This window comes from Osmerus mordax, chromosome 11 (assembly GCF_038355195.1).
Source record: "Osmerus mordax isolate fOsmMor3 chromosome 11, fOsmMor3.pri, whole genome shotgun sequence".
In the NCBI taxonomy this organism is placed as follows: Eukaryota; Metazoa; Chordata; class Actinopteri; order Osmeriformes; family Osmeridae; genus Osmerus; species Osmerus mordax.
This window is the reverse complement of record NC_090060.1, coordinates 14,623,822-14,695,750: the sequence shown is the minus strand read 5'-3', so window position 1 is coordinate 14,695,750 and position 71,929 is coordinate 14,623,822. Positions and strand designations below refer to the sequence as shown.

General features: G+C 48.8%; 1 protein-coding gene across 1 annotated transcript; it reads left to right on the top strand.

Moving 5' to 3' along the window:
- The first annotated feature begins 21,718 nt into the window (after window positions 1–21,718).
- dph1 (diphthamide biosynthesis 1) lies at window positions 21,719–59,957 on the top strand. The gene is made up of 12 exons (XM_067246240.1): window positions 21,719–21,777; window positions 22,206–22,355; window positions 28,099–28,162; window positions 40,645–40,766; window positions 43,233–43,387; window positions 44,787–44,908; window positions 47,454–47,522; window positions 48,095–48,251; window positions 51,065–51,165; window positions 56,077–56,155; window positions 58,953–59,087; window positions 59,546–59,957. Exons 1-12 carry the CDS (start codon window positions 21,729–21,731, stop codon window positions 59,624–59,626), a joined length of 1,284 nt encoding a protein of 427 aa, XP_067102341.1. The 5' UTR covers window positions 21,719–21,728; the 3' UTR covers window positions 59,627–59,957.
- The last annotated feature ends 11,972 nt before the right edge of the window (window positions 59,958–71,929 follow it).

Genomic DNA, 71,929 nt, shown 5'->3' with positions numbered 1-71,929 from the left:
CCTTAACGACATAATCCTCAAACGACTGCTTCCACGGAGAGCCTACTGTGTGTCAGCAGGCTAGAGAGCCTATCCTGTCTGTCCAGAAGAACACCCAGCCCGATGTATTCAGTCAAGGTGACGGAGATAGAGCATGTGGAGGATTATTAGCATGCTAAGACTATCGAGCTGTGTCCATTTGTCTCTCTCTCTCTCTCACTCCCCCTCCTCTCTCTCTCTCTCTCTCTCTCTCTCTCTCTCTCTCTCTCTCTCTCTCTCTCTCTCTCTAACTTGTTCTCACCTCGCCCGCCCCCCTCCCTCCTCCTGTTGAGGGATGCCTGAGAATGGCCGACTTGGCGGAAACCCTTCCTTCCCTCCCTCCCTCCCTCCCTCCCTCCCTCCCTCCCTCCCTCCCTCCCTCCCTCCCTCCCTCCCTCCCTCCCTCCCTCCCTCCCTCCTCCCTCCCTCCCTCCCTCCCTCCTTGGAGTTCAGCGGCCGCCCCACACGCCGTCTCCGTGGTGACAGGCGGACAAAGATTTGGCCGGAGCTCCGCCATCTGCTCCCTCGCTTCCGATGGAACATCGGCCCATCAGGGTCAGCCAGGTACCGCCACGGCGCCCGCCAATGTCGGCGCCAGCGAGGGGGGCGGGGGGTACATTTTCATTGTCCTGCCTCTGTCCTGGCAGGCACCGGCGCCCTGGCGTTGAAACAATACCCCGTGACCTCGGGTCACCACTGATCTGTGAAAAAGCCCTTTCTAACATCCCGATATGACTAGTCATATTGGGATGCGAGCAGGAAATGAGCTCTCGTTTTATCGCCCATCTCGCTAGAGCGGGCATGGCTCCGAAAAGCTGATTGACCTCTGACCCACACCCCCCCCCCCCCCCCCCCCCGGTGAGTCATCTCCACTGGCTGCAACACATGCTGGATGCGTTGCAGTTTAACAGCGTCCTGACATCTCTCACGGACCCGGAAATCATGTCAGTGTATCCTGCCCACGGCACTCTTGCCTGTGTCCGGCTGGATGTGTGGTTTAACGAACACACTCTGGGTCCTCTCTCCCCTCTCCAGAGGGTGCTGTTTTCTCCCTGCCTCCCTCTGCATCCCTCGTCCTCTCTCCTCTCCATGCTCCACATTTCTAAAATAGCAGCAGTCGCCGGAGTAAAAATAGAGGCGTGTCACCATGTCGGATACCTCCTTCACACCCTCCCCAAACCTCCCAGGTGCAGACTGGGAAAACGGGGCGGCTTTGACTCAAGCTGAACTCAGCCAACCCAAGAGGAATTGCCCAATCACAGATCAGCGGTCTAGTCAAACTAGACCGCTGATCCAGACGAAACACCACACTGTGTGGATGCCCACGTTGACAATGTAAACACAGAAAGTTCAAGTACTATTTACTACTGTAGTGATGTAATAAAACCCCGTCTCCCTTCTCTTCCCAAAGCAGTACATGTGTCCTGTAGTCCGCTCATGACCAAGCAGAGCTGTCCGCCATGACATCGCACGTTTGGAGAGCATCCATCAGACTATCGCACAGTTCATCTCCTTCCCATTAGCGTCCAGCTGGATGCCTTACTAAGGTTTCCACGACCAGCAGCAGATCGGTCTCAGTCTCTAATGGCACGGAGAACACATGTTTGTGTTTTCTGTTCCACACACAACAGGAACCAATGTATTCAACAGCCTGTCTCCCCTATTAAACTTGTCTCGCAGGAATCATCAAAGAGTATGCATTTTAAAAGTGCTATTATCCTCGTATTAAGCCCCAGTTTATGATGCTCACAATGAAGTGCTTTTTGATTGTATTATTTCATTATTTTGGGGAGACGACTGCATTTGCATTTGAGTGAACCGCAAAAGCTTTAAGCAGTGGGTTTAACTCTACCTGTACATCAGGGCTATATTCATCTCACTCTCTATCCCACACACACAATCTGCGGGTGAGATCCATCCACACACATTTACATTTAGTCATCTAGCAGACGCTCTTATCCAGAGCGACTTACAGTAAGTACAGGGACATTCCCGCTGAGGCAAGTATGGTGTATTGCCTTGCCCAAGGACACAACGTCATTGGCACAGCTGGGAATCGAACCGGTAACCTTCAGATTACTAGCCCGACTCCCTCACCGCTCAGCCACCTGACTTCCCCACACACATCCACACACACAACCCACACATGTGCACAGACACAAATGAGCTTGTACACACACACAGGCACACGCAAACAAACACACACTCCCAGTCCTGCAAAGCCCCTTTCTACAGTACTGACGTATGACATTTAGATTGTTATCATAGCTGTTGTTAGATGTCAAAACAAGTGTGTTTTTTGCACCAGTATTTTGAGTGAAGTCTCAGAAAGGTGTGAGAGAGAGAGAGAAGGATAGAGAGAGAGAGAGAGAGAGAGAGAGAGAGAGAGAGAGAGAGAGAGAGAGAGAGAGAAGGATAGAGAGAGATAACCCGGCGGGGAAGTCTGCAGGAGGAAGAGAGGGAGGTCTTACATGATAAACAGATATACTGAGATGCTGAAAGACACCGAGAGAGGGAGTGTTAGAGAGAGGGAGAGAGGGAGAGAGAGAGAGTATTAGAGATAGAGAGAGAGGGAGTGTTAGAGAGAGGAAGAGAGGGAGAGAGAGAGAGAGAGAGAGAGAGAGAGAGAGAGAGTATTAGAGATAGAGAGAGAGGGAGTGTTAGAGAGTATTAGAGATAGAGAGAGGGAGTGAGAGAGTATTAGAGATAGAGAGAGGGAGTGAGAGAGTATTAGAGATAGAGAGAGAGGGAGTGAGAGAGTATTAGAGATAGAGAGAGGGAGTGAGAGAGAGAGTATTAGAGATAGAGAGAGATACGATCTACCTGTGCCGGGTGACTCACCATGAAACCCAGCGCAGCATGATGGCCCTGGGGTCAGAGCTTGATACGTACAGGTCTATTCCACACCACAACATCGCCCTCGGCTCAAATCACATCGACCACAGTCCCAGCACGCCCACCGAACCCCCCCGCCCCGCCCCACCACCACATTTCACCAGACACACAGCAAAGCCACGTGTTAATGAGGGGGGGGGGGGAATCTCTGCTGTGGGAGGCCCTGACCCCCTCCCTAGAGCCTGGGCTTCAAAAGCTTGGACATGGCTGGGAAGGTTCCCCTTCATCACATCCAGCTTCCCAGCCTCGCTCCGCTCCTCTGAATGATGTTGCCAGTGACTCCGTTTAGCTCAGCCAGGACCCGGACTGTCTTCCGGCAGATTCTCTAAGCACTGTCATCATGCTGCCGACACCCTGACTGTATCTGCCTTAACGATCTGTGTCCCTGTGCACCTGGAGAGAGCCGTCGCTCTGTCACAGCGATACATTGATCGGGGTAAAGGGATATGACTTTGTGCGTCGCTACATAAACTTCCCCCCTGCCATTTTGGACTCCTAAGTACAGGCCACACGCTGTAAAGCAGACAATACCCGCCGCGCTGTGAGGGAAACAGCCATGCCGTCGCGTTTCCTTTAATTAGGAAAAACAAGGTCGTGAGTGAACATGGTTTAGTTGCTATAGTATTTCCAGCTCTAGTCGGAGAGGATTTTCTTCAGTAGGTAATGACCTGGTGCATCTGTACAGAGCTGTACAGAGTGCTGAGTCTACCCAGGCGACTGAAGCAGCAGGCAGCCAAGTAGGTCTGTTGGTTAACCTGCCTGCGTGTATGCCTGTTTGTTTGTTTATCTGGCTGTCTTTTTGCCTGTGTATCTGCCTGTCTGCCTGCCTGTCTGTCTGCCTGTCTATCTGTCCGCCTGTCTGTCTGTCCGTCTGTCTGTCTGTCTGTCCATCTGTCTGTCTGTTCATCTGTCGGCCTGCCTGTCTCTCTCTCTTCTCAGGCACTCTCATGTCTCCCTCACTGGTCTATCAGAGCGAACAGGCAGCCAGCCCCACATTAAAACCTCTACAACTCTGGGCTTGTGAACGCAGATAAAGATCCCTCGTTTCCCTTAGCAGCTTGATCATTCTCAGACGGTGCACACACACGCGCACATGCCAACACACACACACACACAGGCACACACGCACGCACAGCATTAATATTCTGTCACAGATCAGAGACAAAAGAGCCCCGGACCCAAGCGCTGTGCTGACAGCTAGTGAAGCAGCATGGGCGTCTCAGACAGACAGACACGCCGAGGTGAGTTACTCAAATACATCGTAGAACACCATGAATTTTTCATCTGCCGGCAGCTGTTTCCCTAACCTTTCCTGAGGGCAGGCACTGCGGCTCTGGCACTGCCTGGGAACCGTGGCCATGTAAAGCTTGACTTCCACGAGAACAGTGGGAAGTGCATGTGTGGAGGTTTGTATGTATTTGCAAGGGATCTTGTACAGAGAGACGGTCAATGTTGCAAAATAAACCCTGACAGACCCCTCTTATTACATGTGGGTATTACATGCACAAGATATTGATAAAACAAAAAGTAAGTAACCCCAAAAGTATCTTATTGATAAAAATAAATAAATTAACGTTATCGTCGGTTATTCGTCGGTTATTCGGAGACAACAGACCATAGAATGCCTTACTTGACCAATCAGAAACGAGATTCAACAAAGCCATGCAACAATGTGTATAACCGTGTGTTGTTGTGTGTGTGTTTGCACAGCGGAGGCGGGGCCTCGTGGTTGCCGGGAAGCAGGGTGGATAGCACAGAAGCATGGGCTTCAGAGTCCGGGGATGGCAGGACCTGACTGTGAGTGCGCTGGTGTAGGGCTCTCCTTGGCAGGTTCACTTGGGAAGGAGTCAAGCGAGAGACAGGATCTTTATCCCAGGAGAGACAGACCATCCCCCTGTGCCAATTTGGGCCCTGCTGCTGGTGCATGATGGGAAGAAAAACATCCCTCCCTTTCTTTTCTCCCCTCCTGTGAAAGAAAAGAAACCCTGACCTGAATATAGATCGGAGGAATAACACACTGGAAAGCAGTGCGGCCAGAACTTTTTAAGTATTCATCCTTATACCCCCCCACCCCCCCCCCCCCCACCCCCCATATTCACCCCCATATTCAGGTGAGAATTGCAAGGATGCAAGGATTGCAGAATCATGCAGGTTCGGCATGATACAGCAGGAGAGAACACAGAGAGAAGCGTTATAGGGAGAGAGAAAAACAAGCAAATGTGACTGAACAGAGCTGCTGCAGCCCCCGATTCACAATCATACTGGGAATCAAAACACTTTTTAATAATTCAGTGTGAATCGAGGAGAGAACGCTCGGCGGTGAGAGAGGAGAGCAGAAATGACAGGGAAGAAAAGAATCCTACAGCTCTCTTTCCCCCGAATCATTTCTCTGTCGATGGAAATAGCTGAACAACTGTTCAAGCTTGTCATGGTCGTGCTCAGTGGTGTGCAGTAGGGAGATGGACAACGTCAGTCATTATGGGGGATATGCACCTACAAACCTGGCAACCGCTGCTGTTAGTATTTGGTTCATGTACTCATTTTCAATTTGAAGGAAAGCACTTGTTTATATTGACTGACTAACTTAAAAATGTACAGCCAATTTTACGGTGAACTAATCCCATCAGACTAGCCACCGTGGACTACGACCCCATCTCTCCCAAGCACAATTAAAAGCAAGGGAACAAACGAGAGCTGGTACAATTATCTGACTTCGATTTTCAATTTCTAAAGGCGGCCGTTGTCTCTCTGACAATACTTTTACTTTGGAGCCGAGGTAAATTATAATTGAATTTTGTTGCAGACAGCTAAACCCTTCAAGTCTCCCTCCCTCCAACCAACCAAACCCCCTCACCCTCACCCCACCCGTCCCTTGTTTGTTGTTGTGGTTGGAGATGTGGCGGGCCTCAGTGTCTTTGCTGCACTGCAGGGGCTAATCACGCTGGGCCACCGGGTCAGAGCCACGTCGAGGGGTCACGACCTGCATGTCCAGACACGCGCTCCAGGGAGGCCCTTTGCTTTCCTAAACTAGTAGTTTGAACAGAAGCACATACACACACACTACACTACACCCCCCCCCCCCACACACACACACAGACACTTTACACACACAGAGGCACTACACACAGAGACACTACACCCCCCCCCCCCCACACACACACACACACACACAGACACTTTACACACACACACCAAAGTGGTAGTTAGAGACAGCTGGAGTGTGACAGTACACCATAAAAGGCTGGATTTGGACACAAAGCAGGAGAGAGCACCCTGATGAGAACATTTTACAATGCTTGTCTAAATGTGAGCCTAATTCGTGCACTGAAGCATAGCAAAACACTCTGATTATCCTTACATAGGTATGCAAAAATATGCAGACGCTCTTTGGAAATTTGTCTAAATTTATAATTAGTGAGAATTTGTTGAATGTAATTTCAGCAAAATACAAAGGAGTGCTGTTTTGTCTTTAGCATAGAACAGAGATGTTTCGTCATATTTTGTAAAAAATATAGATTTGTTTTTAATAGATTAAAGCCTTTTAATGTTAGTTTTTTCAATTACAAGCGCCGAAGACTGGCAGGATTGTAACACTTGAAAGCTTTAGTTTGAGAGTCCTCATTCCAATCTCTCTCTCTCTCTCTCTCTCTCTCTCTCTCTCTCTCTCTCTCTCTCTCTCTCTCTCTCTCTCTCTCTCTCTCTCTCTCTCTCTCTTTTACAGCAAGTCTTGTTTACCTCCAGTTAACCTGAGTCAGTCAGAAATGGTTAGGAGTTACTCAAGACACAAAGAGTTCTCTGCCACCGTAGCCTACATAGTCCCACCAGTAGACCCGTGTGTAAGACACAGCCGTGCACCCTCTCCAGTGTCATCACAGTGTTCCATGCTTCTGCTCCAACACCTGACACATGGAACATCTCAACTAGGTCAACATGAGTGCCTCCAATGCTGTGTTTTTCCACCACACGACTCCTAATAACAACGAGGGCTCTCCTTGGAGGGTGGCAATCATCGAATAATTAACGATCCACCCTGACAAATGTTTTCTGCAAACATGCACTTTCGTCCTCTGTGACAAGACCTTTAGTGACATGATGGCATGCTCAAAAGGACCACTCTCTCTAACCCCCCCCCCCCCCCCCTATGCCTCACCTCAGTCAGCACATGCTTTCACCGCGAGGTTAAGACGACCTTTCCAAGGCGTGTCAGAGATGTGTGAGCATCACTGTAACTCAGACCAGAGCCCAGCTTTAAACGCAGCTGTACGGAGCTCACAGACGGCCACATGAGAAAGAACAGAAGGACACGTAAGATCGCTACAAGTTGCAACTGCAACTCCTGTTTGCTGGAGTAATGTCTGTCAAGCTGTTAACTGGCAATCCTTTGGAGTGTTTTGAAACCGTCAGTTCAATTCGGCACCAGAAACCCACCCTGAACTCTCAAAGAAGCGTTTGTTCCTAACTCTCCACTCTTGTGGCCTCTGCCTGTTTATTTCTAATGGTTGGAAAGCAAACAACATTGTGAAGTGTGGAGAAACAACTCACACACACACATACACACACACATACACACACACATATACATACATACACACACACACATACATACATACACACACACACACACACACGCACACACGCCCCACCTGCAGCAGCCGCATAGTTCCCAGCTGCTCCACCACAACGCCAAGAGCTTTTGCGATCAGCGGGATAATTGTGCCATCCTCGCCCAGACTTCCACTCTGCCCAGCCCAGCACAGAGTGGGCTGGCTAACCACGGGCTCTCCGCAGTCCCAAATCAAGCCTGTGTTTGTGCTCTGCCCCTGCCAGCTTATAGGAGGGAGAAAGAGGTGCTTTCTACTCATCCCTTCATGATGCCTGCCTGGTGGAGGGTTGGGGACAATGACAATGTTTACGCTGCAAACTGAGTGTGAAATCTGGACAAAAACACTGCGTGCTCTAAAGCCTTACTGTAGGTAACCCAGGGGGACATTCAATGGAAACATATCCATACATACAACACAGCCACACACACACAAACAGCCACACACACAGCCACACACACATACATATCATACTTACTGCACACACGCACACACAGTATCGATAATGTACACACAGGCATATTTCAGACTGCGGTATATGTCTTATCCACTGAAGTATGGCACACAACGCTCACGAAGAATTCATGGCATTGATCAATCCAGGAAGTGATGGACTAGAATGTCAATGCTGCGAGATGGCCGGCTGTTAGTCTGCATTGATCGACTTACTGGATTGGCAAAATGAGAGATCATGCTAAGCATGTTAGGAGTTGATGCATTGGGTTACAGTTTGCTACCGCTATTTTCATTCAAGAAAGGGCTCCCTGTGCCTATACGTTTACTAATACTGTATGTCAATCCAAGCAGGCCTACGTATACTGTATTAGAATCTCTGACTGTATTTGTATGAATCATTTTTAAAGAATGTGACATGTTATTTCTGCTCAACTGAATCTTTATTATTTCTTCACTGACAAAACTACAAAATACATTTCAGCCGGATGCCTTCAGCAAAGGCGCACAAAGAAGAACTGGAATAATATAGTCATTTCAGATAGGACCTTGGCCTGGAAAGTGAAGCATGAGACAGACAAAAACAAGAATAACACTTTCCTGGAGCAAATGTTGTTTAATAATGAAATATTCATCTCAGTCTGACTGTCACCTCAATGTCTCTTAGAGTTGACGTCTCCCCTTTACCAATAATAATAGTAATAGGTAATAGGGCTCTACATCTGTTTAATCCGTGTGTGAGCATACATGTAAATGTGTGTGAGTGTGCTTTTGTGTGCTTTGGTGTGCGTGTGAGTCTGTGCGTGCCTGATGACCGCATGTGTGAGTAGGTACATGTGTATCTAAAGGGGGGAGCTATCTTCTGAAGGGAGGCCGGTTTAATTCACCAGATGCCATCCTGAGCACACTACCAATCTCAGGGGTCAGTGAGCTTCCTGTGTCTCCTATCAACACCACCTCCAGCTCGCGCTGCAACTAATCATCCAGTCAGCCTCCCTCTCCTCTTTACTCCCCCTCTTAATCATCTCTTCTCACTTCCCTTTACTTATTTCTCCTGTCTCTCTTGACTTGCCGCGTTGTACCTGCATTGTACCTAATTTTTCAACTTTGACGCAGTCAGCAAAACCATTAAGGTTCCCTTCAACTAGCAGCTAGTTTACATGGAGCTACACTGCGACAAATGTTTGAAATAGATGGAGGCTTCAAGTCAGAAACTGGTATTTTGACAGCCATCAGAAATACACACATGAATATCTGCTGTTTCTGTAGTAGATGAACACAGGACTGCAGAGGGCTAGGTAGACTGTGATGAGGAAAGAGTTCTGTCGGTCTATTCACTAACGGCCGGATTAAGTTCAGATGAGTTTTATAAGTATTAGCAATATGCAGATTGGAGAGAGAGTTTGACAAAAACCTCAACATAAAATGATACTAGCAAAGTCTCTCTGAGGCATAAAGGTCAGAGGACGGTGTTTATAGAGAATTGAGAAAAACTAAATATAGCCAATAGGTGTTTGTTATTTTAGGCTGGCTGTTAGGCAGATTCTACATCATAGAACTGTCATTAGACGTAGGAACACATATAGACAAATGGATATTAAGACAGAATATAGGAACAGATGATAAGGTAATAGCTGATGGTGATTACCATAAGCACATATGAAATCCCATTTATTCCACAACTGCTGCTAAATATGCAGAGCTGACTACATCTAACACCTCCTTGAAGTCAGTTCCCACGGTGACCGGTAGCTGGGTTACATATAGTTACATATAGTCAGACCCTGGGAATAAGGAGCAGGAGGAGGTCTCCTGGAGCCTGTGGCTTCTGTGATTGGTTGTCAGGGCTGCAGGGAAAGAAAAGGTGCTGCTCTGGGCTGGCTAACTCACAGTGACTGTGAAACTCTCCATCTATCTGTAGAGAGAGCAGGACTGACACTGAAAACCTGCTTTTTCCATTAGGGCTTGATGCCTGTCCTTGCAGTCTCTCTCACTCCAGGTGTCTCTATCTCTCTGTCTCTGCCTAGATGGGGTTTTTATCCCCTCTCTTCCTCAAGCATCCCACATGTTCCTCTCTTCCACCACACCCTTCTTCTATCTGTTCTTTCTGTTGTTCTCCACTCTCTCTGTCTCACTCCCCCTCTCTCACACACACACACACACACACACACACGCACGCAGCTCCTAGCATGGCCTAAACACATCCCTCTGGGATCGTACAGTAAATGTGTAAATGAGACACTCCACACCAAGTGCTGTGTTTTTCCGGCCTGTTGTTTTGCTCTTTTAAATAATTGACAAGGCTGCGCTGGTGAAGACAGGGACAAATCTGCCAAACTAATATGGCAGCCAGAAGTGCTCTAGAACCGAGCAATATCAATCCCCCAGCAATATAGAATCGTTACCACACTGACAGATAATAAATCTTACGTAACCCCGGCTCAGCAATATAACAAGTATACTCTGCCAGCTTGTTCTGCTTATTGTTTACTCACTACAGCAAGGAGAGGATGACATCTGGGGGGTATTCCAGAAAGCAGGTCATGTGACATACCCGGGTAAGTTGACTCCCCAGCTGACACCCAGCGTTGTAGCAACATTGCCAGTAGGTTGCTGCAACATTGTGAATCAGCTGGTGGGTTAACTTACCCGGTTATGTTGCATAACCTGCTTTCTGAAATACCCCCCTGTTCTGTAGTGTTTAACCTCTCCATTCACTTCCATTTACCAGCATCGCGATGCTGTCAGCCAGGGTTTTGGCAGCAGGATCCGTGGCCATCCGTGGTGGGACGGGACGTTGTTTCAGTGAGAGTCGGAGCTGTCAGGGCAGACGTTCCTCAGTCTGCGTCGGGGTGGATGCGCAGCAGTGTTCCCTGTCAGACCGAGGCGTCTTGGTGTTTTCCTGGGCTCCCTCGGGAGCGGAGCGGTGCATGATTGAGGCCTTGACTGGGAGCAGCAGCTCAGACACACAGTCTGCATGGCACTGACTAGCTATTAGCCTGACAGGGGCTTTTTTTTCCCTGTTCTTCCTCGCTTCTCCGTTCTCTTTTTTGATTGGAAGCAAGTCCCAATGCAGGCCCCTCTTTGAGGTCCCCTGCCAGCCAGTCAGTCAGTCAACCAGTCAGCCAGCTGTAGTTGAAGGGAGAAAGCCATCAACAGAAGTAAAAACAGTACACCGTCTCTCTGCCAAACCACACTGCCTGTTGTGTTGCATGCCCATGCATCACACACGGTTCCCTGTGACACCTTTGTGCAGCCCCGAAAACAAACCTCCAGGTGGATGGAGGAGAGAGAGGGAAGCAGTTATCTTATCTCTCCTCCACCGGTATTATCTTGAAGGGACTGTAGTGCTGTCTGAACACCGGTGCAGGGCAGTGAGAGGTGCTTTGTTGGGATGCACGACTCTGAGCTCAACAAGGCAGATTTGTCTGGAATTTTAAACATCTGGTTTCCGGCTCTCTACTCCACGCTGCTCTGACCTCCAGCCTCACCTCTGACCCGAGGGAAGCCCAAGAACCACAGCTCCTGCACAGAGGTCAAGGTGCTGCTGTAGTCTGCTTCATCACCGAATCGACCCCCTCGCACACACACACACACACACACACACACATACCCGCACAGACGCACACACACACGCACAGACGCACACACCGTATGCAGCAAACAGCATCTTTGTCAAAGTCCCACATAGAGCCCCTAATCCTAACCCAAACTTTCTAGACCACACTGTATAGCATAGCTCTGCCCAGTCTTCCTATTGTAGATGTTGTATCCCAATCTAACCAAGCCATTGTAGCACAGCATAGCCATGCCAAAACCTTCCTATCCACTCTACCTAACCCAGCCCAGGCCAGCTATATCTCTGTGCTTTTAAACAATTACTAAACTAATTAACACCCTTATCTTTAGCTCACAAAACAGCACCTGGCACCTTTGTTGTTGTTATTGTGTGTGTGTGTGAGTGTGTGTAACTGAATGTTTGTGATGCCAAGGTCTTAATCAGCTGCTCCCAAACAGTGGCCAGGGAGAAAGTGAGTTAACACCACCCTGAGCTGCAGTCAGAGCTTGTTAGGAGGAAAAAATATTTTATATGGACAAAATGTCAAGCATTTTCTTTTGTAGCAGCATGAGCAAGAGATCCTGGACCAGGACTGGATCTAGACTAATCAGACAGTGATGTCATTTATTAAAGCATGCTGGTAAACCAGCAGGACAGTCACACACAGGTGGGTAACCAAGCAGAAGTTAATTGAAAAGCATAAAACCGCAATCTTTGTGGCCCTGTTGTCTGATCCCTAATAAGGTCAAGACATAATTCTACATCTAAGACTGCCTTCAAACAACTGGTCGGGATTTAAGTAAAGCATAAAAAGATTTGGGAGTGTGGAATCGAGTTTGGCCCATATTCTATAATTACTATGACTCCATCTGTCTTGGTGCCCTTTCCATTGTCCTTATCTCCCTCTCTTCAGCATTCCATCTGTATGGGCAAAATATGGACATCTCTGGACTCCATATTTCATCATCCATACTAAAATATTTATAAGACATTCTCAAGGAATAATGTTCTATCTAGTGTATTCAAATAACCTACATTCTATAAAAAAATACTGCTAAAATAAAACTAAACTGAAATAAAAACTTAGATTGTTTGGAAGCTGGATCACAGCCCACCAAGATTAAAACCTCTATCCTGCAATAAATCACCTGTGTGCGGTGTTGGGCTCGTCCCCTAGGTGGCGATGTGAGAGGAGGTGTGGAGAGAGTGCTGTACCAGCAGTCTCACCACCTCCACGGTGCATACATTAGTGAGCAGCATTAATCTTCACAGGCTGTGTCTCAGCTTTGGGCTGGACCCCCATGGACCCTCCTCACATCCCAGACCTGGGCCCCTGCAGAGCCTCCAGCACAGATTACACCCCCTGAACACAGCCATGTGCCAAGTATTACAGCCACTCTTTGTTGTGGCTGTTACAACATCCGGCTTTTATACGGACAGTGTGGGGGGGGCTGAAATAGAGGAGGGGAGGAGGAGCTCAGGGCTGGAGGCTGGAGAGGAGTAGGGGGTTGTAGGCTGGAGAGGAGCAGGGGGCTGGAGGAGGGAGAGGAGCAGGGGGCTGGAGGAGGGAGAGGAGCAGGGGGCTGGAGGAGGGAGAGGAGCAGGGAGCTGGAGGCTGGAGAGGAGCAGGGGGCTGGAGGCTGGAGAGGAGAAGGGGGCTGGAGGCTGGAGAGGAGCAGGGGGCTGGAGGAGGGAGAGGAGCAGGGAGCTGGAGGCTGGAGAGGAGCAGGGGGCTGGAGGCGAGAAGGGGGCTGGAGGCTGGAGAGGAGCAGGGGGCTGGAGGAGGGAGAGGAGCAGGGAGCTGGAGGCTGGAGAGGAGCAGGGGGCTGGAGGCTGGAGAGGAGAAGGGGGCTGGAGGCTGGAGAGGAGCAGGGGGCTGGAGGAGGGAGAGGAGCAGGGGGCTGGAGGAGGGAGAGGAGCAGGGGGCTGGAGGAGGGAGAGGAGCAGGGGGCTGGAGGAGGGAGAGGAGCAGGGGGCTGGAGGAAGGAGGATCCTGAGAGATCTGCTTGCAGCTACGACACGAAAAAGACAAAGACTTTCTTTCTCTAATTCCCTAAAGCCTGTTTTTAATTTCACACCACTGCCAGCAAAGACACATTTATTTGAAGCCATCTTAAAACTGCAATGCACTGGAGAATGATTCATCCATTGTTTTCATGTCAGACATCTCATAATAAATGAGTTCTGAGTGTGACATAGATGAGAGTGGGAGATTAATCTGAGGCATAACAAACACACTGGATCAATGCTCGGAGTGACAGTCAGTAAAGAAAGACAGCAATTGGCCCACTCACTGTAAAACAGAACAGCGGTGTGGGTTTGTGTGTGCACAACAGATCCAAACAACACGTAACATGTAAACCTCCGACCCACCTCCTCCTCTTCGAGCCCAGCGAAACCCTTTCCTGCCCCTGATGGGCCACCCCATCTTGTGGAAGTGCTAACTCTCAATGCCAAAAGGGCAGAGCTCGTCCCAGTGGTGGGGAAGCTGGGATGGCTGTCGTCAGCACACACTCAGGGTGCCTGGGGAACGGGGCCTGGGATAGGTAGAGCTGTCAGAGGAGCAGGAGAACACCTGGGATTACTGTCAGCCTGCCTGCTGGACCCCCCCCCCCCTCCTCCTCCTTTCATCCCTCTCTCCTCCCTCACGCCTGTCACGTCCTGAACTGTAAGATCAATGGCACCTCCATTGACATTGACCTTTAAACTCCAATTAGCCACTTAATCAGAAATTAATTATTAATCTTAGGAAAACCAACAGGGCTCAAGTTGTTTGTCTCTCGCACCTCATTATCATCCGTTAACGACCAGCCCTGCATCTCATTTCCACAACAAAAGGGAAGGGAATGGTGTTTGCTGAGGAATCAGGTGCTTTTTAAAGGTCAAAAACGAGCTGGGAGATTGCTGCGATGGGGGAGATGTGTTCCCCCCCCCCCCCCCGCCCGCCCCGCCCCCCCCCCTCCCCCGGCTCACTTTTTCGAATGTCCTCTGGATTGAATCATTCCTCAGCCTCTCAAGGCTGCATTAGTACAAGAGTCCTCAGCAGGGGAGACACTCGCGACACACACACACACACGCACCCCTGGACCCAGGGCCCTTCAGTCCTCAGCCTCTAATTTGGTGTGAAATGGATGACAGGTAAGTATGAAAGAAGCTAACGGACACAGCAGTCCATGGAATCAAAAGTGGCATGCACACGAGAGAAAGTGGCTGTGCCCCTCCTGTCTGCACACACACTAATTATTTGTCATTCTCTGCTGAGAGTCATGGTGTTGAATACTGCCTTGGGGCCACCATGGCAACGCCTTCCTACTGAAGAAATGTCCCTCTGATTTGAAGAATCTTCTTTTGCTCCAGTAGATGAGCTGTTTTTCACTGCCAAAAAACAAGGTGTGTTGCATAGCACTCTAATAACGTGACTCAGAGAGAATCCATGTAAGTGGCTATACCTCGTCAATTATCTCCGATGCCTGGTGTTCTGAGCTGGGTCTACACACTACAAATAACCATATCTGGCCATTTGGAAATCTCACCCTAAAACCCTGATTGGCGATAGGCTACAATTACCTACGGGACAGGACTTAAATGTGTGTACCTACGTATGTGCAGGTTTAATGTGTGTTTGTGTGTGTGTGTGTATTACCGTGATATATTTTGATGTTGCCTCTCCAATAAGAGTGCGGAATGTTTAAATATACATTTTAAAACAAGTGTCAGACTGATGCCTCTCTCTCCTCAGACGCCTCCTATTTTTCTGGGAGCTTAGTAAGATTTAAAGGATCAGTGGGAGGTTTATGTTTCTTCTTTACTCTCCTCTTCCTGGCCTCCTGCTGGGCCCCCCTGCCCGCATCTACCCTCACAGACTGGCACCTGCCCGCGCCAACGCCAGAGAAGTCAAACTGGTAATTACATCAACACAGGAACACAACCACATAGAGTGATGACATTATGCTGGGGATTAGAGAGGACGAGAGAGAGAGAGCGAGAGAGAGAGAGAGAGAGAGAGAGAGAGAGAGAGAGACCATGGTCCCCACATGAATGGAGAATGACAGATATGAGGGCTTGGTGTCACTATTGTGCAACTTCATGATGATATCAAATGATATCTCTGCCTCGGGGTGCTGTCTGGTCTATAGGACTGCAGCTCCGCCTGGTACATCTGTCCTTCAGTGACACTGACATATGCAAATATCACTGACACACTCCCTTGACTAAAGTCCTTGGTTAGAGTTATCTTAACTAGTGTCTGCCTGTGAAGCACTGGCTCTGGAGCAGAATCCTTTTTTTGTGGGAGAACAATGAAAGAGGAGGAGGGGGAAGGAGGAAGAGGAGGAGGAAGAGGAGGAGGGGGAAGGAGGAAGAGGAGGAAGAGGAGGAGGAAGAGGAGGAGGGGGAAGGAGGAAGAGGAGGAAGAGGAGGAAGAGGAGGAGGGGGAAGGAGGAAAAGGAGTAAGAGGAGGAGGAAGAGGAGGAGGGGGAAGGAGGAAGAGGGGGAAGAGGGGGAAGGAAGAGGAGGAGGAGGGGGAAGGAGGAAGAGGAGGAAGAGGAGGAGGGGGAAGGAGGAAGAGGAGGAAGAGGAGGAGGAAGAGGAGGAGGGGGAAGGAGGAAGAGGAGGAAGAGGAGGAGGGGGAAGAGGAGGAAGAGGAGGAGGAAGAGGAGGAGGGGGAAGGAGGAAGAGGGGGAAGGAGGAAGAGGGGAAAGGGTTTTTATCTCTCACAAGGAGAACTTCAGGCTTATTTGATCAGCTCTCCCTTCAAAGTGAGTGGGAGCTTATAATAGGCCAGGATGGGTCCCCAGGATCCCCAAGACACAGGGCCCTGAATGTGGGCCCTGGCAGGTATGTTGGGCATGGGAGCAGGGGCCTCAGGTCCCTGTCCTCCTGTCACTCTGAGCCCACGTTCGGAAAATCTTCCGTCCTCGGTCCCCACACACGACTGCAACGTACGGGAAAACAGCAAGTCATGAGCTCCACGTGCTGGCACTCTTTCACATAATTAGAGCTGATTTATCGAATGTGATTACTCTCTGCAACAGAATGTGATTGCTCAAACAATTATCTGTTGTATTTCAATTCGACGTAGATGAATACAGAAACGGCCTTTGGTTCATCTCATGTTGTATCACTGAGAGTATGAGTGATCATTACAATATTACAGAATGTAATTAGCATTCACTTAGTCATGTCTTTCTGTCAGTCTATGCAATTGTGAAACCAGGCAGATCTACACTGTTACACCAATACCTTTCTGTACTCTCAGAGACATGACAAAACCATATATAATACACTGGTGATTGTTTACGATATTCCCATTAATTGAGCTAAAAGACTTAGTGGGATTCAAAAGGACTTTTCCCTTTGATAGAACAACAATAGTCTATATGTGACATTGTGTGTGTTTGTGTTTGCATGGATGCGTGTGCATGCGTGTGTGTCTTTTGTGTTGATGAATGGATGTGAATGTGTGTGTGTGTGTGTGTGTGGGTGGGTGGCTGGATATGTCATGCGCGAGTACGGTTGCGTAGACTGGAAGAAAGCATGAACTGAGCCCCGCTGTAAGCCTGAGTGACATGCACCAGCAATTACAGCACGTCACAGCATGGCAAGTGCAGCAGACACATCGCATGCCTCTGCTCCACCAGAGAGCCGCTCTGACACGTCCCCCCCAGTGCCCGCTCTATGGCTCGCTGGCCAGGACAGAAACACTACACACGTAAGAGAGAGAGAGAGACAGAGGTAAAGAGAGGGGAGGTGGAACGTGAGAGAGGGAGGGAGGGGAGTGGGGGAGTGTGTGTGTGGGGGGGGAACCACCAGCTGAGATTCTGCAGCTCAAACAGGGTAGGGTTGCAGACCGCTAACTAACACATACGCATGCTCATACACACGTTTTCTGCACACACACACACACACACACACACACAGAAACACAACCATAAGCATATTGACGCAGCAGCTTTGGTGCCCGGGACAGGGACCAGAAACAGGGCCTACCAGCTCAGTCACAACATGCTGTTCACACAAAGATAGTGTCTGACGCTACACCTGCATCACCATGTGAACACGTCGCAGGCACACGCCGAACGTCTAGACAGATTCTCTTTCGTAAACTGTTCCAGATTATGCAATGGCTTCCCTGAATACAAACACATCTGTTCAGATTGTCCCTGCATACATGGATATGTGATGTACTATACGATAGGGGGAGTCAGATGGCTGCGCGGTTAAGGAATCGGGCTATTAATCAGAAGGTTGCTGGTTCGATTCCCGTCTGTGAAAATTGATGCTGTGTCCTTGGGCAAGGCACTTCACCCTACTTGCCTCTGGGGGAATGTCCCTGTACTTACAGTAAGTCGCTCTGGATAAGATCGTCTGCTAAATGACTAAATGTAATGTACTGAGTCTGACTGTGATGAAAGCGTCCAAATCATCTCCACCTCTTCACAGTATGGTGGCGATTTAATCTCACAGTCACAATGTGATGTGAGGAGCAGTGCTTATCTGACTGTCAGGGTGGACTTTTAGTACTCTGACTGAATGGTACATGTGACACACACCAAATGTCAGTCCGGATGCCTCAGCCAGCCTCCAGAGTGTGTTGTTTCAGGCGCTAAAATCAAAACACCACAGGAACTTTCAAACTTTTCCTGCCAAATCTGACACATCATCGTCTGCCTGTTCTGTGGGCTAAAAATGCTAACGAGGTCTTTCACCACAAACCATTTGACGTGAGAAGAGTGTGCGACAAGCACCGTCCATTAAACCAGTAAAATCTGTGACCATAGACAGTCTCAATTATAAATATATTGAAACATTCTCATGTCTAACCTGCAGACGGTTCCACCCCTGAAAGAGTGCGCTGCTATTTCCAGAACCAACAGTGAGCTCCAGGTCCGGTTCTGATAGCCTGTTTTTTGGTGCTAATGTTCAGAGCACAGTGGCTAGCATGGGGAGCTCATAGTGCAGGTGTCATCTGATGATGGTCTCAGCACAGCTGAGGGCCCACATTAGGTGGATTCTGAAGTGAAAGAAGCCATTACCAGAATGAATAGATAAAAGGATGACACTGAAGGAGTGTCTTGCTTAGGGAAGCCATTAAAGAAATGAAGAAGAGTGATAAGCAAAACATTTGAATCCCAACCACTGGCTATCTGACAGCCAGACAGTGAATGGTGGATACAAAAAAGGCCTCTGTGTGTTTGTGTGTGTGTGTGTGTGTGTGTGTGTGTGTGTGTGTGCGTGCGTGTGTGTGTGTGTGTGTGTGCGTGCGTGTATGTTTGTTTGTGTGTTTGTGTGTCTGTGTGGTCAGAAGAGGGTGTATGTCGTGACATGACCAACACAAGTAAATTAATTACAAATCAAGACACATACTGACGCATGAAGCAAATTCCCGCCTCTTCTCATATAAATCGCTCAAACTCGTTAAAAGAATATTGACGGGCTGCTTTCAATACAATGATCAGCTTTCAGTAACAGCTGGCCACCCAAAATGCCGTTTGCAACGACGCCCTTACTTATTTGTGTCTGTCTAGTTCAATGTTGTTGTAGACCATTAGAGCTGTAGAGAGATTATTGCGACCGGGCACACATCATAAACTGCAGTGCGGCATCAGCCGTTAATATCGAGTAGTATTTCATGGTACGAGATGAATATTTCATTTTCGCCAGGATTACGCACCCAGCGCACACTGTGCAACTCAAAAAATCCATGCCACTGTCCCCACACATGTTAATTCCTTCCATGTCTATCAGGCGGACAAATCATAACTATCCCGACATCAACACATTCATCATCATAAGCTGACACCATGATAGTCGGCTGTATTATTGGCTTTGGCGATGTGCTGCGCACCTTCCAATAGTCTATGATGGACTTCATGGCCAAAAGCCTTCGATATGAAGGGTCGAACAGATAGTGAAATCACTTACCCCTTTTGAACATGATGGAAGTCTGGTTTACGTCGCCTCCTGTCCTCTAAGAAGCATCTATTCTTGTATTCCAGACCAAACCAACGCCTTGAAGTTATCAAGAGAAAGTTTTAATTGATTGATTTAAAACGATTTGTCCAATGTCCCCTTTTCTCTGGTATTATATAATAAAAAAAGGCGATGCAAGTCCTAATAAAATTGACAACAACCGCTATTCTTCTCTCATCCTGTGAAGTCTGTCAACAGTCCGTTCATGCAGGATTTAGACAACACCATTCATTGCAAAGAGATGCGCTGAAATGATCCTCTTTGAAGCATATAACCAACCACTTCACTATTCCGTGGCACCAGATTCCTTCTTGGTTCAACTCTTAATCATTTAATAGGCTTCTCCATGGTCTTGGATAAACGCAAAAAAAATATCATAATTGTTTAGATAAAACGGATGCAGCCGGTCTCTAAAACACGCAGACGATGATTTCAGAAGGTCGATCTAAATTCCTTTCTTGGATGATGAGAATGGATGGATGAGAGGCATATCACAAACGTTAAAATCTCTCATTAACAGAAGTTATTTGGATTCACATAACGTCTGATGTCGGATTAGAAGCCGGCTCCTCAAATCCTCCCAATAATGACTTTGATGATTTGGGGTTCGTTCCTTGAAGCCTCACATTGCATTCTCCGGTAGTTCATCCAAAAGTGTTATAACTGCAGTTACGAAGTCTCTTTCTTATCGACGCAAATCTATTTTTCGCCTCTTCCTCAAAGGATGGAGACTTACGACACGCGCTCAAGACAGAAAAAGTAGATGAGGTTGGCTCCGATAACTCATCGTCCGCAGGCTACCAGATCTCCTTCTGCGCAGTTCCGTCCTGTTTGTTGTCAAAGTAAAAATTGTTTAGCCCTTTTAGGCAAGACATTGGAATGTTGCGTTCATCTGTGGAGGACTATTTTAAATCATTTCGTTTGGTTTATTGATATCCGAGAGCATACACCATTATTTAACATTTGTTATGATTCACAAAGTAGGCTATAGGCATATCGCTCAGTAGGTGTTTTTTCTTGAATAAGCGTTCTTGTTTTAAAAATGTAACAGATAGTCTATGATTCTGCTGATGTTGAGACCCATGGTCATAATGTTGTTGACATAGTTGAACCGCTCATTTCTTCTTCCCCAACCTCCCTCCCTCCCCTTCTCTCTCTCTCTCTCTCTCTCTCTCTCTCTCTCTCTCTCTCTCTCTCTCTCTCTCTCTCTCTCTCTCTCTCTCTGTCTCTCTCTCTCTCTCTCTCTCTCTCTCTCTCTCTCTCTCTCTCTCTCTCTCTCTCTCACTCTGCGAAGACAGATTGCACTATGATTTATTTAATTCTGTGTGCACATGTGCATATCATTCAGCGGGTAAATTCAACAATCATTTATATGACTGTTTGTCCAGCTGACGTTTCCATTTGACCCGGGAAGGTCATAACACAGGAGGAATGCCATAAACTAAACAATTGACAGATGTGTAAATATCATACACATCTCAATAGTAGCAGATCCACAAGATAGTCATATACTCCACGCATAATTCAGAACACGACATTAGTGCAGGTGGCAAAACGTTCCAAGTGTTGTTGGTGTGACAGACACATGCGCGCACACACACTCCGCGCCGACGCATACACATGTAACCTGAATTGACACGCACATACGGGGAAGGCAGGGATAGGCTTTCAGGCAATGAATGCGTTCTTCAGCCTACAATTATCCTTTCTTTTGCTTTTGCACTTGTCTCTATGGGATTAGTGTATATAAGCATCGTTTATTTTCGTGCATCGCATTGTCATGTAAACAATTTATTTGTCCTCTTTTGGTTCTAGCCTCCAAAAAATCTTTTTTTCTCATGATTATCAGCTCTGTTACATTGTATATGCCTTGAGCTCTTGCAAGTCTTGTAGCAAATAAGACCTATGAGTCATTTTTGTCACATCACTCCTTCATTCACAGTCGGATTCTCACTGAACAGCATTAGCACAGGCATGAGGTGAACATGACTGGGACGAAGATAGTCTATTCATAACTTGCTGATGAGTTATATGAAAAAAAAGTAGTATAGTATGGTGAAATGATAGCCCTTAGTATTATCAGAGCGACAAATATACAGTAGTAGTAAATAAGAACATAACATATTCCTGGACAAGCGGAACGCTGTTCGACAGTATCAGTGTTTGACTGCTTCGACTACATTCTGCATTTGATTAGCCAGGTCTTTCTGTCTCCCACATGCAAAGTAAAAATGGCATCCCAGACGGAAACGCAAGTTGTTTCTGCCAAAAAATCCACTGGTAAATAGTGTCTCCTTTAAATACGCGGGACAAAAACAAAATGTATATGTTGTGTATTAGAAAATGATATGTATTAGATAACGATATGATTTTTAGCTACCTGCTAGCAATTAGATAACCACAGCTAGCTAGCTTGCTGCAATCTTTGACACCCTGGAGCTGATATGTATTATAGCTACGATAGCTACCGTAGAACGTTACATCGTTATTTTACTAAAGCTAGCTAGGCTAGTTAAGATAGCAGGTCTGCTCACAGGTGCAATTTTTTGTTTGGTGTTTTCAATTAGCGATCGCATGGCTAAAGCCATCAGCTACAGTTGCCTGCTCCGATTCTAAAGTACTGTGGATTTCTAACATCGCAACTTTCTGATCAGTTGATTATTCTTAGTCTCTTCCCTTAGTGACATTATATCCGATTGTTTCTCTAGGGCGAGGACCACGCAGAGTGGCCAATCAAATTCCCGATGACATTTTGCAGGACACTGAGTTGCAAGAGGCGATCGGTGTCCTACCTGCAAATTACAACTTCGAGATCCACAAAACGGTGTGGCGGGTGAGACAGGCCAAAGCAAAAAGAGGTGAGCTTACATCTTCACACCCTAACAGCTCTTAGTAACCGTTTAAATTAGGAAATAATTCTAAAACAATTTCGATTTCTAAACTTTACAAAAATACAGTTAGGCTTTTAAATAACCAGGAAACGTGAGTCATGGTCTTCTAATGCCATGGGCAGTACAGGCTTAGGCACACTCATCCAAGTCTGGATGAGCAGGTGCAGGGCTTGCAACGAACTTTTTTCCTCACTGTCCCAGTACCGTCCCGAAGTGCAAAATTAACAGTCCCAAACTGAACTTGACCTGTCCCAAAATGTAAATTCTTGAGATTTTGACATTCTGACATTGGTCTCGGTTACTTGCAACGCTATTTTAAGTAATCCATACAGTAGTGGGGCTCAAATCAACACAATTCTTGATGTGGCTGTAGTAGAAACGTTTCTAAAGGTTTACAAAATGTTTTGATAAAAAAGTTTCTAAAGGTTTGAAAAATATTTTCTACAAAAAGTTTCGAAAGGTTGAAAATATATTTGCGATTTCTTTTCAAAAATTGGTTTGCATCATTGATGAGTACTTGATGAGGACTCTACTAAACTCTTCTGTACTCTATTGTGCTTTGCTCTGCTTTACTCTACTGTTATAGGGTTCGCTGTTCTCCCCTCTCCTCCTATATCCTCTTATCTCTCCTCTCCTTCACTGTGTGTGAAAAACAAGCTTAGAAAAGTTTTGGAAAAAAAATAAATAAAATGTTTTCCCAAAAAAGTTTCTAAAGGTTTGAAAAATGTTTTCCCAAAAAAGTTTCTAAAGGTTTGAAAAATATTTTGAAACCAAAGTTTCGAAAGGTGAAAAAAATATTATTAGAAAAGTTTTTAAAAATATTTTAGAAAAACTTTTTGAAAGCTTTGAAAAATATATTATGGCCAGGCTGTTGATGTCATTCAAAAGTAAAAGTATCTGGGGAGAATAATTGAAAGCAAGTTACCCTTTGAACCAAATACTGATGTTTGTGCAAAGACACATCCGTGTATGTAGCCTAGCTTTACCAGAAGGTCAGTCGCTTTAATGTTGACTACACTTTTATGAAAATGTTTTATTCCTGTTTTTTGAGTCTGTTCTAACCTTCATTTTATTCGGTGGTGTGGGTCACTTACCTTGAAAAACAGGAACAGTCCTTGTTCGAATGTGCAGTAAAATTGAAGGTACAAATCTAAATGATCTCTCCCAGCTGCACAGTGAGAGATCGTTTAGAGTGAGAGGCCCAGTCCTGGGCGGACACCCAGGCAGTCCTGGCTGTCCCTAGTCATCCCCTGCTCGGTCATTTCAGGTTGCCCCATCTGGTCGCAGATATTATCTGCCACGATGCAAAATCAATAGATTTAAGAACTAATTTTGTCCCTGTTGCTATTGGCCTATATACATAATGTAATTCTATGTTTTTTGGATTGTTGATTGGTGCTGTTGATTGTTGATGATGATGAGGTATTTTCTGGTGGCTGTGCAACAAATTGCAAAAAAAAGAAGAAAAAATTATTGACAAACTTATTGACATCCAACAAATGTTCCCTGCTGTGAATGAATGAGCAGATGGTGTGCAGAGAAACCTCTGTCTCCTCTTCAGACACTTTTATTTGGGTTTGTCTATCTTTCTCCATCCCTTGTTTTCTGTCATCGGTCATGTTTAACTGTTCCTGCTTTGGCTTTGAGCCTCTCAGCCTCTCCCTTTCGTGCCCCCTTCTTTTTAATATCGTTTCCCCGGTATTTAGTCATGAACTTTTGTCACCCTTTCCTAACAAATAGGGATGTGAATAGATATTGTAGTGTGCCTGGGAGGACTATGTACAAGTTAATCCCTCTTTAGAGCTCCACAGTGAACAATTGGATCTAAAAATATCTCACCTTTCTTCTCCTGTTTAGTTTTTTTCTTCATATGACATATCCAGCCCACCAGGTTCAGACTCTGTACATGTTTTGCACAGTACACAATATGTGGAAAAACCTAGAAGGAGCTGAACCAAGATGGAGACAGGGCAATAAGAGGAGAAAATGGAAATAACTCTGGAGCAACGATGAAACCATAACATGTTTTTACTTCAGGGCTGTGGAACGTATACCGGGAACTGCGGCTCTGAAGATTTCCCCAAATGAGCACAGCCAGTAATCAAACAGGTTAGCATACCAGGTGCTATTTTGTTTTCTCCTTGAACTACTACCAGCACAAATGTGTTATGTTTAGCATCTCTCAAACCACCCTGTTTTTCACAACCAGCGCCCATTGAAGTGGGTCCAGCGGCAGTTGTATAGTCGAGAATTGTAGCAGCCTCACTGACAGCTGGTTCAGAGGAGGGCTGTAGGCCTAGTTCTGTAACAGTGTGTGCCTCAGTGAAAACATGGCCTGCAGGCCCAAAGGACAATGGCTACAGATCAGACAGTTGCTGTACTCAAAGGCAATTCCAGTCACACATACACATTTCTCTACTGGCGGCTGTGGACTTGAAGGAATTAGTTTGTTTATTCCAGCGTCTCCTGGTGACCTTTCATCCCGTCAGACATTCCTCTCTCCCACGCAGTGTCTTTAACTTGGACTTTTTCTCGTCCACCAGGCAGTGTCTCCCCAGCCACCAGTTTGATTCCTGTAGGTACGGAATACACCTAGCAACACTAGAGAACAGCTCACACCAAACTTCAACGTGGGGTGCGTGCACTGGTACGTGCCTGTTAGAGGGTGAGAGACACACACACACACACAGATTTGTTTGTTGGGCTGTGTCAAAGCATGAGTGCAGATATATGCTTTTGTGACAACCGTGCAAATGAGGTTCCTCACACACACACACACACACACACATGCATTTGAACACGCACAACCTTATACACACTCCATTCCACATACTGCACACACAGTACCACACGCATCCCATCAGCCTGCAATTGCCTCACCTTTAGCCGTGAGCGCAGATGAAGAGAGCTCTTTGGCTCTGTCAGCAATGGCTGTTGTGAGCTCAGAAACCTTTCTCTGTTAATAAACTCGCCCTTTCCCAGATAATGGCCTGTCGGCCTCTGTCTACATGGGCACATGGTGATCCTTTAACCTTTTATCAGAAAGACTCTCCTCTCTCTTTTCACTCTTCTCCTCATCGATCATTCTTCATGGCAATCCTTCCCCCTCTTTCTCTTTCCCTTGGCCTTTCTGTTTGCTTTCCTTTCCTTTGGTCTGTGCTGCCATTAAATACCTTGAAACAGTTAAAGCTCTGCTATTGTGGAATAATGGTGAAACCTCCATCTGGATCTTCTTGGTGGCTCATCTGTTTGAATATCGTAGTGCAGACCGTGTCCGTGGAAGGCCTTCACGGGTGCATGTCAGGCGGCACGTCACATGGATCCATACTGAGAAATGGTCACCATTTACATTTAGTCATTTAGCAGACGCTCTTATCCAGAGCGACTTACAGTAAGTACAGGGACATTCCCCCCGAGGCAAGTAGGGTGAAGTGCCTTGCCCAAGGACACAACGTCATTTGGCACAGCCAAAATGACACAGTCAAAAAGAACTGGCAACCTTATGATTACTGGCCTGATTCCCTCACCGCTCAGCCACCTGACTCACCACAGGTCTTAGTTTCCAGCTTTAAGGTTGATCCACAAAATCCCAAGCCTTTGGGCTCTATGTGTTCCATACTGAGGAACAGCCTGCAAACCTATACAAGCTCCTCCCGAGGGAGAATCAACTGAGACAGCTGAATATTTTACTTAATTTGCAGCAGGAAATGACCAAATTTAAAGGGATTTACTAAACAGGGGCCAGTGAAATGTAGTACGGGTTATACAACAATACCTAGCTATGATTAAATTACATTTTGAGCATCTACAAAAAGGCCAAGTGTTCATGCTGGATCCTTTAAAATAAAAGTAACCCTTCATGGCAAATGTGACCACTGGCCTGACCATGGTTGTCTGTTTCCAAGACAACAGTACTGGATATTCAATTTGTGCAAGCATAATGGTGTGATTCAGGGAAACAAAAGTCCTTTCATTTTTTCACAAAAGAATCATCAACAAAACAACATTTTAGGTGAAAGAAAATGACAGTGAAATCAGGTATCCCATATTGATTTTCATCATGTATTTGTTGGTATGTTTTTTTTAAATGTATTCAATTTGTATTACAATATAATTGTTTTTATAATTTAAGTATTTTAAATATATTCATAAGATTGCAGCCGTAGTCATCCATAACAAACAGTGTGTCTGGATCTTGTTGAGGTTCCTCCAGAAAAGTTCAGAGAAAATCTTGTTTTCCTACGGGGTGTGTGCCATGTCAGAGAAGCAGATAGGATGTCCTCCTCTTCTCCTCATCTCCTTCATCCATTCTATCCCTCTTCGAGTTGATCCTCTGAAGGTTTTTCTGCATCCTTGCTATCCAGGACATCATCAATATTAGTCAAGTGTTCGCTTCAAAGTACTTTCAAGGGTGGACTCAAAAGAACCACACACATTTCGCCGCTTGCATCCCGTCTGTGAAAGTGAACCAGCACAGAAGTCTTGCAGCATTACCTCCAGTTTAATACGGGAGTGCATATCCCTCTGTGATCCACCAGTAAGGAGAGGGATTACGTTTTGACTTCCTCATTTCCGCACTGTCATGTCACCATCACGCGTGCTGTTCTGGGACGGCTCTTTAACTTGAGCCCTGGGAGGAAGCCGGCCTATCTCCTCACGGAGGCGTTTGCATCGATTCGTCTCGGCTGGAGACAGACTTTTGATAAGTTCCACCGGAAGTACCCGTCATCCGCTCCCCTCCACATCACCAGCAGGACCGATCCCGTCTTTGTGTGGCGTCCTGGGTCCCCATTTCACAGGGACTTTCATCCCTTTCGCCACACTTTCTTACGCCTTGCCAGTTTTCTGCGTTTTCTGATCTGCTAAGACCGGTGATGAGTAGGCTCGCGTCGATGTGCGTGCGTCTGCGCGCGGGTTCTGTTTGTGTAGGTGCGTGTGTTTTTAATCTGTGGGTGTGGATGGGTGCGAGTGGGACAGAGTGACGGGGGGGGGGAGGGGGTAGCAGAGTGACTCATAAAGCTGTAGGCTGTCATTGAGAGAGACAGGCGGAGGAAGGGTGCCTTTAATGGAGTGTGGAGAGAGGGGTGGGGGAGGTGTACAGACTGACAAGAGGTGACACTCGTACTTTTCCTACAGTGCTTTTCCTACAATCCATCAGATAAACCAGGGGTAATGCACCTGTGGGGGAGAAAATTGCCCTGAAATGTCAGTCTTCTTCTGTCTGGGAGGCTTCTTCAGCTAATAGCAGGAACAACAAGCGTTGCCGAGCTATATTAAATAACACAGTGCTGTCACTCCAGCGTGCCAGTAGACTCCTCTAGCCCACCGTCTCATTCCTCTCTGTCCACATCTGTCTGACTGTCGTCTGTCTGTCTGACTCTCTGTCTGTCTGACTGTCTGTCTCTCTGTCTGACTCTCTGTCTGTCTGTCTGACTGTCTGTCTGACTGTCTGTCTCTCTGTCTGACTCTGTCTGTCTGTCTGACTGTCTGTCTGACTCTCTGTCTGTCTGACTGTCTGTCTCTCTGTCTGACTCTCTGTCTGTCTGTCTGACTGTCTGTCTGACTGTCTGTCTCTCTGTCTGTCTCTCTGTCTGACTGTCTGACTCTCTGTCTGTCTGTCTGTCTGTCTGTCTGACTGTCTGTCTGACTGTCTGTCTGTCTGTCTGTCTGTCTGTCTGTCTGTCTGACTGTCTGTCCTCCTGGTTTCCAGTGGCCCTGCAGCTACCTGAGGGACTGCAGATGTTTGCCTGTGTCATCGCCGACATCGTCGAGAGGTAGGCACACTACCGCTTTTTCCTACACACACAAACGCACACACACATCGACCTGTAATGCGAAGCGTTCGATTCCGAGGTTCTAATCGATTATCTTCAACGGGCTGAGCTTCTGACCTGTCTAAGTTAGTGCATCATGGAAGGATTACACAAAGTACTAGTCCAAAGCACTACTAGACCCAAGTGTACAAAACTCTGTCCTCGCACACAGATGTGGAAGAGTTTCCTTTGTGTATTCCTGTGGCTGTTTAACACCCCCCACCCCCCCAGTCTCAGGAGAGAAAGGCAGGCCTTAAGTGTTTTCTAAAAGGAGACCATCTCATCATTCTACTCTCTGTCAGTGTATTGCTTACATGGGTGTCTAGTCAATACTAATGTTGTTGCTGGGTGCTCGGGGCCAGGACGAAGGTATATGGTGAGGGGGGGTCCAGGGGGGGTTTTCAGGCAAATGGGAGAGATTTGATTTCAGACAGGAAACCTGCGTTGCACCACTGGTCGTAAGCCGCGCCATCAATGCGCTCTCGTGTCGTTGCTTTTAGAAGGCCTCGCTAATGGAAAAGTTGCTGGGTTGGCTACTTGGCACTGTGTGCTCCCTGGTCCATGCTCCCTCTGACGAGGGCTAACTTGAGTCTCCCTCAGCTCAACTCCTTATCTCCCTGCTCTCCTCCTCCTCCTCCCCCTCTCCTCCCCCTCACCTCCATCCGTCGCTTCACCAGAGCCACACCTCCCCCATTTAATCTTATCTGCCAATCGCTCCTCTCCCCTCTGCATGGAGGGGGGAGGAGGAGGGGGGGAGGGAGGGAGGGGGTGAGGACGACCAGTGATAGGGCACAGTCTTATCAGCAGGGTCTCTATCAGTAGGAGAGCTGCCTCTGCTATCTGGCCCCGAACCCACCCCATCCTCCACCACTCTGTCTGCCCCCCCCCCCCCCCCCCCAACGTCCACCAGCCCTCCGCCACCACCTGATCCACGCTGATGAGAGCAATTACCGCCTGCTAATTGCTTTTCTCCCCGTCTTCTCACCCCCCTCTCCTCTTCCTCTTCTCAGCTCCCCTCTCCCTGCTGTGACCCCCATCTCGGGTGTTCACAAGGTAGTTACAGGTCAGTGATAGGCAGAAAAGCCTGGGTGTTACGCCAGCATCCCCGCGTCAAGTGCCTTGTCGCTTCTCAGTCCTAGGCGACATGGCAAAATGTTCCCACGCCACCAACTGACATGACATGACCAGACATGAAGGACGTTAGGTTGCGGCATGATGTATGTCATGTATACGTTGCATACTGTATGGTATGCAATCTAATTATGTTCGGTGAGGGTACTTACATTTGCATGTACACTTTGTATTTATTTATGCCAAGGTCACTTTGTTGATTCAGAAGATATGCAGTGAGACTTCCCGAGAGCCTGATCGTGTCGTCCAAGGTTGAGGACATGACCTTTGCAGCCTGACATGATTGACAGGTCGCAGCAGGCCACAGTGGAGGGCCATTAGGCCTTCAGACCAACCGCTACATGAAAGCAAGTACAGGAAATGGGCAGAGCCCCCATATAGAGGATCTTCAGAGGGATTGTTGAAGTGTGTGTGTGTGTGTGCCTGCGTGCCTGCCCAGTAACCTCAGGGTCCAAGGCCAGCACGGTCAATGACCTGGCCTCATCTGTAGGGTGGTGTAAGGTCTCTCTCGTCACGACCCCACCCCCGGCACACTGGCAGTACAGCAGGATACGCCAGGGCCCAGGTCCATACCAGCGTGGGGCTGAACAGGCTTACAGTAGCTGCTCAGTGTGTAAGGAGCTTGGGTGGGATGGGCCGTTAAGCTCTAATGAAGTCCAGCTGCTCTGAATTAGAGACTCGCCGCAATTTAATAGTCTGAAGCCACTGTTATTATACACGCCATACAAATGTGTTCCGCGCGCACTCGCAGTCTTTCTCTCTCGATCTTCTTCTTTCTCTCCATCTCTCTCCACCTCTCGCGTCTTATCCTCTCTCTCTTTCTGTCTCGCTCTTCCCTGATCCTTTCTTTTCTCTTTGTCTCTCTCTTCCTCTCATCGCCCCTCTCTCACCCCTCATGGTCACCTACAGTATAAAGGATCACTTGCTGTATAGTATGTGCTGTAGTTATATATAGAACACTGTCACCCTCACAAATGTGGGCTCCCTTTGTTCTTTTAAATTGGCCATGATTGGACCACCTAGGTTGAAAACGGTGCTGCGGCACTGTGTGGTTCATGGATCCCTCTCTCCTTGTCATTACTCTGTCTTTCCTTGGAAAGTCTGCTGACAGCTCCAGAGGAATTCAGACAGACACAAACTCTGGTTTCACGAGTAAACAACCTTGTGGAGAAGGCAAAAAAAAAAAAAAAGATTACAGAACAACAGAAAGAATCTCTAACTCGGACGGGCAAAGATGGCTGTGCTGTCATCCTGCCATATGCTGCATGGTCTGTGATGGGATGCCAGCTGTCGTACTGCTGCACTGAAGTGGTCTTTTGATGAACTTCCTTCAGGATTGACCCTTCTGAGATGGGGGCGGCCTGGGTCTGTGCTGTGCCCACTCATCCATGTTGTAATCCTGTCGATGGCACATGGTATGTCTTCCTCTGTCACTGGATTTCTGTCCTGGCACTTGAATGACAGGTGTCCATGCGCATGTGGCACAGCGAGGGGATTTGTAAGGAAAGGGCATGACTGCAGGCTGAAAGACCTGATAATTTTTTTTTTCGTCACAGTTCTGAAAGTGTGAGACTATTTCTCTCTCTCTCTCTGAGACACACACCTTCACTTCAACACACTCTCGCTCGCTCACATTAACACACACGCACACAGACACAATCATACACACCCTGTCACTTACACACACACACACACCTCAATTCCACCTCCAGACTTCTCCATCACTGCACTTAAGCCCCGCCCCCCCGTTGTGCTGACTGGTTCTATTTGAGGCAGAGCCAGGACTCGGGAACCAGTCAGTGGGCGGATTTTTATTGGCTGGTGTGCAGAGCTGCTGCCCACGGCCCCCTGGGGTACATGTCAGCTCTGCCCCCAGGGAGGGGTCCTGCTGGGGGCAGAGCTGTGCCAAGCGGCCCTATGCCATTCTTCCCTCGCCCTGCTCACAGCACAGCTGAGCAGTAGGTAGCAAGAGAGCCTGGGTGCATTTGTGTGTGTCTTTGCCTTCTGTCCCAGACTTTTACATTAGGAACTCAGACTGGGCTCAGTAAGCAACAGGCTCTCTGTCTACAAACACAAACACACACTCACACATGCACAGATAAAGTAGTTGTCTGACTAATGAGAACCCCTGCTAGCAGTCCCTCACTGTCTACCCCCACCTTCTCAGACCCATAGCTCCTCCAGCAGCCTCTGCTCCTCCAGCCTCTGCTCCTCCTCCTGCTCCTGCTCCTGCTCCTCCAGCAGCCTCTGCTCCTCCAGCAGCCTCTGCTCCTCCAGCAGCCTCTGCTCCTCCAGCCTCTGCTCCTCCTGCTCCTCCTCCAGCTCCTCCAGCCTCTGCTCCTCCTCCTGCTGCTCCTGCTCCTCCTCCTGCTCTTCATCCTGCTCCTCCAGCCTCTGCTCCTCCTGCTCCTCATCCTGCTCCAACTCCTGCTGCTCCTCCTCCTCATCCTGCTTTTCATCCTGCTCCTCCTGCTGCTGCTCCTACACGTCCGACCCAAATCTTCTGAGTTTACTTTTCTGCCCTGTGACGAGCGAGGCCAGCACTCAGACGCTGACACCCCCCCCCACCCCCCCCCCCCCCCCCCACCCCCCAGCAGCCCCTTGACACCTTAGGGGGTGGAATTGTCCCCCAGGGATGAGGACTGTGGAAGTCAGGATGAAAGCAGTCACAGCGCCACAGGAAATGGGTTTGCAGGGTGTAAAGTGAACCACCCACACCTCTGTCCCCTGGTTTCAGCCCAGACCCTGGAGGATCCATGGCCTGTGCTCTGTTATATTGGCCAACCTAAATCACATTTCTCTCCATCGAATGACTGGAGGCACGAGAGGTGTGGCTGATATACGGCGCGTAATAGAATGTCCTGGTACATAAAAGCGAGGAAATTGCCCGAGCTGTCTTGAAAATATACAACGGAGGAACTGCCCCGTGTACCCCCACTTGGCTTCCCACAATGCAGTGTGTCGGGAAGAAGTGGACAAGCCTACGATGGCTTGGATCCCGTTTCTACTCCAAGTTTGCCCTGTCTGTCCACCCCAGCTTCCGAATGGAGTTTGTGGAGATGGAGAGAGACGGGGGGGGAGAGGAAGAAAGAGTGGATGAGAGAGGGAGATCGAGAGCAAGGGTGTGAGAGCGAAAGAATGGGAGAGAGAGAGAGAGAGGAGATAACATAACAGCGAGGGAGTGAGGGGATAAGAGGATGAGAGAAAGGTACAGAGCGGATGAGAGCCAGAGAGAGAGGAAGGTTTAGTATCTAATTAGGCCGACACAGGAGAAGCCGGGTAACCAGCGCCCAGTTAGTCTGACTATTTATGAAGTCCAGCCTTAAATATACATTTGCCCTGCCCAGTGGTGTGTGTTGGAGATAAGGATGAGTCGGCACTCAAGGTTACCGGCCCGTTCCAGCATAACTTTCACTTTCTCCGCTATGAACAGGCATAATCTTTCTCATTTCGGAGAGCCCTTTCCCCATCACATGCAGAAATAATGAAATGCATGCAATTACGCTGCTGTCTCAGAACGAGGTGTGAGTGTTGGATATATATGCGCGGCGGTTTTGTAAGGAGCTCTGGATTTTTTGCACAGTGCTCCTTTTAGTTGTAATTGCTGTCACCGACGCCGGTGTTGTTATGTACACAAAATGGAGGTGGGTGGGCGACCAAGCTCGTCATTTGCAAGTGAAAGCGAACACTTAAGTGGGAAGATGTTGGTCACATTTGTTGGTTTCATTTTTTTGGGAATATGCTAAATCCCGTCGTCTCTCTCGCCGTAATGGATGAACCCTCAGTGGCCAACGCGTAATTGTAGCACATCTTTTATTTAAATGAGATTTGGCAGTTGGCTATATTTCGACAACAAAGCGGTGGTTGCGCCTGGCGGGCTCAGACGGACGTCTCTGGTAACGCTTATCAGTCGCACCCAGCCTTTTTAGGAAAGGTCACCCCTTGTTCTCGGCCTTATTGTGGAGGGCAAGATGGCCTGAAGGGCACCGATGAAAGGATGACCTACCTTACTGAGAGAGCGAGTGGAGGAGAAGCCCGGTGAGGGGGGTGGCTGGAAAAGGTTCTAGAACGTCGGTAGACCTTAAGCAGCAGGATGGTGCGCAGACTCATGGAGGGAAGTAGGAATTGAGGCCCTACGCCCCAAAACAAGCTGTTCAGCTGAAGAGATAGAAGTTGTGAGAGAGGAGGAGGACTGTCAAGTCACAACAGTGTGACGGATCACCTTGGGAGGACGGAGGAAAGATGAAGGGAGAGGGAGAGAGAGCGAAATGATGTATTCTGTTGCAGAGGAAGTCTAAGAGTCTCATCAATCTCTATAGTGATACGATACTTCCCTGTAATAATGTTGTCTCAGTTAGCCTATGTGTGTCTCTTTGGAATTCATTGATATACTTACATGAAGTGGGTGCTTTGGGATATAAAGGCTGTGTATTCAGAAGTGTGTCCAACTGTTTTTGGAAACTAAAGCATTATACATTTCTGTGCTTGCTTTGGTTTTGAATGTAAAAGATGCTTTCTAGAACATTCATTTAATACCAGGGCAACAGGTAATCCTTCGGATAAAAGCGTCTGCTAAATGAATAAATGTAAATGTAATCCCCAATGGAATTGTTTATCCACTTCAATTCTGAATGAGTGACTCCAGTCAGAAATACAAACTGCGACTTAATCTGACCTTGGTCTAGGTCTAAACTTGTTTTTTGTGTAAACCTGGATTTAGGTCTGGGTTTGGGTTGTCAACGTATTGGCCCGTACAGCATGTTTGAAAAGTGGATTATGTGTTAAACAGTTGACATCATCTGTGTTTCTGTGTATCTGAGATGACCACAGGTGGTAAATACAGGTTTACAGTTCTCCTGGAGATGTGACCTTGCTCGGCTGTTTCTGTAGCCCCTCACTGTGTGCTCTGCAACAACATCCCACTAAAAAGATGCTGGATCAATGACCCCCCCCCCCCACACACACACACACACCCCGACAGTTAAATCCCACACTCATTTGAATGTGTGCTGAGCAGTTCTGGGGTCTTGTCTTGATAAAGCTGTGGGCTTTTCACATAATGACAGGGGCTCAGGCATCTGACAACCTGCCCGAACAAATAGATGAGATCCAGTCACAGAAACAGTAGAAATGATCTTGTTTTTTATTTATTTTGTGTGTGTGTGTGTGTGTGGGGGGGTGTTAAGAGATTATCTAATGGCATTACCGAAAACATCTGTCTAAATACCATGACGTCCGCATCGTCGCACGCTCACCGTTCCTGAGTACTTAACCACCGACTCACTCTCTCAATCACTGCAATTAGAGTGTCGTCTCTCCCAGGCTCTCCCTCTGCCGTGTGCTGCTCTTGGGAGATGAGGCAGAGAGAGAGGCAGAGAGAGAGGCAGAGAGAGAGGCAGAGAGAGAGAGGCAGAGAGAGAGAGGCAGAGAGAGAGAGGCAGAGAGAGAGAGGCAGAGAGAGAGAGGCAGAGAGAGAGAGGCAGAGAGAGAGAGGCAGAGAGAGAGAGGCAGAGAGAGAGAGGGATGAAGAGAGAGACAGAGGAAACGTGGAAAACGTTTAATCCTTCACTAGGGTCCCTCTCTGTCAGATTTTTTTTTAGGGTGAGAGGGAGGAGGGATGGCGGGGAGGAGGGGGGAGGCGGGTTGAGGAGTGTATTTTGTCCGGGTATTTTCTGTGTGCAAAGCAGATTACAGATATCAGATTTGTTAATATTACAAACCCCTGAGCACACAGCTCATCTGCCTGAGACTGCACTCAGCTGGCAGGTCTCTCTCTGTGTGTGTGTGTGTGTGTCTCTCTCTCTCTGTGTGTGTCTCTCTCTGTGTGTGTGTGTGTCTCTCTATCTGAGTGTGTGTCTCTCTGTGTGTGTGTGTCTCTCTATCTGTGTGTGTGTGTCTCTCATTTCTTTCTGTTTTTCTCCGCGCCTCTCTCCCTGTCTCACCGCTATGGGTTCTTTTCTCGCTTTCCTTTTTTGAAACTCCCCGAAGCTCTCTCCATACCTCTCTCTCTCTCCCCTCTCCTCTCCCCACCCCGGCGTGATACGCCCTCTTCATCTCCCATCGCTCTTTTATTGTTTCCTACCCTCTATCATCTTCCACAGTGTGACAGGATCTCTTCTCACACACTTTCATTTTTCTCGGCTCCCCAGTTCCTCCAAAACCCTCTCCCCCCCCCCCCCTCCCCCCCCTCCCTTAACTCAATTCTTTTAAAGAGGAAATAATGAAGGTTCTTCCGCGTGAATGTGCCCCTGCCACCACAGGAGCAAGCTGTGTTCCCTGCACCAATCACCAGGCTTCCACAACCCATTGTGGCTCCGATGCAGGGGAGCGTGCGTGCGTGCGTGCGCGCCCGTGTGTGTGTGTGTGTGTGTGTGTGGAGGGAGTGAGGGTGCTCCTGTCTGAAAGGTAATGAAATGAAAGATGAGCCGTCACCAGATGCGAAGTGTCAATATTTCACGTGTAACCCGATTTAATGTACGAGGAAGAGGTTGAGGGATGTACCTGCTTGGGGTTCTGTCGGGGCGATGCTGTAACACAAACCCACTTTGCCCATCTAGGTGTCAGAGGAGCAGGCATGAACAGGTCGAGCACAGGCCCGCCCTGGCCCTGGGGCCTGACAACCCTGCAGGAAAAGCACTTCTTTATGGATGGACTGAGAGGGGAAAGACTCCGTAGTTTATACAGCATTGGTTATCTCCAAAGGCCTTCGAATCATTCGTGGTTTGCTTTAAAGTAAATGTGTGTGCGTGCCTGTGCTTTTATCAAGAGACCTCGAGAAACTGGCATCTCAGTTCCTTCAGCGGTCGTAGGCGGGCCTATCCGTGGTTCATACGGAGGCACTGAGTCAACGCGCGGAGGGAATCCCACTGCACTTGGCTTCACACAGCCATGTCGCACAGGTGCTTTTGGCTTTCCAAACCCATTTTTCTTTGTCTCTGAATTGCATCTCCTCGTCCTCCATTCTTTCGCCACCTTTTCCCCTCACACGCACGCACACACACACACACACACACACACACACACACACACACACACACACACACACACACACACACACACACACACACACACACACACACACACACACACACACACACACACACACACACACACACACACACACACACACACACACACACACACACACACACACACACACACACATCAGTCCCCGTGCTTGTCTGAGAGGTGCCTCAGATTGCTGTGGTGCACAGCTGGGAGATTATAATATTTTTGCTCGACATAAATCACCATGACAGCAGTGGGGCCACAGTAAGGACTGTCTGAGTGTACTCGGTAAGGGCCAGGCTCATTTGCAAAGAATCGCTTTCTTTCAGACGTACCGTTTTTCTGTTTTTTTTTGTTGTTGTGTCCACACAAACTTTAGAGTGTGGGACCTCAATGAGCCTCGCAATCGTTCAAATTTCCCCTCTAAAGAAGCAATGTGATTTTGTGTGTAGTTCCTCTTTACCTTCTAGTCGGACACATTCGTAAGAAAATAGGGCACCCCTACATTAAGGCTACACTAACTACCATGCAACTACAACTACTTCAATGTAACCTTAATATAAAGTGTTGCCAAAAATAGAAATGACAGAATCTAGGTTACAGCTGTTTGTGTGTGTGTGTGGGTGTGTGTGTCAACAGTTGAATGTGCTAATAGCATCGGTCACGGTGTGTTAGTTAATGAAGTGTTGGGTTTGTGTGCAGTAGTTGACTAGGAGGTAACAACGTTTTCATCAATAGCAATTATTCTAGCTGTCTGAAGGAGCCTATTGAAAAGGATAAATGCTTCCTAATAGATCCATGAGATCTCAAAGCGTTTGGCATCATTCAGATGTGCTCATGCTTGTTAAAGCGCTCCATGTCCGGTGTGTCCAGACTGTCTTCACACTGGATGGCCCCCGTGCCGTCAGCTCCCAGCCCCAGATGATGTCTGCACATGCAACCCCATTCATTCTCCTCCAGGAGGAAGTGCTCTAATGGGTGACAGGAGGCGCCCGTATCCGATTGGTTGTGTCTGTGTCGCTGTGGTGATGATGCACGTGTCTGTCACCCTGCTGGAGCGTTGAGATGAGCAGGCGGAGAGGGGGCTGTGGCCTGTGGTGCCCTCTCTCCCACAATGCACTGTGATCAAGCGCCTGTCAGAGCCGGGCAAGGACCTCCGGAGGACGCCACGAAGGGGATGGATCTACTTTCACGGCCGCGTCACGACTCCGGAGCTAAGGCGTATGTAGCGCTTATGTAAATGACTTCCTCATGGATCAAGAGTGATACTGTACTGCTGTGTGTCTGTGTACGTGTGTGTGTGTGTGTGTGTGTGTGTGTGTGTGAATAAGGAAGTCAGAGTGCCTCAGCGAAGGTGTATCTCGTGTATTATGACCATCCGGATTGTGATGAGCGGCGTGTTCGTGTCTGTGTGTAAACTCCAAAATGGGTAAAGTGACACGCAGTCACATCTGCGGGGTGTGTTCCACCCCCATTTATCAGTCTGCTTAAGAGGTCTGCTAATTAAGCAGGCCTGTTATCGAGCTCCACTCTACGTCTCCTACATCTTAATTACATCTTAATGACATTTCAGTTCTGTTGTTTCAGCTGGAGAGCGCGATATGGAGCAAAACCACTGCTGATACGCAGAAAACACTGGGAGGAGGGGAGGGAGGTGGGGAGGGGGGGAGGGAGGGGGATGTTATCTTTTTCGATCGTTCGTAAGGCCTAAGGATTGGGTTGCAGTAAACACTTGATAGCCCTCTCTCTCTTTCTCTTTCTTTCTCTCTCTCTCTCTCTCTGCCTCCCCCCCCTTCTTTCCTTCTCTCTGTGTCACTCCCTTCCTCCTCCCCTCTCACGCTCGCTAGCGTCTGCTAAATGACTAAATGTAAATGTAATGCTCCCTCATCACCTCCTTGATTACCAGCCAGCCAATTACCTGAGAGATGAGATGATGAACTGTGCAACTGTCAAAAGGCTGGATTACATTGTTCCCACGCATCACAGATCAGATTCAGTGATCTTGTGTAGTGCTGTGGTTTGGTCGTGGTGTATTTTGCGTTTCAGTCAGCTAGACTTTTTTTCGCTACAGTACGACACACCTTTCTGCAGCTTTAGACAAGTGTCATTAAACACACACACACACACAAACACACACCGCAAACTAACAGAGGGATTATACTAGTTCTTATTTTCTCATTATGGATGGATTTCTCTCTACGACACATACACACACAGACAATCAAGACCTTGAACAAGAGCAAGGATAAGCGAATCAAATCTTCCAAGGCAAATATTTATTTGCCAGATGAGTTCATCCATCCAGGGTCCATGTTTTACCAGCCTCGGTTGGCCTGTCATGTCCTTCACAGGAGAGCAGCCGTCGGAGGGGAAAAGAGAGGGAGCAGCCAATAAAGAAAAAGAAAGAGAGAGAGAAATATATTGAGAGCAGGAGAGTTGTGTAGCTCTTTCCCAAATAGAGGTTGAAGGTAGACAAGCACCAGAAAACCCGAGAGGTAGACAATGGTGAAAGAACGAGGGAAAACGAGCACCGGAGAGCATGATGTAGCGTGTGAGAGAACGGAGAGAGGCTGGTGATGGCAACGTTTATGAAGTTATTGTGCAACCATGCTCTAATTAAAAACCAGTACCAGGAACCTCCGCAGGAGTAGGGATTTAAGATCTGCATGCTTGCGGGCAATGGATACATATAGAGGGACACATTGAGAGGAAGTGAATAGAAAGATGGGTAAATGAATGAAGAATGTTAATGAACTTCCAAGTCTGACTGAATAACTGAATGTTGCAAGAGCAACCTACTCCCACCTCCTCCACCCCTCTGCATCCATCCATCCATCCAATCATTGTTTTATCCAGTCCTTGTTTCATCCATCCATCCTTCCATCCCTCCTCTCACACCTCCGCTTTGTTCCTCGTTCCTGCCTGTCTCTCAGGTAGTTTGTCTCCTCCTCCTCCTTCTCCTTTATAAGGTAGTTTGTCTCTTCCTCCTCCTCCTTTATAAGGTAGTTTGTCTCTTCCTCCTCCTCCTTTATAAGGTAGTTTGTCTCTTCCTCCTCCTCCTTTATAAGGTAGTTTGTCTCCTCTTCCTCCTCCTCCTTTATAAGGTAGTTTGTCTCCTCCTCCTCCTTCTCCTTCATAAGGTAGTTTGTCTCTTCCTCCTCCTCCTTTATAAGGTAGTTTGTCTCCTCTTCCTCCTCCTCCTTTATAAGGTAGTTTGTCTCCTCCTCCTCCTTCTCCTTCATAAGGTAGTTTGTCTCTTCCTTCTCCTTTTATAAGGTAGTTTGTCTCAATCCTCTCAGTGGGTCTGGGTTTAGTTTAAGATACCAGCCCTGAAAGAAGGGACTAGAGCAGCCTGTTCCCTCAGGGAGAACGTGAACTTCCTGTAGCCCCTTCCCCCCCCCCCCCCCCCCCCCTCACCACCACCACCGCAGCAGCAGGGTGGAGGGGACACAACAAGCTTGTTTACAACCGCCGACTCGCACTGTTAGATCAGCTGTCACCGAACCCGCTCTGCCTGCTCCCCACCAGATGTGCTGCAAATCCAGCCCAGGCCGGGCCAGGCCAGGACAGAGCGGCCCACGGCCTCGCCCTCTAATCTGCTTAGCGCTCCTCGTCCCAAGTGCCCCTCCCCAGCTGGCCTGGGTCTGGCGTGGTCCCCGCGCCAGCGTCCTGGAGGAGGAGTCCAGGGGCCTTGACAGACAAGCAGCTCCACAACGCCCCGCTTCCCGCGGGCCGCTCAAACGCTGGTGGCCATGTGTCAGTGAAAAGGAATGTGCTGGACAGGGTTATCTGAAGGATCCCTGCCTCCAGTCCCTCCTATTGATGTGCCACAGTGTCTGAATGGAGGATGACAGGCGTCATCGATTGTACTTGTACTATTATCAAAGCTCCTCCCTATGCATGACTTGGTGTGTCATGAGTATGGATCACCATGGTAACTATCAGGGAGATACGGTGTGTTCGACCGTGTATGCTTGGATACTGCTGTTTAGCTGTATTTGAAAGCCCATGAAATTTGTGGATTTGCGCATCCGTTCGCGTGCGTTTGTACAATCTCAGATATACTGTGAATTTGTGATCGATTGAAATGTGAGCGATTTGTGGATTCTACTGAAGCTTACCTATTTTCAATAAACAGCAAATGTGTGTCACGGTTTACTTAGAAGTGTAGTATACATTATATATATTATATATATATATATATATGTCACGGTTTACTTAGAAGTGTAGTGCATATATATATATAATGTATATATATATATGTGTATATATATATATTACCCTGTGTGTGTGTGTGTGTCCAGGTTTACGGATGCAGACACCCTCGTGATGGGGGATGTGACGTATGGGGCCTGCTGTGTGGATGACTTCACCGCCCGTGCCCTGGGAGCAGACTTCATGGTGCACTATGGCCACAGCTGTCTGAGTGAGTCTCTCTCACACACACACACACACACACATAATGACATTTACCAATGACAGACCACTCGGTGTAGGTCACAAGAACAGGGAAGAAAGGTCCTGTTGAGGAACCGCCCGCAGACGGTCTCTGCTTGGACCCAGCGCGAGCGCTACACAAGCCCTTTAACAGGCTGGCCAGCACATGCACTCAGCCGATCAATGGGGAACATGCATTAGGATTGTCTGCTGGTGGGTCTGTGCAGATTCTAAAGACCCTTCACTCACCATAGACTGCCCTGTCCGGATATAGTACTACATGGGAGGAAATGCTAAATCAATACTTGTGATTGCTTCCTACCTCGAAAGCTCCTTGGCAAATACCAGAACTGACCAGCTGAATATTAACACACCGTGTGTGTGCGTGTACGTGCCTGTGCCCGTGTGTTTGTTTTTTCCATGTTTAGACTCTAACTTCACTCAGTACAGTTGGACGGATCAAGCTGATGTCCTTCACCGGTCAGGTCCAGGCTACTATTCAGACCTCTGTATACAAACATCAGAGTCACTCTGAGGAGCCTGCCCGCTTTTTAGGGCTGTCAGCATTCAACCAATCAGAGCCTCCTGCTTTTTAAGGCTGTCAGCATTCAACCAATCAGACGCTAAAGAGGTAGAGGCAGTCTCAGCTCTGCACAGGATGTCAGACACCTGTGGAAGATTAAAGAGGTTCTGGCTGTCTCTGGCACACGGAGATGCTCGCTCTCTCTCTCTCTCTCTCTCTCTCTCTCTCTCTCTCTCTCTCTCTCTCTCTCTCTCTCTCATTCTGTCTCGTTCTCTCTCTCTCATTCTGTCTCGTTCTCTCTCTCTCCCTCTCTCATTCTGTCTCTCTCTTTTCCTCCCTCCATTCCTATCTCTCATCTATCTTCCCCTCCACACAAGCTGTCATCTTTCATTTTTTTGGATTTCTCTGTCCCACCTGCTACAAATTCAACTTGTGAGTGTGTGCGCCTGTGTGTAGGTGCATTCGAGTCAGTGTGCGTGCGTGAGTTTCAGTGTGTCTGTGTGCGTATGAGCACACGTGTCAGTGAAAGAATAGAGGGCTATGATAAGGGTACTAAAAGGAAGAGAGTGATGAGAGGGAGGGAGGGAGGGGGAGGGAGGGAGAGGGAGGGTGAAAAGAGACGGGTGGAGCGGGCGAGCGAGCCGGCCTCATGTCTCTCTGACAGTGTCTCTAATTGCAGTGACTAAGTGCAGTTTCAGATCCTGTTGGGCTAATGTGATCAGAGAAAGGATCGATGCCGCAGAGAGCTGCAGGCCCATTTTGTGTATGGAGCACCTGTAATCAAGCGATGACCAGACAGACCCAGCGACCCTGGCCCCCCGTCTGGCCGGGCTGTCTGGAGGGGAGAAGGGCCGACTATCAGCCCCCACTCAGCACCCTGATGAGTCCTCTTTACACAACCTGTATACAACACTCTCTCCATCTGTTTCGCACGCTCGCTCTCTCGCTCTCTTTCTGTTGTTCTCTCCCTCGCCCTCTCTTTCTTTCTCCCTCTCTCTGTCGTTCCTGATATGCCAGCCTATTCATCACTCCTCTCAGTCTGTTAATTGACAAATCCTCCATTCTCCCAATCCCTCTCTTTTTTGGAATATATACAGTACATCAGCGATTTCCAACTAATAGGACCACTAGTGGTCCATTAGGGTAATGCAGGCGGGCCGCCAAACAAATGATAAATAAATATTTAGATATACTGTTGTAAATGTCAAATTTGTTTGTAAATGATTATAAAAATTCGTACAAATTTTAAAATATTAGTATGAACTCACACAGTAAAATAAGCTAGCTATCGAACGTATTTGAGCAGTAACCTTTAAACATTGACATGACTATGAGTCACTTCCTTCATCGTAGGACACAGTTTCCCCTGCTCGACAGTAGATGTTGTAATATTGAAAATAACACGTTACGATTGAACATAACACGTTATGACAATGTACAGCAAAGATCCCTTTGCCCTTAACTCCCAACCCACCTCCCCTCTTCTCCTTCTCTTCCCCCGGTCCCCCTCCTCCTCTCCTTTCTCCCCTCCATCACTCCCTCCCTCCCTCCTTAGCTCCTTTTGGCTCACAGTAGCCTCTGTCTGTTGCTAGCCACCTCTGCTAAGCCCAGGCATGTGGTAAATGGTCTGTGAAATGAATGGTATTAATAGTAAGTGCCTGTGTCCTTCTCCTTTCCTAAATAATGGATATCTTTGCATCAGTGCCCTGGCGTATGCTGGCAAATCAGAGGCAAAGTGTTTCCACCTTAATGTGAGAGAGAGAGAGCGTGTATTTTCTGACTATCACACACACATACACAGAGGCACATCGTGAGAAAGCCCTCAGTGTTTATCCTTGATACATGAGCATGACTCGTGTGTTTTAGATGTAACACTGACCTAACGCTGCATCATTTATTTCTCGGTCCCTCCCTCCCTCCGTCTGTCTGCAGTCCCTATAGACTCCACCGCAGGCATCAAGATGCTGTACGTGTTTGTGGACATCCAGATGGACAACGCTCACTTCCTGGACACAGTCAGGTTCAACTTCACTCCCGGAAACACCCTGGCACTCGTCAGCACCATCCAGTTCGTGGCTGCTCTGCAGGTGACATCTGTGTTTGTGTGTGTGAGAGAGGTGTTTGTTCCTTTCATTCCTAGGTGTAAAAGTGTTTACATCTCTCGTCCCCACCACCCCCCCCCCCCCCACCCCCTCGCTTCTCTAGTGTGTTGTGTTTATTCATGAACACGCCAACACATGTACGCACGGGGGGGCTCAGTCCTACCCTCCACCATCCAGACTGACTCACGCTTCAGCTCAAGTGTGGGTTTGAACATCCAGCTGCAGTTATTTTGGACTTGAAAGGCGGGAGGGAACTGTGCAAGTCTCTGCTCACGTACTGCTCATCCCCGGCCTTTACATAAGCAGAGCCTCTTCTGACAGACAAGATGGCTCCCCTCCTCCTCTCCCCTCCTTCCCTCCTCCTCTCCCCTCCTTCCCTCCCCTCCTCCCCTCCCCTCCTTCCCTTCCCTCCTCCTCTCCTTCCCTCCTTCTCTCCTCCTCTCCTCCCCTCCTTCCCTCCCCTCCTCCCCTCCCCTCCTTCCCTCCTCCTCTCCTTCCCTCCTTCTCTCCTCCTCTCCTCCCCTCCTTCCATCCTTCTCTCCTCCCCTCCTTCCCTCCTCCTCTCCCCTCCTTCCCTCCTCTTCCCTCCTCCCCTCCTTCCCTCCTCTTCCCTCCTCCTCTCCTTCCCTCCTCCTCTCCTCCCCTCTTTCCCTCCTCCTCTCCCCTCTTTCCCTCCTCCTCTCCTCTCCTTCCCTCCTCCTCTCCTCCTCTCCTTCCCTCCTCCTCTCCCCTCCTTCCCTCCTTCTCTCCTTCCCTCCTTCTCTCCATCCCTCCTCCTCTCCCCTCCTTCCCTCCTCCTCTCCTTCCCTCTTCCCCTCCTCTCCTCCTCTCCTCCCCTCCTCCTCTCCTTCCCTCCTCCTCTCTTTCCCTCTTTCCCTCTTCCCCTCCTTCCCTCCTCCTCACCTCCCCTCCTCCTCTCCTGTCCTTTCCTCCCCTCCTCTCCTTCCTTCCCCCCCGGCCTCTTCTAATATAACAAGTGTTATTTTTACAATCGCTGGGATAATGCATGTGTCATATGTTGTTGAGGGAGAATCGGGTTGTGTGCATGCGTGTGTTCATATGATTATGTGTTAGCCCTGGCCTCCTCTCACAGCTCAGAGTGTGTAGGTTTGTGTAGGATTAAGACGGTATGCTAGAGTCAGGAGTTCATCCTCCATATTTTGTGTTTACCTTCAACTAGAAAGGGCTCGCACACCTCTGAGCCCACTACTGCTCCTTTCTAGCCGTAATTGTCGGCGCACGCTTTTCGGCGCCCGCCACCGCGAACAATGTAGGTGTACTTGGAAACGGCTCCTTTTCACCCTTTTGAAAACATACTTAACTTCAATGAGCTTTTTTCTTTTCATTCCTCTGTTTCCCCCTCCTTCCTCCGGCTGGTCTCCAGGCGGTGAGCGACGCTCTGAAGGCAGACTTCCAGGTCCTGGTGCCCCAGTGTCGGCCGCTGTCCCCGGGGGAGATCCTGGGCTGCACGTCGCCAAGGTTGGATCGCCACGTCAACGCCATCATGTAAGACCCTGTCTGGGTGACCTGATCATTCTTTGGAAACACGCAGGCCAAGGGTCCCGAGGACAAGGATTGAGAAAGGATGATTTGCATCATTTGACAGATTCCACCCCCCCCTCCCCCGCCCGCTCTGTCGTGCTATCACATCAGCTGTTATCCCTTCTGCCATTGAGTCAGTACTACATACATGTTAGGTTATATGTAAATAATTTTTTTACACAGTTATATAACCTTACCTCCAACCTGCCAATCAGAGCCAATCAAGAACTTGGCAGCCAGAAAATCAGAATGCATAGCCAATTAACCTTACGAACCTGTAAAGAACAGCGATGACCGTGTTTTCGATGATGGAGCGTCGGTGAAATGAGGCCTTGGGGTCGTCGTTATGTCAGTCGCCTTGCCGACGCTGCCACCATAGGAAACTTGGCGTGTCCCAAACACGGAACCCCTCGGCCCCCTTAGTGTGGTGAAGCCCGTTGCCTCTCCACCAGACCTGAGCCTCACAGAGCTCAGGGCTTTCTGCCATAGGAGACTGTCTCAGTCCTGGAGCTGCAACTCAAATGCCCCCTGAAGGTTAAGATCAAACCCCGTTATGAATTATGAAACTATGAATTAATAATATAGGTGGTGAAATTGTCTTTGTCATCATTTCTATATAGTGATCCCAGTGAGTGGGCATACACAGGCTAAATTGGGACCAGCAGTGTGTGTGTGTCCAGGTTTGCGTCATCTGTGTTTCACCCACTAAGTGGAGTGTCTTTGATGTGTGTGTGTTGGGGCTGGTGCAGGGTTTGATTGAATTGATTACCTTCTCTTAGAATTACCCATCCTCCCCCTATCTCCCCTGTTTCTCTCTCCCTTTCTCTCTGTCTATGTCTCTCCCTTTCTCTCTGTCTGTCTCTCCCTTTCTCTGTCTGTCTCTCCCTTTCTCTGTCTGTCTCTCCCTTTATGTCTCTCCCTATCTCTCTCTGTCTCTCCCTTTCTCTCTCTCCCTTTCTCCTCTCTCTATGTATCTCTTTCTTCTCATCTTAGAACTGCTCTCTCCTCACATTTACATTTAGTCATTTAGCAGACGCTCTTATCCAGAGCGACTTACAGTAAGTACAGGGACATTCCCCCCGAGGCAAGTAGGGTGAAGTGCCTTGCCCAAGGACACAACGTCATTTTACACGGCCGGGAATCGAACCAGCGACCTTCTGATTACTAGCCCGATTCTCAAACCGCTCAGCCACCTGACTCCCATACTCACATACTATCTTTTGACTGGGGCTACACAGCCACTCACACTCTGCACCGTGCGCGCACACACACACACACACACACATACACACACACACAGATGTAGACTACCTTATTTACTGATAAGTGGAAATAATTGGCCCATTTATTTATTTTACTCAGATCTCTGCCCTGAGTATCTCCTGAGTCTGTTAAAAGCAGTAAAAGAGAGCTTGGGGAGCACTTACCACTCCATCCACCCAGTGGGTTTCAATTGCAATTCCATTTGTTACCATGTAAAGGCCTGGAGAGGGGTATTTGGGACACCAGGCAGCCAAAGAGCGACTGCCAACAGCCTATTAGCTCGGGAGCTCAATTACAACCTCCTGATGCTTCATAAAACCAGAGACTATCCATCTCATCACGGCCACGAAGATCCGACCAGCCCTGTACCCCCCTCTGCCTCCGGCCCGGCCCCCCGCCCCCCCCAGCCCCTTTCTGTCAGAGCCCCCCCCCCCCCTGATATGGGCTGGAGCCTGGCAGGTGTGGCGTGCGTTGCGTCATACAGCAGCCGCTCTCATCCTCTCTCTCGCCGCCCCCCCGCCGCGCCCGGAGCTTCTCACCACGGAGGACAATACAATGTTGGTCCTTTGTCTCACATCTCTGAGATAATGGATCCCCCCCCTCTCTCCCACGTCACTGCGAGGCAGAGGGATCACTTCGCTGCAGAGGGCATCGCTCGGCTCCTGTGTGCTCTTTCGCTCATTATGACTTTGTCACTCACAAACATCACAATCACACAGTGTGGGATTATTTCTGGCCCTTTGGGTGTCATGTAGACCCCCCCCCTCCCCTCGCCTTCACTCACTGTGATGTCCTGTGTAATTACCTGGTCTCTCCCTGTACAAGACTCCTCACAGCAATGCACCCCCCGCACCGCCCCTGACACCTTCGAGTGAGAGAACCATGGCCCCTCATCAACACCTTCTCCTTCGACCCTAGGGGCCAGATGACTACCACAAGGGCTAGTGACAGGCAGGGTTCTCGCACCCACTCCCCGCCCCTCCCCCCACTATGTGAGCCAACTATCCGCCTGCGTAAAAAGCGGGGGTCAGCGGGGTTGCGATTCAGGACAGCCGGCCCCTCCCCCCAGGGCTTTCTGCCATGGTGCTGCTCTTCCTACAGAGGCGTGGGGGGGGTGGGGGGGGGGGGGGGGGGCGTAGGAGGATATCGATCAGTGCGGTAGAGGTAGGTTGACTGAGGGTGGTTTGTGCTCCGCTTTGTTTTCAGGGCCCTCCCCTGACCGGCTGTTGCCGTTTTGTACTTCCAGATACCTGGGAGACGGACGCTTTCACCTGGAGTCCATCATGATCGCCAACCCAGACATACCTGCCTACAGGTACGCAAGCCACGATGACGACCCCCTCTGTGGCTGCTGCGCTCCGTCAGCTCCAGTATGCACCTGAACCCCGTCACACCGCGGGTTCTACAGGATGATTCCAGTGACAGGATGATGAGAGTGGTGGAATATGAAACGTGCTGGAGGTCCTGATGATGGAGGACTAAGTGGAGCTGCATTGTGTTCATTGGCTTGGCGAGGCTCGGCGCACGCTCGGGTCGTTCGCACAAACAAGATTGTAATCTCCAGTGAGCTGCTGCCAGGGCGAGCAGATTAGATTGCGTGAAGCGCCTCTGTTTTCGCCAAGATAACCGCCCCGATACTTGACGGAGCCCTGATTGGGTTTTCTCATCTCTTTCTTAGTTTCACTCCTCAAGACAGATGGCTGCTTTGTAATGAACAATTCAGACTAATGTGTGTAATTATGTGTGTGTGTGTGTGTGTGTGGGGGGGGGGGGTAGGTGCACATGCGCACATGCGCACTTGTTTGTGTGGCAATTCTTTGCCATTTGTGGTGGTGGAATTTGAACTGTGCGTTTACTCTGGTCCTGTGTGTGTGTGTGTGTGTTCAGGTATGACCCATACAGTAAAGTGTTCACCAGGGAGTACTATGACCACGAGGCCATGCGGAACCTCCGGATGCAGGCCATCGACAAGGCTCGCTCTGCCCAGACATGGGGCCTGATCCTGGGCACCCTGGGCCGGCAGGGCAGCCCCAAAGTCATGGAGGTAAGACCCAGTCTGGAGCCTCAGCTCCACACGTCCCACCAGGGCGGGGCTCTGGGTTTACACCTGGAGCTGGGCTCTGGGTTTACACCTGGAGCTGGACTCTGGGTTTACACCTGGAGCTGGACTCTGGGTTTACACCTGGAGCTGGGCTCTGGGTTTACACCTGGAGCTGGAGACATCTTCAATTAAATCTGGGGTTTAACTTGTTGACTGTTGCGTTTGTGGGTTGGCATCTGCTCTTGTAGGGCAGGTGAGCGTGTTTGTGTGTGTGTGTGTGTGTGTGTGTGTGTGTGTGTGTGTGTGTGTGTGTGTGTGTGTGTGTGTGTGTGTGTGTGTGTGTGTGTGTGTGTGTGTGTGTGTGTGTGTGTGTGTGTGTGTGTGTGTGTGTGTGTGTGTGTGTGTGTGTGTGTGTGTGTGTGTGTGTGTGTGTGTGTGTGTGTGTGTGTGTGTGTGTGTGTGTGTGTGTGTGTGTGTGTGTGTGTGTGTGTGTGTGTGTGTGTGTGTGTGTGTGTGTGTGTGTGTGTGTGTGTGTGTGTGTGTGTGTGTGTGTGTGTGTGTGTGTGTGTGTGTGTGTGTGTGTGTGTGTGTGTGTGTGTGTGTGTGTGTGTGTGTGTGTGTGTGTGTGTGTGTGTGTGTGTGTGTGTGTGTGTGTGTGTGTGTGTGTGTGTGTGTGTGTGTGTGTGTGTGTGTGTGTGTGTGTGTGTGTGTGTGTGTGTGTGTGTGTGTGTGTGTGTGTGTGTGTGTGTGTGTGTGTGTGTGTGTGTGTGTGTGTGTGTGTGTGTGTGTGTGTGTGTGTGTGTGTGTGTGTGTGTGTGTGTGTGTGTGTGTGTGTGTGTGTGTGTGTGTGTGTGTGTGTGTGTGTGTGTGTGTGTGTGTGTGTGTGTGTGTGTGTGTGTGTGTGTGTGTGTGTGTGTGTGTGTGTGTGTGTGTGTGCATGCGTGTACGGATGCGTGTACGGATGCGTGGGGATGTACATGATCTAGTTTGAATAGTTTTCCTCCTTTTGTGCTGGTGGAGAGGTGGGTCCTTAACAAACAGGTCAAGGATCCCACCCCACTCAAGTCTCTCAGCTGCAGCTGTGATACCACCACCACCTCCCCTCCACCACCACCTCCCCTCCACCCCTCCTCCGTCAGTTCTCTTCCCTTTGTTCTCTGTGTTTGATCTGCCTGCTTTTTGTTTTCTTTCCTGCGCTGCGTGGCTTTGCCGGGGAGACTCTTCCCCATCCTATCCTCACCCTCTGCCTTTAATTGGAATAGGGGAAGGAGGGGGGGATGGAAAGTAGGGGTAGAGAGAGAGAGGGGGAGAGAGGGAGAGAGAGGGGGAGAGAGTGATGGCCGGGATGCCAAATTTGGCATCACTTTCCATTCCTGTCAGAGAGAGACTGAGAGAGAGAGCTCCATGTTTCAACACCCAGCTTCACTGCTGACGTGCCTCATCTCCGAACCTGCGGAGCCTGTCTCTGGGCTTAGTAGAGGGGATGAGAAGGAGGAACAGGGGGTGGGGAAGAAGGGGTGAGGGGATGGGAAGGAGAGGAAGAGGGTGACAGAGGAGTGTAGATGAGGGGGAGAGGATGAGGAGTAGGGGGGTGGAGAAGAGTGGATGAGGAGGAGAGGATGAGGAGCTTCTTTGCTGGCCCTAGCAGGGGCAGCTAAGGAGGAGGGGGAGAGCGTGGATGTAAACACGTCTGCCCTCCAGCTCTGCTGTGGTGGGCCAGCAGTGTAGAGAAGTGGTGTTGTGGTTGAAGATCACCCCTGAGAGGAAGGACGGTATCGCGTGTGATCAGGAGCCCGTCCGAGGTCTGTGTCCGCAGGGCCTCGGAGCTCCTGGGCTCCCCCCTCTGCGCCCTCCGTGTTCCTTCTTCTCGGTTGGCTCCTCTGAGCCCTTGTTTGAAGTGCAGCTTACTGACTGCCACGCCTCCACCCTTCCAACCCCCACCCTCTCCACAGCTTCCTCTGATCTCCATGGTAACCTTAGGTCCACCAGGCTGGACAACTTCAAAGGGGGGGGGGGGGGGGGGGGTGGAGGGGGGGGGGTGGAGGGAGGGGGGTGGAGGGAGGGGGAAAGGAGTCGTTGAACCGCCTGACTCCTGAGTTCATCCGGTGAATTTATCTCTGTGTAGATTTAGTCACATACACAATACACTAGGTTATTTACAACACTATTTAAGTATTCCATACAGTCGTGAGGCTCCAATGAATGTCTGAATTTCAATTTGAATTACACAATAGAATACACCATTGTCTTGCTTGTTTCATGGTGGGGCTAACATAATTCTTGGTGGTCTAAAGGTTTGAAAAAAGTTTGTGATTTGTTTTCAAAAATAGGTTTGCATCATTGATGAGTACTTGATAAGGACTACTAAACTCTACTGTACTCTACTGTGCTCTGCTCTGCTCTACTTTGTTTTAGGCTTCTCTGCTCTCCTTTCACTGTGTGAAAAAATTTTCTTAAGGTGTGAAAAGAGTTTTGGGAAAAAAAGTTTTGAAAGGTTGAACAAAGTATTTTCAGAAAGGTTGAAAACATTTATTTTTGTAAAGTTTCAAAAGGTAAAAAAAAAAAAAAAATAACAGTTTCAGATTTTAATTTATTTATATATATATATATATATATATATATATATATATATGTATGTGTGTTTTGGAAAAAGGGTTTTGAAAGAAGGTTTTTCCAAATATTTTCTACAAAACGTTTTGAAAGATTGAAAATATATTTGCGAGGTTCTGGCTCGGCACATGTTGAACGCTGACCGCTCCTCCTGCTCCTCCTGCTCTCCTCACACCCTCCTCCTCTGTTCCTCTGCCTCCACTCAGCACCTGGAGTCCAAGCTTCAGGCTCTTGGCAAGTCCCACGTCAAAGTGCTGCTGTCTGAGATCTTCCCCAGCAAGCTGGATCTGATGGCAGACGTGGATGCGTGAGTCTAAGACACACACACACACACTTGTATGCACACTTTAAACACACACTCAACACACACACTAACATGTCTCCCATCGCAGACACACCGTACAGCGCAGTCTGAGGAGAGCTTTATCATCCGGCACTGTCATCCACACAGATTAGATCATTAAGGCTGTCAAAAAACGTTAAACTTTCAAAAAGTTACTGTAAATGTCAGATGCTTTCCCCCTCCCCCCCCCCCCCCCCCCCCCCCCCCCCCCCCCCCCCCCCCCAGTCACTTAGTAGTTATCAGATAAAGAGACTGGCTGGTTGCAGAAGCATAAGTTATAAAGACACGGATATACAGCGAGTCTCTTGAAACACATACAGTAGGATGCATTCACCCACACACACACACACGCATGCACTCACGGGCCCTTGCTCACACACCCTCTCTGTGCTCACACTCCCGCAGATTGGCTTCTCGCTGTGGAGTAATGAGTAGCGCTGAGTGTGAGGGAGGAGTGGGAGAGAGGAGACAGAAGGTCTGAGAGAGATGGAGGGAGGCGGAGAGCGAACATGATAGGTGGAAGCAGGGGCAGAGGGGGCAGTGGAGGCAGGGGGAGAGGGGGCAGTGGAGGCAGGGGGGAGAGGGGGCAGTGGAGGCAGGGGGAGAGGGGGCAGTGGAGGGGAGGGGGAGAGGGGGCAGTGGAGGCAGGGGGAGAGGGGGGAGGGGGAGAGGGGGCAGTGGAGGCAGGGGGAGAGGGGGCAGTGGAGGGGAGGGGGCAGTGGAGGCAGGGGGAGGCAGGGGGAGAGGGGGCAGTGGAGGGCTTCTCGGTTCGACACAGAGGCAGCAACGTGTTGAGAAAACACGTTTGGCTTCTCCTGCTCTTTTGGCTGTGTTCCTCTCCTCGCCATGTTTGGGCATACTGATCGACAGCAAACACAGAACCGGTGTCTCGGGCATACCGTTCTCCATGAGCTTGAGTCAGGCGTCTGTCTGGGCAGCTCTGGGGCTGCAGGGGACCCTGGGAGAGGAACTGCTCCAGTCATGTTCTAGAAATGTGAGTCAGATAGCTGAGCGGTTAAGGAGTCGGGCTATTAATCAGAAGGTTGTTGGTTCGATTCCCGACCGTGCAAAATGACGTTGTGTCCTTGGGCAAGGCACTTCACCCTACTTGCCTTGGGGAGAATGTCCCTGTACTTAATGTAAGTCGCTCTGGATAAGAGCGTCTGCTAAATGTAAATGTCCCAACAGGGTCAGGTGTGGTGGTGGGCGCCATACTGGTAGTAGCTAGGAGTTCAGACCAGCAGGCTTCTCAACTCTGCAGCCATTTAGTCGTCGATCAATCATCTATCTCTTTGCCCACCCCCGACCCATACAAGTCTATCCACTAAATGGAGGGAAGGTACTTTGCATGTCAGTCCCTATTTGACTTAATTGCGTTGTTTTTCTCCTTGTCTGTCCTAAGGCGTCCTTGAGTTGACTGGAAAGAGATTTATTAAGGCGGCCTGGCTCCAGGTGACAGCATTAGAGTTGACTCAGATTGGCTTCTCAGTGGGGTCCTCCCTAACGAGCCTGAGTCTGAGGTGAATAATCAGACGTGATAGCCGTCCAGAAATGGCCCAATCACAAATGCGCAGGGGTCCTCTGAGTCAGAGCGGCAGCACGGAGAATTAAGTCTCATTGTTCTAACTTCCATGTTTGTTTGTTTTTTAATTTGATTTTTGTTTTATTTTTTAATTTTTCCAATACACAAAAACACAAATGCTTTTTCCTTCAACTTTTCACACTTTATTAAAAGTGAGTTTCCCTCCACGGCCGTCGCTTCGCATGCCGAAGAGAGAACACAAACACCCTACAGCCAACAGAAATAAAATTCACGAAGGAAAGGTCACCTAAGCGGCAGACGTTTCCAGTAGTATGGGTTGGTGAGGAAATTTAGCGTGCTTTCTGACCCCTCTTATAGGGCCACTGTTTACCTGTGGGCATGGAATACACTCACTGAAGCAGCTCAGTTTAGCTTTGCAGAGAGAGACTGAGAGTGAGGGGGGGGGGAGAAAGGAACGCAAGAGAAAGGTGTATAGAGAGAAAGGAAAGAAGGGGGGGGCAGAGAGAGGGAGGGGTGATAGTGGGGAACTCTAGCCCACACAATGTGACATAGAACCCCCCCCACAGGGCTTTTCTCCTCATCAGTGAGATAAACACGCTCACACACACACACCGAAACCATTAGCGGCCACTTTAAAGTGTGTAATTACACTGTCCCCAGGCTGGTTTTTAACCATTGTGCAGATACAGTGTCTGCACACACACTTATCTCAACTGGATCGCAATACCCCGCAATGCATTCTGGGTTTCCGAGGGAGTTTTCTACCCCGTTTCCTACATAACACACCAGTGAGATTCTCCTGCCGCGCCGAAAGGTTAATTGTTTTAGCCCTCCGTGGGTCGTGGTTGGAGGTGGAACCCCAGCTGTGAAAGAAGGTGTGCAGGTCACCCCGCCCCCCCCCCGTCCTCCTCCAGCTAATGGACCACACAGGCTAACAGGGCTCCTGCCTTGAAGAGGGAGGGGGTGGGGTGGGGGGGGGGGGGGGAGGAGAGGAGAGGAGAGGAGAGGAGGGAAGGAAGGAAGGAAGGAAGGAAGGAGGGGGACTGAGCTCAACTCTGCTCAACCTGGGATCAGTTAACCACCCTTAGGGGCTCTTCTCTCTATTTTTTATATTTTCTCCTCTCCTACCAGTCCTTCCCCTCTCATCCCCTCCGCTCCCCCTCTCTCTTCTCGACTCCACTTCCTTCCTATCACAGTGAGGGATCCCCCCTCTTATCCAGTTAGGGCTTTATTGTGTGTGTGTGTGTGCGCGCTTGGCCAGCGCCCTGCAGGTTCCCATAACAGTAGGACAGAGAGATGTCATCAGAGCTCCATTCACTCACTGATGGCTTCCTTCAACTCTCCTGAATGGAGCCCTCCTCTGTGAGACCTCCCCCCCCCTCTCTCTCATATATATATACTATACTATACCATACCATACTATACTATATATAATGTGTCTGTATGGTATATAGTTTGCATTCTCTCTCCCTCTCTGTGACAAGTACAAAGCAAGTACCACCCAACCCCAGTGCCAGACATTAATCTGCACTTCATGACCTCTCTCTCTCCCTCCCTCTCTCTCAGTGCCCCTCCCTAACCCGTACCCATCTCCTCTCCCCTTGTTGTGGCAGGTTCTGGGTTTTCTGTCTGGGTCCCATCAGTAGCTTTACTGCATTCAAGACACGCGGACGCCCCCCCCCCCCACACACACACACACACACGGACAAACAAACACCCTGGACACACACAAATGGACATGGTCGCTCCTGTAATGAGGTAGCTAAGCTTTGCCGTGTTGGGCAGGGTCTTTCACGGCTGTGTTTGCCAGGCTAAAAGGCTCAGATGGGAACATCCACAGGGGGGGGAGAAAGGTCAGATAGTAACTATAGCGCAGCTACGCTCCCTCAATCCTATCCCACCCATGCTATTCTGCCTCCCTCCCTTCTCTCCGTCCCTCCCTCCCTCCCTTCCTCTCCCTACCTCCCTCTCCCCTCTCTCCCGAGACCTCCCTGGTAAAGGATCGGACTCTGTTTGGGATTACATTATAATGATGAATTGTAATTCATCCACTTCTTTAAAGGGAGGTATTTTAATCATCATTTTTTAATGTGAAAAAGGCCTGAGAAGGGTGTCAATACGTCTGTATTGAGGGGGGGGGGGAGTTGTGGAAGAGTGGAGAGGAAGGTTTTGGGTGGTTGAGGTGAAGCACCAATCAATTCTGCAGTTCAGGCAGCTGTGATGTAAGATTGTGTCTTTTGATTAGACAGGAAGTGAGTAAGAAGGAGGGAAAAGGTTGGTTTAGGTGAATTATGAAGATGTTGTTTTCTAAACTACTGGAAGTGTTTGTGTATCTTGCTCCGGCATTTTTGAGCAGTTTACCACATTTTCGTCTCCAGCATTGCACCTGTGCACAAAAACCGAATTCATGTATATATTTGTATTAACCTACATACATGATGGGCTGGCATGAGCAACTTTATTCATGTGAATAGATTGATACCGGCTGAATTCGTAAATGTCAATATGACTGGTGGCTGTTTATCATACAGAACAGGGAGTTTTACAGAGACAGAGCTAGCATCGATAACATTGATTAGCCAACATTGACCCCTTCAACCATGTCCTCCTCCGTCCGTCCTCCACTCTCGCCCTCCTCTCTTCTTTTTTGCTCGCCCCCAAAAAATGGTTCCTCGCAGCTTATTCCGTCGTCTTTTTCGTAACTTACTGTTTCTGTCCATCTTCCTCTCTTATCTCTCTCCCCCCCACTCTCTCTCACACAGCCCCAGCACCCACCCCCCCCCCCCCCCCCCCCACACACACACACACACACCCTCCTGTCTATCTTCTATGTAGGCTAGCCCCGTGGAGACTTGGCTAGTGCACCTCACCTCTCTGTTTTCTCCATTTTTTTTTCCGCCTTTCTTTTCCTTCTCTCTCCTCTCATTTTTTTCCCTCTCTGCGCCCTTCTTCCTTATCTCTCTTCTCCTTTTCCTCTCCGCTCTCCTCCTCCTGCATGCGGTCGGTGTGTTTGTGTCTGCGTCTGGTCAGATCCGAGCAGATCTCTTCAACAGATGCGGCAGAGCAGGTGGAAGCCAAGCTCTGCACACACTGCACGGAACATGCTGTCTTCACACACTGCACAGAACATGCTGTCTTCACACACTGCACAGAACATGTTGTCTTCACACACTGCACAGAACATGCTGTATTTACACACTGCACAGAACATGCTGTATTCACACGCTACCCGCAATCAGACATGTGCTCTGCCTATTTAATACTTTCTATCTCGCTCGCTCGCTCTCTCGCTCGCTCTCTCTCTCTCTGTCTCTCTCTCTCCTTCCCTGCAGGTGGGTTCAGATTGCGTGCCCGCGCCTCTCCATCGATTGGGGATCTGCCTTCACCAAACCCCTACTGTCTCCCTATGAGGTAAACACACACACGCACACACAACGCCTAAACATCAGCCTCTCCAGCGAACAAATCTGCTTTTGTGTTCTGCCATATGCCATCAAAGCAAGACAGGTAGACATAAACACACACACACCACACACAGAGACAGTTCCCCGCCCAGCCCCACTCTCCACCATACAGAGCAGTTCATCTTCCCACACACCCCTCTTGGAGCCGGGCGGGGGGGCTCCTTGGTGAAAGTGTGGGGCGGGGAAGGGCAGGGGAGGGGTGCTCGTTGTTGTTGACAGCAGAGGCAGCAGCTCATTGGGCCTGTTTGTTCTGGAGGCTGGCATACAGGAGGACGGGCTATCATCCGGCTGGGAGGCTTCTGCAGAGAGAGAGCCTCTGTCTGTCTGCTGCTGCTGCTGGTGTTGCTGTCTTAGCCTGTATACACACACACACACACACTCCCTTTCTCGCCCTCTCTCCTTCAATCTCTCTCACATACATACATACACACACACCTTTTCTCAATCTCTCGCTTTCTTTCACACACGTACATACTTTTTATCCTTTGTCTCTCGCTCACACACACACTCTCTGTGTCTCTCCCTCACACATACACTCACACACAGCATCAGAATTGCAGCAGGGGCACAGGAGGCCAGCTCCCCCTACTGAGAACATGGCGACACTACAACTCAAAGCTGTTTGCTTTCTTTTTTTCCAACAAGAGAGAGGGAGATTGGATGGCACATTTAGATTCATTTCAAGGGACGCATTTGTTTACCTACGGCTATGTCTGTATGACTCTAGAAAACAGGCTTTTTCTGTGATTCGTTTGGCAGAAAAGCAATATAGTTGTGACCAAGACTGTATTTGCCGTTAACTATTACAACCATCTATCATTTTGTCCTTAAAGGAAAAACATAATTTTCAGGGGAATAACTGCCTTGGATAAGTGGGTGTCTTTCTGCGGAGAGTCTTGCTCATGTATGGAGGAGGGTTTTCAGTGCTAACACAGCCGTCGCACAGACCTCCAAGGTCAGCGCCTGGTCCTCAGACTGTCAGGGCTGATGCTCTGGAACCATAATGGCTGAATAATGGGTCAGGTAACTTCACGTCCTGGAGTTACCATGACGATGAGCACTTATTTTGGTTGTGGTGGTGGTTGCTGCAAGCCCTCGGGTCAAAACATACCTTTGGCCTGACAGGCCTGGCGCGATGACAGCGATACATAACACGATTTGCGTCGTAGTCTGCGCCCCTTGTGGTGTTGTGATAAGTCTTAATTCACCTCCTCTCGTCCCTACTAATGTTCTGTATCTGTAACACCCCCCCCCCCCACACACACACACACACACACACACACGCACTACTCTCTGTGGCATTAGAAGGAAGACGAGGGAGAGAGAGAGGGGGAGAGGAAGAAGGGAGGGGGGCAGTGGTTATTTTCAGTGTCTCATGTTATATTTATAGTCAATAAGACACAGTTGCCTTTGCTGTCAGGGCAGGGATTAACAGGATCTGCTAGCTTCCACAGAAAGAGACGAGAGAGAGAGAGACATGAGAGAGGGAGAGGAGCAGGGGGGAGAGGAGAGGAAGAGGAGAGGAAGAGGAGATGGGGATCACAGACACAAAGGATAAAAGGACTATAGAGAGGAAAAGCTCAGTAAAAAATCAGTCCCTCAATAAAGGAAAGTCCTTCCAAGGTAGAGATTAGATTCCAGAAAGAACGCGGGCTGTGTACCGCACATCCAGATGTTCCCCCTCCCAGATGTGCAGAGGGACCCCAGCTCCCGGTGTGAGTGCTGCCTGTTCCCTGCCGCAGCATCTGGGCGCTCTGCACGTCTCGGGCGACGTGCCATCTCAGCCCGCCGCACCCGGCCTCAAGGCTCTCAAGGCTCTCCAGGCCTCCTCTCCCTCCTCCCCTGCCTCACCTCGGACCAGCCCCGGGGGCCATTGTCACGGTGTCGCTTTGTGGTATTGATTGGGAAGGATTGATCTGCCTCACTGCGTACAAACAAAGTGGAGGTGAAGGTGGGCTTTCTCTCTCTCTATACTGAGTCCTCGTGGCAGTGGCTTGTGGTGGAGGGGAAAGCTGGCCTGAGTGCCTGGTCTGGAGGTCTGGACTGCTAGATATCTCTCTACACTCTCTCTACACTCTCTCTACACTCTCACTCTCTATACACTCTACACTCTCTCTCTACACTCTCTCTACATTCTCTCTACACTCTCTCTACACTCTCTCTCTACACTCTCTCTACACTCTCTCTCTACACTCTCTCTCTACTCTCTCTACTCTCTCTACACTCTCTCTCTACACTCTCACTCTCTATACACTCTACACTCTCTCTCTACACTCTCTCTACACTCTCTCTACACTCTCTCTACACTCTCTCTCTACACTCTCTCTACACTCTCTCTACACTCTCTCTCTACTCTCTCTCTCTACTCTCTCTACTCTCTCTACACTCTCTCTCTACACTCTCTCTCTACACTCTACACTCTCTCTACACTCTCTCTCTACTCTCTCTACACTCTCTCTTTACTCTCTCTCTCTACACTCTCTCTCTACTCTCTACACTCTCTCTACACTCTCTCTCTCTCTACACTCTCTCTCTCTACTCTCTCTCTACACTCTCTCTACACTCTCTCTCTACACTCTCTCTCCACACTCTCTCTCTACTCTCTCTACACTCTCTCTACTCTCTCTCTCTACTCTCTCTCACTACACTCTCTACACTCGGTCTCTTTTGCTGTCTGTTTTCTCTCCATCTGTCCTTTAAATTCCTGCCCTTTCTCCATCTCTCTGTCCCTCTCCGCATCTCAGGCCGCTGTTGCTCTGCAGCAGGTGGACTGGCAGGACGTGTACCCCATGGACTTCTACTCCAATCAAAGCCTGGGGCCATGGGCGCCCAACCACCCTGACCACCAACCAGCTCGGCCCGTCCGTAAACAGACCAAGGTGAGTGGATGAATGAGAGGAGAAACAACAGGGGGGGGAGGGAGTGGAGAGAGAGAGAGAGGGGGGAAGAGGACTGAGGGAGGGCACGGATTGAATCCTAAAAGGCGTAGTGCCGCACAGTTCTCGCCACAAGTCAGTGTGAATGGTGTTACCATGGTGACACCCAGTGGCTCAGCTACAGTACATGAGAGCATGATCTCTTCTTTGAGTGCATCGTTGGATCATATAGCCTAGTAAGTGGTACGTCTGTGTAAATCTCCACTGTACCTGTGGTGTCTAGCTCTGTACGACTGCTCTGTCAATGTGTGTTTCTAGTTCTGTGTGGCTGTTCTCTCTCTGTGCCAACCTACCTTCAGGGTGTTTGTCTTCATCTGACACGTCCTAAACATATCCCAGGTAGACTGTCAGAGTTTCTAAAGCTAATCCCCCCCCCCCCTCACCCCATCGCCTCCCCACAGAAACATGGCTTGCCGCCATCCCTGGACGCTCAGCCCTGCGGGCAGCAGAAGTGCGCCCCGTGTGGCTGTCAGGGAGAATGACAGGCCACCCTGCCTCCCGTCGCCCCACCACTGCTGGAAACGGAGCAGCCATAAAGAGGCACACGGCTCCACCTGACAGCTGGGCTGGATTGCTTTTCAGGTTCCCTTTGGATGGATGGATGGATGGATGGATGGATAACGCTTCTGCCATTTAGTTGTTTTTTTTTATGCAACCAAATGGAACGTGTCCCTACGCACAAATTGTTAAAGGGGTCGTCTGAAAAAACATTCAGAGATGCAGCTTGTGTGTGCGTGTGTGTGTGTGTGTGTGTCCGGGTGTGTGTGAGTGAGTGAGAGCGGAAGAGAAATAAAGGAATATTTTGCGCAAAGGCTCAAGTCTTGCTCGAGTCTTTGTGAGGCTAAGAGAAGAGGAGGAATGACCCTGAGTGGCGTCTCTGAAGCAGCAGGCGAACATGCGCGTCTTCTTTCATCCCTGAACAGGAGGCAGAAGATGGAGAGACAGAGAAGCACTGCAACACAGCCTTTTATTCACTGGTCTTTTGTGGGGTTTTCTCAACCTACCAAATACAACCCAAAAAAAAACGATTTTATTTTCAATGCGCGCTGATATTAAGTGCCACCAAAAAGAGATTCGTTCTTCTTTATCAGTTGTACATCAGAGCCGGGGATCAGAACTTGGCTTTTAATCAGCAGAGGAAATGTGGAAGTGCTAATACTTTCAAAACGCTTTCAAATTTGTCATTGTTATCTCAACCATCTTGTATCTCAGTAATTCGGGTCACTCATCTGAAGACATCTTCTGCCTGTGTCAGAAGAACACGTATTTATTTAAAATAATGCACAAATAAACATAAACCTATGTCAAACAACCACAGTCTGGTTTTATTGTGCTGTGTTCATCAACGTGGGGTTCAATGCAGTGGTTTTGTGTGGAACAGCAGACTGCGGGTTCGTAGACGAGTCACGACTACTCTCCTCTCTCATCTTTTATTGATGGTGGAGGCTGTCAATGCAACATTCTACCAGAGCCCCTCTGGTGCTGCCGCAGCTGATTGACAATTGTGTCATGGTGCCGGGACTGCTTCCTCTAGCGTATCCTTCCTCAGGTGAGAAGGCAAGGCCACTTTGATGTGGTGCTGACAGAGAACAGAGTGGAATGATGGCGAGCCTGTGTGTCGTCCTGTCAGTTAGTCAATCTCCCTGCAACGCCGCATCTCCTTGGCAACAGCGGCTAGTGTGATGCAGCCGGTCCCGCCAGATGTCCGTGTTCTCACACTGTACACAAGTACGTATATTCTGTAACTGTTTGGTGTGGATGGGTTCAGAACCAAAGCGCTCTCTCCATCTCTCACCCTTCCTCTCCATCTTTTTCTAGTTTCTCTCTTTCTCCACCGATATGTTTTGGACTGTGGGAATAGGGGAGGCATTGCATTCGACAGCAAATAAACAATCTTCCCTCCTCCAGCTCCAGGGATACTGGTGGAAGCTGTGCATTTGATTAACAAGCCCAATAAACTTGCCAAACTATGGATGGCTCTGCTGAACTAAACAACTCTGTCTTTCTAGGGAGTCTGGCTCTCCTATCAGAATAGTCCCTGCCTGCTTTGCCTGGGTATCTGCATTATTTATGACTTGAGGACGGGTTTGACAAACATCGTTTGAAACTATGTTTCCCACAGTAACCACAGCACTGAGTAGCTCAATTAGAAAGGCTTAGCCAGCACTGTACTTAAGTCACCTGGGAGCAGCCATGTTTTTCTGGATGCTGATGATGCGGGATACTCAACTGATGAGCAGAGTACATCTCTCAGACCACCTCTGATGAGACTCATATGTCTGTGGTTCCTCCTGTAGTCACTGCTCACTCCCCGGTAGTCATGCATCATTTGTAGTGTATTTACCCGATGCTCATCCCTCTATTAAATCAACTAGGTGTCAAAGGACTGAAAGTCGACTCGTACATTTTAGGAGTTGTGTTATTGTCACACGCTGGCAGTCGTGAAGCGGAGAAATACAGTCAAATACTTTCCCAGTTCAGACTTGTACTTGTTGGCACTGGCCACTAGATGGCGATCTTAGCCCAGCCTGTGTGCTGTTGCACGTCAACCACCTTTTGTTAACGCGGCGGCTCGCGGTGGATTGATTTATCCGTGTGTTTTGCATGGCAGTGGGTGAGTGTGCACGGGGGAGTCCAGGAACCCAGTGTACTCTCCTGGCTGGTGTGCATAACCACTTCCAGATGTGCAGGGGAATGTGACTCTACTTTCCTCCATCTCCCTTGGCATCCCTCCCTCTCTCTTTCTCGCTCCACATGTTTTTACCATCAGCGCTCCCTCTCGGCCATCAGCGCCCGGTTTCCTGTCCTCGGGGCGAAAGGATGGCCATGGAGGAGGTGCTTGCATGGGGGTTCAGAGTGCTTCGAGCTACTTATGAGCTTTGCCCCGCAGAGACCCAGGACTGTGAGTTAAGCAACAGGTGTCCAGGATGGCTTACTGTGCCGGCTGACCTCAGCGTGCCTGGGGTGTGTGTGGTCAGCTGGTGCTGATTGTTTTTAACCCCACGCTCCAGAGGATCAGCCGGTATCTCTGCGAGTTTCGTCACCGACAGTTTCCGTCACCGACAAAAGGCCTCTGAGTGCTCAGATCATGCTCAGACTGTGGGTGACTGACTCCAATATTGTTGGAGAGGTATTGTTTTGGGAGTGTGTGTTGGGCGTCAGATGGCTGAGCGGTTAAGGAATCGGGCTATTAATCAGAAGGTTGCTGGTTTGATTCCCGGCTGTGCAAAATGACGTTGTGTCCTTGGGCATGGCACTTCACCCTACTTGCCTTGGGGGAATGTCCCTGTACTTACTGTAAGTCGCTCGACTTACAGAGCGACTAAATGTAAATGTGTGGCAACCTCCGTCGCCAGTGATTGAAGCAGACGGGGTGGTCCACTCGATGCGTTCAACTGGTTTATTACTGTGAAGAGGGAAAGAGCCACAGAGGCCCCTCCTCCCTCCCTCCTTCCATCCCTTTCACTCACTTTCCTTTGCTGATGACCTCATCTGCCATCTCTAAACCCCCTCCCTCACTCTCCCACCGTGTACTACCCCCGACTAAAGGTCACAGACGTTAAGCGACCAGCACACAAGATAACAGCATAAGGCTCTCTGCTTTCTGTCGCTCCTCTGTTTACTTTTTGCCTACGCTCAGAAATAGGTGAAAGATTTCAAACAAACTTATTTTTCTCTTCTGTTTTCTGTCTTCATTGAGCGGCATCAACATATGAGAAAGTGTAGGGAAGCGATTGTGCAACCTTGTTTTTGTCTCTCTTTTTTCTTCTTCTCCGGAGGGACAGTGTGTGACTCCAGTCATCCACATGTGACGGGGCCAGCTCAAGGAGAGGAGTGGCTCTAGACAGCATATAAGACCCACAACCAGACTGGTCAGCACATGGACTGTTATTCTCTCGCTCTCTCTCTCACTCTCCCCCCCCCCCATTATTCTTCCTTTCTCTCTTTCTATCCTTCTATTCCCCTTGGAATACATACCTTAACTTTTCTTCTCTACCAGGAAGCGTGGTGCGTGGGGCTGGATGTATATGATGCTGGTCTGATGTGAGTGAGGCTACTTGGTTCAGTGCTACAATAACAACACATTGGAAGTTTTTGTCGTTGTGGTGTTGGATGGTGTTAGAAGCACTGGGAAGATAATTTAGTGAAGGTATGTACTATGTAATGAAGAGCAATTTTCAGTGACCTGACATTTCAAACAGAAGATGGTGTGTTATTTAACATCAAACACATGAAGTGACTCAGGTTTGTAGAAGTTTGGTCAGGTTTGTTGTTAATTTGTCTAATAGGAGGATTGCTACAAAGCTTGTCATAGAATGGGTTTGGTTTATTCTAGTGTCCTGACTAGGCTATTTGTACCCTGAGGAAGGACTGAGCCGGCACACTTGTGTTTTAATTAGATTTCGGCCCACAGAATAAAAGCCTTTAAAAACGAAAACCGTTCTGTGAGGGCTGAACTTAGCATGTTCTTCATGCCACAGTTCAAACAGTGATATCATATTCGCATTCTTTCTTAGCCCCAGTAATAGTAATCTCTGCCAACCTAACACCTGAAATTGTTTTGGATACATGAAGCTTTTCTGCTGCTTCACTTGGATTTCAGTCCTGCCAGCTTGGCACATATCGGCCCAGATAAGCCCAGCTTGGCACCAGAGCCCCGGTGTATCCAGTCACATCTGGCCCCCTGACATCAGGCCTGCGGGTAGAGGCTGGAGGCCAGAGAAAGTTTTGGGCACAAGTACAGGAAAACAAACAAATCAGAGAGAGCATTCCTGAGGGACAGAAGTGAAGAGAGAGGAACTGGGGTTCAGTGTCAGGAGAGGGTACACTGGAAGCCTCCTCTTTATGGACTTTGCGACTCTGCATTCTTCAACGCAACGTTCTCTTCAGATGAGTCTTGTGACTGTTAGGATTATGACCATAGTTAGATGTAAACGTTCCATCGTCATCGTTGCAGAAAAAAACCTTTCCACAACTGTTAACAATTTCTTAATTCAAGATACAGTGAGACGTGAGGAATCTGAGGTGTGTGTGTGTGTGTGTGTGTGTGGGTGGGTGGGAATTGAAATGTGAAGGAAGGTTGAATAGAAGACATGCAGAGAAGAAGAAAAAAAAAATTAAGTGGTGAAAAGCGATGACTAATTCTGCGTGGGAGGTCAGCCTGTCCCCGATCATGCCGCCAAACGCCAACCCAGCACACGACACCACCACGCAGTCCCTGGACGGCTGAACCCCACCTTCGACACCCCACCTTCGACACCCCACCTTCGACACCCCACCTTCGACACCCCACCTTCGACACCCCACCTTCGACACCCCACCTTCGACACCCGACCTTCGACACTCCACCTTCGACACCCCACCTTCGACACCCCACCTTCGACACCCCACCTTAGACACCCCACCTTCGACACCCCACCTTCGACACCCCACCTTCGACACCCCACCTTCGACACCCCACCTTCGACACCCCACCTTCGACACCCCACCTTCGACACCCCACCTTCGACACCCCACCTTAGACACCCCACCTTCGACACCCCACCTTCGACACCCCACCTTCGACACCCCACCTTAGACACCCCACCTTAACCACTGCAAATTCTCCTCCTCCAGGTCTCTCCGGCTATGCGGTCTTAATGGGTTCTCTATCAATCTGATCACATACAGTACACTCCCAGTGTCTCTCTCTTTTCTGTCTGCCTGGCAGAGCAGGTGTCGGTGTGGATTACAGAGGAGCGAGTCATTCTCACACAAAACGTGACTGTGAATGCTAGTTTGCACTCCTATTATTTATTTTGTCGGCAGTGGTACATTTGACTGGAATTGTCAGCTCCCACACACACACACACACACACACACTGAAACCTTAATTTTCAGCGAATGCCTGTTGACTGGCTCAGCAGTGAAAATTCAGCATATTTCAGAATATCGTCTTAAAAAGACTTGTCTCGACTTGTCTCCCTCTTAACCCACAGGGTTGCTGCAGCCAAAGACGCCATCTAACGGGCCTGAACCGTCCTCTCTGAACAGTAAGAGTTTATGTGCTGCTGGGCCGGAGCGCCAGCATGTAGCCTCTTACGGTCCAGGGAGTCTGGTGCCTTGCGACGCTCTGGCCCCGAGGAGGAGCCCCTGCATGGCAGGCACTTCCCCTCAACACACCTGCAGGATCACACCGTGAGTAATGGCTCCTTCAAGCTCAGCACCACTCCACATCGGACACGAGTGCTTGAATCAATGAAGAACAAGTCAGAGACGATGTGTGAAGGCACTCGTTCCTCCTCTCCTCTTTATTGAAAGCAGATTAAAGACATTGTGTGCAAATACAACGGCACGAGTACTAATGAGAAGCTGCTGATTAGATTCGGATTAAAAGGCTCTTCTGAAGAAAGAGGACATATCAATCATGAGGTCGGCGCTCATTCATCCACGTGACCTGAGCTGGATGAGCTGAATATTCCCTCTAGATCTTAGGTCTGGTCTATATCTTCGGTTGAATGCTGGAGGGAGGGTGGTGAGAGGGGGTAACGGCGAGGGAGGCATGAGGATGAGGGGAGGGAGGTGGGAGAGAGGGAGGGGGGAGAGGGAGGGGGGGAGGTGGGAGAGGGAGGGGAGGTGTGATAGATCCTACGTAGCTCCACCCTGATCCTGTGACGGTGGGCTCAGATGCTGCCCACCCACGTCAGCCTGGAAGCCTGCACTCGTATGGCCATAAAGCCCCACTAGCCCCCAGCATCCCCTCCATGTCACCCCCCAGGGATCTCCCACTTCTCTCCCTACTCCAGGCCAATGGTTTCACTGGGCCTCCTCACACATACATATAAGGGTTTTTGGAAATGACGCATGTACATTATTCAAGCTAATGTGATCTCTCTTTAACAGGCATGGTAATGTCACTGGTCTGATCCTAAGCTGGAGATACCCGTGTCTTTTAGCACATCTGAAGGGTGTGATGTTCTAATTTGCTGACCCAGAGGAGGTGTTCGACACACCTGTCCATTTGTTGTAGGTTTGCCCCTTAGCGACCATGGCTGTAGACTGTTACCAGTGGTGCTGTTGCTACAGTAACAATCTAATGCCACGGTCACCATGGAGACAGAAGTGTAAAGGACTGGCTGAAGGAGAGCGTGGATGAGAATCTGGTATAGATTCCACTTCCTGTGGTGCTTCGGGTTCACAGGGGGAGCCTCCTGTCTTCTCTCTCAAGATGGGGTAGAGTCACCGGCACACAGGGCAGAGTGGAAGCACCCCTACAGCAGGGTGTGAGTGGAGAGGCAGGGCGAGGCATGCCAGGCATCAGTAGCCATGACTGTAGACTGTTACTGTACTGTACAAGAGTGTTAGCAGTAAGCAGTCTAGAGCCAAGGTAATCATGCACTGACTGTCATGAGGAGATTTGTACAAGAACGCGGTGTGGTCGAGGCAAACATTAAAACAGACATTATTCACCATCTCAAGAACACTTGATAACGGAAGAAAAATGAAAGACTGGAATAACGATTGCGACGTTAATAATACATCAAACGATATAGATTCATGTGAGAGAGAGGTACAACAAAGCTGTTACTTTGTCATGGCGTTCTACAACATGATGATGCACTGCTCCACATGCTACATTTGAGACGCTGAGGCTGTTAGAGTCAGAGAGCTGTGAACAGACCAGGAGTACAAAGACACAGGCCAGCCAGTCAGCGAGCACGGGGACATGGCCCCATTCTGATGATGGATCTCTATACAGATTATCTCAGATTATCTGGACCAGTCACATTGTGAGGTTATGCAAAGTATATTGAGTAATAATTGTCCGATGTGAAAGTGCAGGGTGTAGAACAGCCTTACATCCTAAACGGCCTTCCTAGTCTGAATATAAAATCTGGATGTGTAGTACAAGCTAAATGTTGTCTCTTCCCGCCAACAGACTGAGGTTTACCGACTAATTATTCTAGTCGTAAGTGTGACCTTGCCGCTGGTTTATAGCCGAATCTATTGTGTGTCGAAGTTATTGTGATACACGCAGCTGTGTTAATAGTTTATAGACGTAATTTTAACAAGGTCTGACTTCACTGCAGTCATTCATCCTTTCCTTACAACAGGAATAACTGGATATTTGTCTTGATAATAAAATATTACATGTAATGTCTTTGATCTATCTATGTCATAATATTATGTCCGACTAAAATGCTCAGATTACAGTCTGCAAAGCGGAATGGGGCTCCTCTTTGCCGCTGTCCAAGGTGCTGATCTGAGTCCACAAGCCAACAAACTGCACTTTCCAACCAGGCTTCAGCAACCATAAATACTGCCATTAGTGTTGTACAGTATATTTGAATAGATTACACGTGGTTGAGAATGTGGACACTAACAGTGCAAAAGCTATGGATCCTCCTAAAAAATGGTGTAACTGTCATCCATGAGATGTTTCTTCCGGGTATCGCTCGTGTCTCGTGTAAGGCAATTCAAGAAGACCATGCGAAGGATACGCTCCATACAAAAGAGACTGACTGACCTCTGCTAGCCTATAAGATTGATTATAGAATAGAGTGAGTTGAGAAACTGATGAGTAATGAGAACCTATGAATCAATTTACGGGTTAATCAATGTTGTATCGATAATGAGGGGGGCTTCGGCTATAGGTTACACTTCAGCTAAAATACCGTTACTTTCAGGACCTTGGACGGTGTAATGTGTGTGATTAAATAGTCACCTAAATGGCCAAATATATCTCATAAATTAAGATTAAAGGGACACCTTTTCACATCTGCTTTATTTTCCTGGTTGAGGTAGTTCTTCACTGAAGGCTGTATCATTTCAGATGCACAGCAGGAGTTAGCCAAATGTAACAGAGAAAGAGAGTTGGTTTATCCCAGTCTTATTCATACAGAGCCGCAGCCTTCGCGGGGTTTTCCTCGGGGCATTCAGATCCCCAGGTGATCACAGCCCCCTCATCTACGGCTCTCACATCAGGCAGAGCGAGATCGCAATGCAGCTGATGGACGTATGCACCTCTCGTGCTGTTTCTTTAAGCCATTCTGGTGGCTGATTGGGAGTCGTGTGCATGTGCGCAGGGATGACGCAGACTTGACTTAATCTCAGAACGCGTCACGATGTCATTTTGACAGCAGAAAAAGCCAACAAACTATGAGGAGAGCCCCTGCTTGTTTTTGCAGTGAATAGACAAGTAGGGCAAGGGCAGCAACGGACAGGTTAGGATCATGTCCTATTAGACTTTCATCAGGATTATTCTCTTAAAAGAATGTTCACGGTCTGACGAATTTTCAATAAATGTCACTTGGAGATATAGGATAACAACAATGACAATAGTCATCTCAATAAAGTTATGATTGGTAATGTTGGAAATACTAATAATAACTGTTAACGTGTGACTATATGTCACAGACAATGCAGACGAGTCTCGACATAAATGTCGTTTTCTGCAGAAGGGGTTAACATGCAGTTAGCATACACCCAAGACTTCTTTTTCTCAACTGTCACTGCCCATGTGCGCCAAAGTGACTCACACTGCAGTAACTTTGAGCCTCTGTTCTACCGTAGTACCATGACATGGCTCGCACTAGGAAATAAAAAGGTACTATTCGAGACAGAATAGAAGTCTGTGATTAAGCAGTTGGTAAAATTAACGGTTTATCATCACGTGGTTAACAGACTATTACAACGGTGCCAGAACATGCATAAAATTAGTACCCATCTCTACATAAGATTAATGCACTGTCGATATATTCGATTCCATGAGAGTTAATACAGTTAACATTTATCATATAGCCTTACATTAGTTTGTTACAGTAAACATCTTTAGCAACGTTATCTACCTGATCCTTGGCTGGCCAGTTCTCAGAGCATCATCGCAAGGAAACATATTTTCTCCGGTTTTATCCTCGCTCGCGTATACGCTGCCCGTCGCGTCTTGGCTACTCGTGAAATTCGGCGAGCTGTCCCGGCGATGTCTTCTTATAGACGTCCTGTGGTGCTAGTAATGGGAAGGGGAGGGGGACTCATTCATTGAAAGGCATCACCTACATGGACGATGTACGTGGACTCCTACGTCACTGGGAGAATGTAGTCAACAGGACGCTAGGGTTCCGTTAGGAGAGGGAAGAAGATGAGAGCCGAGGGGAGGGGGAGGAGAGGAAAGAAAAGAAGGGAGGATGAAGAGAGGAAGCTCTGGGGGATGGGGGTGGCGGATAGGGACCTTCTATGGTTTTTGGATATGTTTATGAGGCAATTTTCTTCCTTCGTGCCAACATACTTTACAGTGTTCAAAATTCAGTCTATCACTACTCATCTTTTAGTGTGGCTGGCAGACAGACATCGGAACACACCACTGATTACGATATAACAGAAATATATATATATATGCAGTATATATATATTTTAGTACATAGTTGCTACAGCTCAATCGACAGCATTTAGCCTAATCTGGTGGTCTTCCAAGTCATCCAGTGTGCAGATGAACAGAGGGGTTTGTGGCCACCAGACCATGGATCGAACACGAATCATTAGTGGGATCAAACACTTGTCTGTCATTCTCTGATGATGGCAGCAGAAGACCATGGAGACCCAGTGGCCTCCTGAGAACTGGGCTGACCTGGCTCACTGACACATCTATGACATGGAAGGATTCTGAAGTCATCGAATACTTTGATTGCAGTGGGTGAGTTCACCTAGTTGGCTCTGGTGGAGTCCTGATCCACAGCTCTGATTGGACTGGACTGTCCAACACAAGGTGTTTGAAACGAAAGACTGATGTCCTTGTTCTGGATTATAAGATCACCAGACCCTCAGACACTAGGCTGTTTCATTTGAGTTGATTAGGAGACAATGATATATCTGATTAATCAACAATTACAAACTGTCCTATCAATCAATCACAGATTCACCAATAGTCAGACCAAAAAAAAAGATGATTTAGCGAGAACATAACATGTTTCTCTGTCTCTCCTCTCCGGTCCCCACCCCACTCTTTCCTATGCACAGGCACACACACATAGACACACACACAAACACCCACTGATCAGCCCACTCAAAAACACCTTTTTTTACCTGACCATTTACTGTTGTTGATATTTTCTTCTGATGTGTCACTCTTAACTGCGACAGCGTTCAGTTAACATCCTCTGATAGTGCCGTCATTGTTTATCGATCAACAAATACAGTTTCTCTGTGTCTTCATCTTCTCCTGCGCACACAATCTTGTATATCTGTTTTTTTTCTACCTCTCATTCTGTCTCTCTCTCTCCGTACATCTAACACAGACATTTTCTTCACTTGACTGTCTGCTGCTGCAGCTGTGCCTAGGTAGGTGAGAGTGAGCCGTCTGGAGTCTGGAGGCAGAGCCAGATGAATCACTAGTAATGAAGGTATGAAGTGTCACTGAAGGGGGATGGCGGTTGGGGGTAGCTGGTCTAGGAGTGGGGGTGGGGGGGTGACAGGGTCCAACACCATTACAGCAGGACATTAGCGGTGGCTTTAGTGCATCTATGTGACACAGGAAGTTAGATAAGCAGCTCCGGGGGAGTTTGGTCAAGGCGAGGCAGTGTAAAGTCACAGGGTTGACTCCGTCCTGGTCCCCCTGCCCCGCTGCTAGGTAATCATACCCCAGGACAGTCGGATGTTCCTTCTGAGACTCGACAAAATAATCGAAAGTGCCTTTTTTGTTGCCATCTGAGATGGAAATGATAATTAATTATTTACAGCCAAGATATTTAGCCAAACAACAATGTTGGTTTTGATGTGCTTTCCGGTGCTTTGCGTAAGCCAGAGTGATCTGAACCCTTCATTTTGTGACACATCATTCAGTTTCGAGTCTCTATTCGTCCCCTATCCCCCAACCACAAGAAAAGGCAGTTGCTTCTCCCAGTGGATACTGTTTGGTCATCTGTTGGATATTTCAATCCTCGTGGCTCCTGATGCCCACTGGTCTCCTCTTTGGTTTCCCCTTGACCCATTTACCGTGTTCCCCGTTTCCCACCCCCATTACAGCCTGCCACTCCACCCTCATTACAGCCTGCCACTCCACCCTCATTACAGCTTGCTTCTCCACCCTCCCAGGGCTACACCGAGGCTGCTCTGGAAGACGAACCCAAGACTCCAGCGCCAGTGCTGAAAGACTAACGAGGCCGTCATTAATAACTTATACAATATCAAAGGTAGCCGTGGTCAGTGATTTCTTCTTACTCGTAAACAGGCTCTTGCTGATGACCTCATCCATGAGATCTTGTGGGGATTATGAATTAAGCATGACAGGGATCCACATCACTGGGACCCAGGGTGCTTCCTCCCAGACCTTGCTCCCCCCCTGCCCCCCCCTCATTCACCCTTAGGCCCTATTTGTTGATTCCCCCTCTCTTTTCACAACTCACCGACTCCCCCTCTTTCTGACTGCAGGTCTTATCTAGTCAGCCCCCCTCCACACACACACCCTTCCACCCCCTTTCTCGGAACACCCAAATCTCCAATGCAGCAACAATTGGATCCATCTCTCAGAGAGAAAGAGAGAAAGAGAGGCAGGGAGAGAGAGAGAGGCAGAAAGAGACAGAGAAAGCGCAAGATGGAGTGAAAGACGGAGCGAGAGAGAAACAGAGATGGGTTGAGCAAGGCAGTTAGAGACAAAGAGAGAGCTCGCGTGTGTGAGAGAGAGAGAAAGAGAGAGTGAAAGACAGAGGGAGAGAGTAGGGATGCTTCCTTGACGTCCCGGGGTTAGAAACACTTGTTAACCAACCAATCCCTAGTGTCATATTTATTCTGGAGCACGAGTGAATCCTACCTCT

What these genes read in the sequence shown, in the direction of transcription:
- dph1 (XM_067246240.1), top strand. Translation starts at nt 21,729, where the DNA reads ATGGCATCCCAGACGGAAACGCAAGTTGTTTCTGCCAAAAAATCCACT. An exon ending in CTATGGCCACAGCTGTCTGA is followed by an intron (nt 40,767 to 43,232) that starts GTGAGTCTCTCT and finishes GTCTGTCTGCAG; the next exon opens with TCCCTATAGACTCCACCGCA. An exon ending in CCCTACTGTCTCCCTATGAG is followed by an intron (nt 56,156 to 58,952) that starts GTAAACACACAC and finishes TCCGCATCTCAG; the next exon opens with GCCGCTGTTGCTCTGCAGCA.